At 33.8% G+C, this 72,089-nt stretch overlaps 2 protein-coding genes and 2 non-coding genes across 4 annotated transcripts; 1 reads left to right on the plus strand and 3 right to left on the minus strand.

Annotated features, from left to right (window-relative positions):
• Positions 1-20,183: 20,183 nt before the first annotated feature.
• LOC8281553 (transcription termination factor MTERF8, chloroplastic) lies at positions 20,184-22,247 on the plus strand. Its single transcript, XM_002515825.3, has 2 exons — positions 20,184-20,590; positions 20,716-22,247. The coding sequence occupies exons 1-2, from the start codon at positions 20,374-20,376 to the stop codon at positions 21,990-21,992; spliced, it is 1,494 nt and encodes a 497-aa protein (XP_002515871.3). The 5' UTR covers positions 20,184-20,373; the 3' UTR covers positions 21,993-22,247.
• A 15,618-nt stretch (positions 22,248-37,865) lies between these two features.
• LOC112534340 lies at positions 37,866-37,971 on the minus strand. The gene has a single exon (XR_003078640.2). It is a non-coding gene; the product is annotated as a small nucleolar RNA R71 (small nucleolar RNA).
• A 13,212-nt stretch (positions 37,972-51,183) lies between these two features.
• TRNAN-GUU lies at positions 51,184-51,257 on the minus strand. The gene has a single exon. It is a non-coding gene; the product is annotated as a tRNA-Asn (tRNA).
• A 451-nt stretch (positions 51,258-51,708) lies between these two features.
• Positions 51,709-55,236, minus strand: LOC8281564 (probable receptor-like protein kinase At1g49730). Its single transcript, XM_002515826.4, has 7 exons — positions 54,931-55,236; positions 53,780-54,035; positions 53,506-53,558; positions 53,357-53,424; positions 52,364-52,453; positions 52,209-52,281; positions 51,709-52,109 (listed from the first exon to the last, which is right to left on the minus strand). Exons 1-7 carry the CDS (start codon positions 55,004-55,006, stop codon positions 51,805-51,807), a joined length of 921 nt encoding a protein of 306 aa, XP_002515872.2. The 5' UTR covers positions 55,007-55,236; the 3' UTR covers positions 51,709-51,804.
• Positions 55,237-72,089: the final 16,853 nt, after the last annotated feature.

Genomic DNA, 72,089 nt, shown 5'->3' on the forward strand with positions numbered 1-72,089 from the left:
ATTTGCAATGGATGCTCAAATTTTGGTTTAAAAGCTCACGTTTGAAGTGGCTAAAATTTGCAATTGGTTCCCAGACTTATCAATTGAATCATCATATAAATGGTATAAGAGATTGGCATAATCAAAGTTCAAAGATAAAGGTTGAAAATTTGCAAAGAACTCAAGCAACACCGGTTTAACTCGGCCAAAGTGACATTAAATACAGTGAAATTGCTTTCTAAGAATAAAAATCGAGAGGGATAATCAATTTCAAGTATGTGAATTAAATCACTAATTATAAAAGAACAAACTAAGCTTAAACGACATGAAGAACATAGGTCCTAACATCCTAAAAATAGACAACACCAATGATAGCAATTTCAGACACATCCAAAAGTCATGGGAAAGAGAAGAGAATATACGGTTTACCCACACCCACCCCATACTTGAAGAACACACTGTCCTCAGTGCAAAACGAAGTGGGTACCCCGCATGGGATGTACAAATGAAGAAAGCAAAATCAATAGTATCTAGACAGATGACATGTATGATAAATAAAGTAAATCAACGCAGAAAATAAAAAGAAGATCTAGGGGGGCTACCCTGATCATCCGCCGAGGCTGATGGTGTGGAAATTCGGTGGGTCCTCGGCAAGAGCTGAAAATGCAAAATAAATAAATAATAGAAATTGAAAATAAAAATTAAATATAATATGAAAACTAAAACTAATAAAATGTTTCAAAAAAAAAATGTTAAAAACATAAAATAAAATTTTGGGGTACCTCCCAAAGCGCTTCTTTTTTATGTGATGAGTATTCTTAGCTGGACTTATGGTGAAAAGCAAACGGGTTTGATCGACGACCATCCACCCTTCTTCCAAGCAAATGGCTTTAAGTATCCGTTTAGAGGGATAATTGTCAATTTTCTCCTCTCGACTGTCAAGCAAGCTGCCAATATGATGAGTAAAACTTGCTCCTCAAATAGTTGCACATAGTCATGATGCTCTAAGGGCTCTTCCAATTGGAAAGCTGAAGTTTCACCAATTGGAAGGATCAATGGTTGGGCAATTTCTTCAAGAATGTCAATGGTTTCTCCAGTCCTTGTCTAGGTTCACTTGCTAGAAGAAACTCGAGCTGTTCCAAGACTTCTTCATTGGATAACTCGTGCTCATCTTCCATCATTGAAGGGACTTGTGGAAAATCCACCAAAATTCCTGTAACTGCAACTCAACATAATCAATTGTACATTCCTGTTGGTAATCTTTCAAAGGAATCATGTTTGCTTCTTCCTTTTCTGGTTCTATCTCCATGTTCAAGGAGTCGTCCTGCACATAAGCATCATCGTCAAACATAGTAGATAAACCAGAAAAATTCTCACCCGAACGCAAAGTGACGGCACTCATATGTTCCTTGGATTCAGTAGTGTTTGATGGAGTTCCCACTTGTTCTGCAGCTAGTAACTTGAAGATCAAGCTTACTTGATGCTCTATGTTCTCAATCGAGGCTTGTTGACTTTCAAGTACGCTCTCTACTTGTTAGAATCTATCCTCAAGACTTGTAAAGAACCTCATCATCAGCTCCTCTGAAACTAACTCTTCATCTGGAGTTGAAGGTGCAAGACTAGGCTGCTAATGTAGTTGCTGAAATCCTAGTAGTTCTTGACCATCTAAGCTCCATCCAAAGGGTGAATGCATGCTCCATTCTTGATTATAGGTGCTTTGATACGAGTTATTTAGCTAGCTTCCCATATAATTCACCCTACAAAATGATTCCACTCGAGCTTTTAGGGCTACAAGGGTATCCCAATTTTGAGTACTCTCTTGGTTCCTGATCCAATTCTCCAACATGACATACAAAGAGTTTGAATTCAGCATTGAACCTCCTTATCATTCACTACCTGAATCATAAACTTAAACTAAATAAATATGTACAAAAAACTAAAAATGGCTAAAGTAACAAATAGCAAATTTTACTCTAGTTTTCAAACACTCCCCGGCAACGGTGCTAAAAATTTGATAGGCTATTTATGTAGCTACAATCTAAGGCAATGAACCTATCGATGCAGTCTAGCATTAATGGCGAGTATCAAGGTCGTATTCTCAGGAAAGTGAAAATCTAGAGTTACTACTTCGTTCTTTATTATCTAACCTAAAATATATGATGGATGAATTCTAAATTTGCTAATAACTAGAAACTGAGTTCTAAATGAGATGCAAGAATGAATAAATGAATGAAACAATCAAGATAATAAATGCAAACCCAAAGGTAACCTAAACTAGTTGGCAATCAAACAAAAGATAACAGATTGATGAATCCAATTATGCTACCCGTGGACGAATTCTTAACTGAATTCGGTCTCCCCCTCGAGATAACCGAATTCCTAAACCTAAGAACCTAAAGTTGGAATCTCTTCCTAATGATTGATTATTAAGTTAGCATTAAGCTTTAATCCGCCTCTATTAAGCTTTGTTAATTCTTAATCTAGCTAGCCAATTACCCTTATCTCTAAGTGATCATTAACCAGTTCTTGCTATTCAAAATTCTAATTACTTAATGAATTTCTCAATTACATAAAGTAATCTAATAAACACAATTCACAACGTCTCATGAATAATGCGATGTCTTATTAATACTGAAAGCAAGAAGAATACAATTTTGGGTTCCGTTTATATAAACCAAAGAGAGAGCTTATGAAGATCTCACTCTAGAGTTCTACAAGTCGATCACAAAAGTGACAGATAAAGTAGTATGAGTAAGCATAAACAACAAACTAAAGGAAATCACTCCAACCTCATTGGAAAAGTTCTAGGCTTATCGGTAGATGGAGTGAAAATCACCGAGCATACTTCTGACAAGAGTATTCTTGGGTATGATAAAAAGAGATTTATTCAAGAGCTAAGAGAAAATTAACCACTCCAGATAAGGAATTTTCAATTAATTATGGCTTACACGGTAGCATGCTTTACTAGTTCATAGCCCAATGTCTCGTTCCTAGAATGGATGGTTTGGACTATGTTACCAAAATGGATTTAAAAATCATGTGGCTCATTGCCAAAAAGCAGAAATTAAACCTTCCTTGCTGTTAAATGTGATGACTAACCTGATTCCTACCAATGGTATGCCTTATAGTATGTATCTCACCTTTCTATTTAAGCATTTTGGTGTCCCTTTTAAAGAAGGCACAAAATTAAAGTCTTGTGATATGTTTGGGAAATTTACCATCAATAACAGTAAGTGTCGAGCCAACCATGAAGTGGAGTTGCTTGAAACAAAATGGAAAACTCTTGAAGGATTAGGAAAGGTAAAAAAGAGAAAGACCATAGCAAAAAGACACTAAGCCTGGTGGATGAAGAGTCTAACAACAACAGTGAGGTAAACAAGGAATCAGATAATGAAGAGCCTATGGATAAGGAAGAGAAATCTGTAGAAAAGACTAAGGTGTCAGAAGAAGAGAAAAATGACGAGATGATTTACTTGAATGAAGATTTTTTTGTCAGACTAGAGCAACAAGAGATAATTGGATAAGAAATGCTCAAAAAGGTAAAAAAGAGGAATCTGTTAAATAGTCATCGGATGTCGAAGAGGAATCAGTAAGTAATTGGCTAGACTAAATACTATCTTTTATCATATAGTTTTCTTAAATAATCTCATTGCATATTTACGTTATAGTTTATTTTATGAATATCCTACTTTCTCAAAGTACTGGTTTTGAATGTTTAGATTTACTTTTATTATTTTGTGTTCATAATTAGTCTTATAATAAGTGGCATCATAGTTCCTTAAGAGATTGATCTCGAAGTGAATTTACTACCATACTATAAGAACAGTTAATGCACTTGCCAGTACTAACTTACAAACATCAGTAGAATAATATTGATAGATTTGATATAATATTTGTAGAAGTGTATATATATATATATGCTCTTGTATTCTTCAAGTCATACCATTAGAAATATAGTGAGAAAAGAGAGTGTGAGAGTGATAGTGAGAAAACACCTTCCTCTTGTATTCACCAACTCTTGTAAGTTATATTTCTTTTGTTTAAAGCTTTGATTTTAGAGCTTTTATTTCAAAGTTTGTATTATTTCAAAGTTTGTATATTTGTTTATTCATCAATAATCAAGAACTTGTCATTTTATCTTATTTCCATTTCTTTTTAAGATTTAACAAGTGTATGCTCTGTGCTTGCCTTATTTGAGGATCCTGCACACCAGAAACTTGTTAGTCTACATATTTGGTATCAGAGCCTACAAGGTTCCAAGGAAGAAAGAATTATCTGCATAAAAGAGATTTTAAATCATTTTAATCTGCATCATATTACCGATAAACAAACTTGTTCATTTATGCACAGTAGTAAGTCCCGTCTGGTGTAAGGGCAGTAAATCTGGTGGCTTGGTTCATGTTTGTTTAGAAAGTTATCTTGATTTATTTTAAAATGGATTTAGAACCTTTTTTCTATAGATCTTCTTCTTTCTCAAACTCTTCTACCTCTGAGTCTTCAAGGTCTAAAGGTTTAGTAAATAGTGAGGAAATCACTATTGAAGATAAAGCATATTGATGATTGGAAAATACCCAAGGTTCAAAAGAAGCAAATCTATGAGTTTTCAAATTTTTCTCTCTTCAAAACCGATTTTACTATCAAAACTAAAGAAAGAGATATTCAATTTTCAATGCCTTTTGAAGAAATTCATCTTTTAAATCCAAAGACCCTCCAGAAGCATAAAGAAAAAGACTATAAGTACATTCATATAGGCCTTGTCCAGGTAGGAATAAAGCCCCTTACCAGAGAAGGTTTAGATACTTCCATCTTAGCAGTCCTTAGAGACGCTAGGTTTACAAATTTCTATGATTCTTTATTAGGTATTGTTGAGTCAAGCCTTAATAAAGGACCAATTTCTTTCAATTATTTTCCAAACATTACAATTTCTTTAAATGATAAAAATGTTTTAAAGAGCATTATTCTTCAAATAAAGACACATAATTACAAAATGCTTGAAGGATCTATTTTGATAGCATTGATTTTCAAAATACATTACAAAGCCATGATTTCTGCTTTTGGTTCGAAACACAAGCTCCACTCACCAATAGGAGAAACCTTATTCCTCCAAACAGATCTTTCCAAATTCAATGCAACTATTCCAAAAACCATTCAATGGAAGAATATTACTCTTGCAAAAGAATGGATCCTTGAAGGTGCAACTCAACCTGAATCACCAAAGCAAATAGAGTCAAATACAAATATCAGAAACATAACCTAGTTTCCAGATGAAAAAGTAAAGCTTACATTCAACAGGAAATCAACCTCTTCTAGATTTTCTGATGATGACTTCAACGTCGACCATAGATATTGGAAGGGTATCAAAAATACCTTCTGTTATTTATGCCCCTTACAAAGAACCAACTCCATCACAAACACAACCAAGATTTTCAACATCTGATATACCAAGCTCAAACACTATATTACAAAATGTTGATTACCAAAGCAATATCCCTAGACCCGTTTACAATGAACCAAAGAAAGATGATGATATAGAGATTGTCTCTACCCCCTCTTCTCCATCACCATCTGCAATAACTCAAAATCTAGAAGCAGAAATCAACATGATTTCAAAAGATTTTCAAATCAATAAAAGGCTTTTACATGAAGATTTTTATTCAAAGAAAAACTATTCCAAAAAACTTTGGTTTTTTAAACATTTTTTTACAAGAAAAGGACAGTATCTAAGAAAGATACTACCAATTTTGCATACAAAACAAAATCCAAATTAAATTTTTTGATTGGTTTCAGATTTATTGCAAATAAAATAGTAGTCTTTATCCTTTCAAAAAAACTTATTAATCCTGTTACTGTTAGGAACAAGACTCCAAAATGGAAGGTCGGAGAAAACCAAACCATCCAGTCTGAACATCCTCCCCTAAGGAAAATAACCATTCCTTATGTAGAGAACGAAATAGAAGCCACACCTTACAAATTAGTAGGAGAGGAGCTTGAGAAAAATGTCAAGAATATTGTTCAGCAGAACAATTTCTCGAATACCTATCTTAACGCAATAGGGAAGCAGCTTGTTAGGATAGAAAGCCAAATTCAAAAAACTCCTACAGTCTTCACCTCTCCAATTCCCAACACTGGTCATCCAAAAGAAATAAGCCAAACAGAAAAGCTCAAAAATCCAGTCTTCAAACCCTACCAAATCTCAAAGCCTAGTCAAGACCAATTTCAGAAGCAAACTGAGTTTGCTAGAGCAGTCAGGGAACAACTAAGCAAATTAGCCACTTATGAGTCCTCCAAAAACCTAGTACCAGATACTCCTCAAAGCAGTAGGAATATCAGTGCGATAGACCAAGCCCAATGCGATGAATCCAATGATTCAGAACTTGAAAGTGTCATTGAAAAACCTTCCAACATCAACAGATTGGGATGGCAAGCCCCTAGATTGACTTGGCATACTTCTAGGAATACTGCCCCAGATCTAGGGATAGAATATAGAAATAATATCCTTACCCAATCTAGATTCAATGCCTCTCCCGTCTATAAATGGAATATAGATGGAATGTCAGAATATAACATTCTTGGTCTCTTACCTCAAGAAAATATTTGATCCAAATAAAAGTCATTTTCCCTTGTGATTTCCAAATAGAAACTATAGCCTTATTTGATACAGGAGCAGACCTCAACTATATCAATTATAAGCTGGTTCCTAAAAGGTATCATCAAGAAACAAAAGAAAGGCTCTGATACCAAATATGGACTAACAAGTTTCTGATGTGCAGGATCCTCAGACGAGGCAAGCACAGAGCATACACTTGGTAAATCTTAAAAAGAAATGGAAATAAGATAAAATGACAAGTTCTTGATTATTGATGAATGAACAAATATACAAACTTTGAAATAATACAGACTTTGAAATAATACAAACTTTGAAATAAAAGCTCTAAAATCAAAGTTTTAAACAAAAGAAATATAACTTACAAGAATTGGTGAATATAAGAGGAAGATATTTTCTCACTATCACTCTCACACTCTATTTTCTCACTATATTTCTAATGGTATGACTTGAAGAATACAAGAGTTTCTTGTTATTTTTCAGTCTGCCTTCTTCTTTGGAAACTCCTATATTTATAGAGGTCTTCAGCCTTGAGGCTCCATAATTGTTGCTTTGGATGCTCTTCATAATGGAGTGAGGGGCTCCACGTCTTTTGGATGCTTTTGATAATGGAGTGAGAGACTCCATGACTTTTGCAGAAGTTGTCTGCCACGCTTCAACAGTGAGGAATATTTTACTTTAAAAAATTAAAGGTGCAGAGTCTTTTATCTTTTTTCTTTTCTTTTAAAATAAATTTTTTTTATTGGGCATTTGGCCCATTGTAGAATTATTTTGGGCTGCCATTTCTGGTTTTCAACCCAAGGGCTTTACAAAGATATTATTTGATGGGCTTAAATATCCCAAAACAGTCATCTTCGTTCGAGTCTCCATCCAGATCAATTACTGCTGAGCTGGTGCTAGAAGAGGAAGATGATGCTTTAGATTTTCCTTTTGAAGAGGTGGTTTCTGACAACTGTTTGATCAATTGTAAGAAATCTTTTTCTGTTTGAGCCGCCGCTAGCTTTGGAATAATGAAAGACTTTTGTGCCAGGAAAGTGGTCTGTTCTTTCGGAGGCGATAAGAAGCTATTCTTTGAAAGAAAACTTTGTACCATCTTTAGGGATAATTTTTCTTGGTGGTTAAATTTATCCCACCATTTAACTTTGAATCTTCGGGCAAGGATGATTTCTTCATCTGCTGCTTGGTTGAAATGGAAATACCATACACATACCTAGGGGAGAAAGAAATTTGAACAAAATAGAAGTAAAGGGGGAAAATGACTTTCTATTTTGTTTGGTTTATAATGGGCTTTGAATAGATTAAACAGAGGTAGAACTTCTGGAATTATTGTCTCTGAAACATTGCCATAAAAATTCCACCATTGTTTAAACCAATATAGGATTTTTAAAGTTTGGATTGTGCTTGTGTCGAAGTAGAAAAGCCAAGAATGGCTTCCTTCGTTTTGTAAAAGAAAGGTGTTAACCCAAGCTTGTTGGTAATCCCAATAGTTGAAAGAAGTATTTAGGCTTGATGGGTAGGTGCTTTGGAGGGAAGTTGAAAAAGATCTTAGTGAATGTAAATCCATTCCCCAATCTGAAGGGTGGAGAATTCTTTGGATGGTGCATGTGGAATATGCAGGGTCTTTGTGGTCTTTATGTTTTTTGAAGTGTTTGAACTTTGCAGAACCAGTTACCTTAAGGATAAACTGGTAGTAAGATTGGGGCTTTGAAATATTCCAGGTTCTATCTCACTATTTTTGTTGACATAGAAGGCTGCACACGACCAGGGGGATCTGGATTTGCTAATCAAACCCTTTTGCTCTAAATCTTTTATTTCTATTCTACAATGGCTTTCTAGGGTTTCATTCATTTGGATGGGTCTGGCTTTGATAGGAATTTGTTTATCACAAAAATCTTTTTCATATGGTAAATCTACCATATGTTGTTTTCTTTTCCAAAAGGCACTAGGAAGATCAGAACAAACTTCTTTTTCAATCTTCTTTTGCAAATCAGAAATTTTTCTTTGGACAAACTCATTTTGCAATTGACTTTGGATTCTTTTCAAACCCATATCTTGTTTTAGGTGGAAAAGCTGGGTTTATTTTCCTTTAATCAAAGCATTTATCTCAAAATTATAAATGGAGTGGGCTTTTATAAGACTGAGATTTCTCTTCTTGGGTTTTTATATAAAAGGAAAAACAATCTTTGAATCTTTAGCTTTAAAAATGATACCAGAAGTAGTTACTTTGAAAGGAGTAATTAATTGATAAAAGGAGTTCCCAAAATAACTGTTTGTTGTAAATCCTTTGTAAGAATAAAAACATTTTTTAGAGCAATATTGTTGTTCAGAATTGCAGCTTTGGTTTTCCCCGCAATTCTGAACTTTGAACTATTGGCTGAGGTGAGCCTTTCTTTTGTTTCTTGATGATACCTTTTAGGAACCAGCTCATAATTGATACAGTTGAGGTTTGCTCCTGTATCAAATAAGGCTATAGTTTATATTTGGAAATCACTAGGGAAAATGACTTTTATTTGGATCAAATATTTTCTTGAGGAAATCTCTTTTAAAACATTAATGAAGTTTTCTGGAACATTTTCAGAAACCTCAAGATTTTGAAAATCATTTTCTTCTTCAGAATCAGAATCACTATTCTGTTTAAGAATCAAGCTTTGGAGTAAAACAAAATCATTTTGTTGCTTTTCTTTCAAATCTTTTAGCTCTGTTTTGATGGCTTTGATTTCTTTTTGAAGTTCTTGGACGATAGGGAGAGGATTTTTTCACTTTTTCCCTTTATCCAAGATCATAGTAAGATCATAGGTGTTCTTACTAGAGGAAGGGACAAGGGTTTCAGTTTTTAGAATTTCTTTCAAAACTTGTTTTTGGATTTGAGGGTCATTAATATGCTTGACGGCTTCAAGAAGAGCTTCTTGTTGCCTAGTGAGCATATTAATATTCTTTAGAATATCATCAGAATCTGATTCAGAATAATCTGATGAGGTTTTAATTTCATCAATTTGAAACTCTTCCTCACTTTTCGAAAATTCTGATTCAGAGGAATTAACAAGAAGAGCTGAAATTTTGCTCAAAATTTCTTCTTCTATTTAGAGCTCATGAAGTTTTTTAGAAAACTTGCAATATTTTGAAGTGTGACCCTTTTTCCCACATTTGTAGCAAGTAATTTTGCTAAAATCTTTTTTGAAATTTTATTTTGGAAATTTAGAAGAGGATGGTCTTTTGTAGAAATTCTCTTTGTTTTTGGGTGCTTTCCTATTTTTGAAAAAACATTTTTTCTTAAAAGATTTAGGAAAATCTTCTTTGCATTTTCCTTTGCAGGTAGGGGAAGGTTCTATGGGATTATACTCAAACTGGTTACAAAAACTACCTAGTTCTTGCCTAGTCTTCTTCATTTCCCATTTGAGTTGTCTTTGGAGTTTAAGGTCATGGCAAATCTTCAATCCTTCTTTCTGGGTAAGGCTAACTAATTCACCATAAGTGTAGAAATCAGAAGGGGTCTGGGCATTATGGGCTTCTCTTATGGTATTCCTAACTCTTTCACCTAGTATCTTAGGTAAACCAGCTAAGAATTTTTCTTTCCATAAAGGTTGGTTTGAATATTCCCTAAGCATGACTATAGTCAGGAAAGTATCTTTATAAGCTTGGAAATTGCTAAGCTTTTTACAGGTTAGATTGCTGAGAAGCTCAGCATTCTTATCTTTTAGAAGAGAAGGGTCTCCTATGAAATGGAGGGAAATCGTCAAGATTAAGTTTGACACAGCATCCTCGATAGGATTTCCTAGCTCATCTAAGATGGGGGTCCCTTCTATGGTGATTTGGATGGCACCTAGGATTTGGAGCTGCTGTACTTGTGTGAGATGGTGATCCCACCATCCTTTAAGCTAGCCAGAAAATTCAGCTATAAGGAGCTCAATAATGGCTCTATCAGAGGTACCGCTTTAGGTTTTGTAAGCATTGGCTGCCATGGTCATCTGTTGTAAGAGACCAAGAATGTTATATTCTGAGATTCCATCTATATTCCATTCATAGACGGAAGAGGCATTGAATCTAGATTGGGTAAGGATATTATTTCTATTTTCTATCCCTAGATCTGGGGCAGTATTCCTAGAAGTATGCCAAGTCAATCCAAGAGTTTGCCATCCTAATCTGTTGATGTTGGAAGGTTTTTTAGTGACACTTTCAAGCTCTGAATCATTGGATTCATCGCATTAGGCTTGGTCTATAGCACTGATATTCCTACTGCTTTGAGGAGTATCTGGTACTAGGTTTTTGGAGGACTCATAAGTGGCTAATTTTCTTAGTTGTTCCCTGACTGCTCTAGCAAACTCAGTTTGCTTCTGAAATTGGTCTTGACTAGGCTTTGAGATTTGGTAGGGTTTGAAGACTGGATTTTTGAGCTTTTCTGTTTTGCTTATTTCTTTTGGATGACTGGTGTTAGGAATTGGAGAGGTGAAGACTGTAGGAGTTTTTTGAATTTGGCTTTCTATCCTAACAAGCTGCTTCCCTATTGTGTTAAGATAGGTATTCGAGAAATTGTTCTGCTGAACAATATTCTTGACATTTTTCTCAAGCTCCTCTCCTACTAATTTGTAAGGTGTGGCTTCTATTTCGTTCTCTCCATAAGAAATGGTTATTTTCCTTAGGGGAGGATGTTCAGACTGGATGGTTTTGTTTTCTCCGACCTTCCACTCTCGAGTCTTGTTCCTAACAGTAACAGGACTAATAAGTTTTTCTTTGAAAGGATAAAGAATACTATTTTCTTTGTAATAAATCTGAAACCAATCAAAAAATTTGATTTGGATTTTGTTTTGTATGCAAAATTGGTAGTATCTTTCTTGGATGCTGTCCTTTTCTTGTAAAAATGTTTTAAAAACTAAAGTTTTTTGGAATGGTTTTTCTTTGAATAAAAATCTTCATGTAAAAGCTTTTTATTGATTTGAAAATCTTTTGAAATCATGTTGATTTCTGCTTCTAGATTTTGAGTTATTGCAGATGGTGATGGAGAAGAGGGAGTAGAGACAGTCTCTATATCATCATCTTTCTTTGGTTCATTGTAAACGGGTCTAGAGATATTGCTTTGATGATCAACATTCTGTAATATAGTGTTTGAGCTTGGTATATCAGATGTTGAAAATCTTGGTTGTGTTTGTGATGGAGTTGGTTCTTTGTAAGGGGCATAAATAATATAAGGTATTTTTGATACCCTTCCAATATCTATGGTTGACGTTGAAGAGGCATCATCAGAAAATCTAGAAGAGGTTGATTTCCTGTTGAATGTAAGCTTTACTTTTCCATCTGGAAACTAGGCTATGTTTCTGAGATTTGTATTTGGCTTTATTTGCTTTGGTGATTCAGGTTGAGTTGCACCTTCAAGGATCCATTCTTCTGGAAGAGTAATATCCTTTCATTGAATGGTCTTTGGAATAGTTGTATTGGATTTGGAAATATCTATTTAAAGGAATAAGGTTTCTCCTTTTGGTGAGTGGAGCTTGTGTTTCGAACCAAAAGCAGAAATCATGGCTTTGTAATGTATTTTGAAAATCAATGCTATCGGAATAGATCCTTCAAGCATTTTGTAATTATGTGTCTTTATTTGAAGAACAATGCTCTTTAAAACATTTTTATCATTTAAAGAAATTGTAATGTTTGGAAAACAATTGAAAGAAATTGGTCCTTTATTAAGGCTTGACTCAACAGTACCTAATAAAGAATCATAGAAATTTGTAAACCTAGCGTCTCTAAGGACTGCTAAGATGGAAGTATCTAAACCTTCTCTGGTAAGGGGCTTTATTCTTACCTGGACAAGGCCTATATGAATGTACTTATAGTCTTTTTCTTTATGCTTCTGGAGGGTCTTTGGATTTAAAAGATAAATTTCTTCAAAAGGCTTTGAAATTTGAATATCTCTTTCTTCAGTTTTGATAGTAGAATCGGTTTTGAAGAGAGAAAACTTTGAAAACTTATAGATTTACTTCTTTTGAACCTTGGGTATTTTCCAATCATCAATATGCTTTGAAAAATCTTCAATAGTGATTTCCTCACTATTTACTAAACCTTTAGACCTTGAAGAGTCAGAGGTAGAAGAGTTTGAGAAAGAAGAAGATCTACAGAAAAAAGGTTCTAAATTTATTTTAAAATAAATCAAGATAACTTTCTAAACAAACATGAACCAAGCCAACAGATTTGCTGCCCTTACACCAAACAGGACTTACTACTGTGCATAAATGAACAAGTTTGTTTATTGGAGAAATGATACAGATTAAAATGATTTAAAATCTGTTTTATGCAGATATATATATATGTATATATATGCATATACCAAAATATGTAAATAAATACTATTTTTAATACAACTTTTAAGAAGAAATCAATTTGGAACTTTATAATTTTGATGTGTTGTGCTGCAAACATTATTATTCTTTTTTATTTCTAAGTTTAGAAGTATAAATTTATAGGACGACCAAAAGAAGAGTAAGTGAATCATTATACAACTAGCAAAGGAAATGACATGAAGCATTAATTCAAGACTTGCTAGCTAGTTATTCAATTTTTTCTTGTAACGGTGCTACCCATGTATGGACAAGCAAATGAGATGACCATTTCAGTTGGCTAATAAATTGGATTATGTTTTATTCTGATGATGCTTAATAATATGCTTATTTTAAGAAATCGACTTAACTATTTGAACAATGGCCAAGCTTACAAGTGCATAGATACCAAAGATATAAAATAAAAATTTAAAAATAGTTTCAGATACTATTTATATATATATGAATATCATATGTATATAAAATATATATCAAAATCTGTAAAATAAATACTATTTACTATAGCTTTTACTTGTATTTTTTAAAAGATATATACATAGTAAGTATATTATATATAAGGAATATATATTAAAAAAAATTAAATATATTTCGTTATATTGAATGAGCATTAGTATTATATCCATTGCCGCTGAAAAAAATAAATTTTGGAATAAAAATATGTTGAACAAATTGAAATTTTGATTAAAAGTAACTTAATATATGCCTAATGTATAGCTAACATATACATTTTATATCCTACATTTATAAAACAAGTGTAATATGTACTATTTTTAACAGTTTACTTTTTATTTTTATAATTCTACAATCTATATGAATTAAAATAGTTATAAATACCAAATATATATTTAATGCATATCATATTTTGTTGAGCATAGATCATTGTGCTACTTTTGATTTTTTTAAAGATACAAATATTTGAAATATAATATAAATATATCCAACGGATACTAAAATAAGTGTAATGAATACCATGTTTTAGGAGTTTATACTTTTAGTTTTCTATAATTAATATAATATATATATATTATATATGGCTGGCGATTTCGGGTGCGCACCCAAATGTCTCTAGCAACTACATAATGCAAGGCTTTCCAATCTAATCGGGAACACGCTAACTAGTCATAAAGACTAGAGCGGAGATAGGAGTCACCACCCGGATAATTCACTAAGACACTTTTACTAATAAGTGATGTTTCTTGATCCATAAAGAAGCCTATGCCACAAATCTAACGATGGATCCAGAAGCCAACTTTATTATTTGTGTATTTCTTTTTAATTTTATTGTTTAATGGGTTATTCTCTATATATGCAACATAAAAATTTCTGCACATCAAGCACTACAGCATGTGAGGTCCACCTAAGTCTAGCCTATTTTTATTAAACCTAGCCCATATTTGTTTTGTTAGCCCACTTAACTATTTCATTATATACAAGGCCCACCTAGTTTAACCCAATTATAAATTATGCTTTTGAATTCCAACCTTTAAACCTAATAGACTACTTTTTATGATAAGGACTAATTAAGTGATTGTCAACATCCATTTTTTGGATCTAAATATCGAGGGAATTATGAAAAATCTACGATGAAAATTACTACCTTTCTTGGGTCTTGGGAGACAGAGGATGGGCGAATCTGAGGTTAGGTTTGAGTTTAATCTAATCAAAATTACCTTTCTAAAATCATTTTGGCTTAATTGTCAAGAAAAGTAAAGTTTGAGGGTCAAAATGATGATTTTTGAAAGCTTAGGGACTAAACTACGAATGTTTTTTGAACTTTTACTCTTAATCGGCTCTACTAGAGCCAATCGGCTCATCATAGAGCCGAATCGGCTCTATACAGAGCTAACCAGCTCTACATTGTGCTGATTCATGGTTTTCTTGAACCGACGTCATTTTTTAGCATTTTAACATCTAAGAATGACTTTCTATAAGAGTTCTGTTGATAAATACGGGATTTTATTTGATTTTATCAAAGATAATCTCTAGAAAACTTAAAACATATCAATTTATTCCTAGGATTTTCCAAATCTTATGTCTATAAATACCTACTTAACTCTTAAGTCTAAGGGGGACGAATTATAAGCTATTAGCAGTCAATACACTTTTTGAGAAAAAAATACAGAGAGTTGAGACACTAAAAAAGAACCGAAAGAATTAGAAGTCCTTTTAAAAGAATGATAGAAGCCTTTTCATATCCCAAGTAGCATTGGATCCTCAACCGGTCATCAATTCAGCTGCATCATCGAATCTTGAGACTCATAGAACAATCAACTATGGTGACAACTTGAGGGTTCCCCCACATCCACCATCATCCATATCATCTTCCAAAATTGGTTCTTTTTATGCTTTCCTAAAAACATGATTAGGTTTTATTCTTATTGATTTATATTTTTTATATGATTAGAATAGGGTGCTTTCTATGATTACATGTTATATTATTGCGGGAAATTAAATATGATAATAAGAACATTGTTAGGAATTGAATATGATAATAAGAATATGTATCAATTTTATTGTGTTTTCCCTTTAATGTTTAGTAACATGTGTTATCCCTTGGAACCAAGAAGGAGATTGAATTGGTGACCTCAAATTGATTTGAGGTAAAAACACAAGAGATTAAGGTAAAGGTAAGGAGATAAAGGGTTAGAGAAGATAACGACAAGGATTTATAGTGGTTCAGAAACAACCTCCCTACGTCCACTTCTCAAGATTACACTTGTGTGTTTCACTATAATCACTAAGATCACAAACTTTGAATTTTACAAGTTCACCCAACAACTTGGTGTTTTCAAGGCTCACACTAAACCTCTTCCCTTAGTGTATCGATCTCTTATTAAGTCCCTTAACCCTTGAGTATTAATGGTTATTCAACAACCAATTCCTTGTATTTTTAGTACCTAGGCTCACACAACAATCCTTTTAAGTTTTAATTGAACAAAGAATTTTAACTTAATACACTTTACAAAGAAAAAAATGAGTGTAGAAAGTTGAGAAATAAATTTGCAAGAGTTTTGGTGTATTTAATTCACACACTTAGTGTATAGTCTTTAAGAGGGGTATTTATACACATATCAACCCTTTGGAGATGTTATAATAAAGCCAAAACTCTTTAATTGCAAGATTTGATGACTTGGCAAAAATTGCCTAAAGTCATGGAAAGCGCCCCACGGTTTTTGAAAAGAGACGTTGGGGCTCCAATGGCTTCAGCCACGTGGCATTGATAGCATGGCTGAAGTCTCAACGGTTACTGACATCGCATTAATTGCAAAAACTGCTCCCGCGCCACAATAGCACCCTTGCGCTTGTCTTGACTACGCCTAGAAGCGCCATTGCGCTTCTCATAGTGCTATCTTCTACTAGAATTTGTCTTAAGGCCTAAAGAGAAGCACCCTCATTCTTCTTGAAGATTTGACACTTTGAGTGCCAAGTGTCACGAGGCGATTGGCTTGCTGTCAGGTGGACTTTTCAACATCTTGTAAACTTTTAGCCATATGAAAAGCACCCCCGCGACTTAGAAGTGCCCTCGCACTTTTGGAGTCTTTTTACAAGACCCGCTTCAAGGCTAAACTCAAATAGCAAGCAAAATGGGTTTTTAAGGGAGATTACTACTGTCATTACCATGAGCTAAGTCTTGGGTAAGGATAAAAGGCTCCCACATATAAAAAGTGTTTTTCCTTGGCTCATCTTCCCATTTAAAGATCCATGTGATGAAGGAAATTCATTCATTACTTATGAGTGATGGTTAGCCAGTGTCATAATTCTAAGGTTCGAGTATAACCAAAGAGCCATTAACTAATGCAAGAATCACTCCTTACATAATAAAAGTAAAGATAAACATACATTGGGATAAATTTCTCTTATCCCAAGTGGAGTCGCCATTATGGGCGGCGGTTTCCGGTGCGTACCTTAATATCTTTAGCGACTACGATACTGCAATGCTTTCCAACCTAATCGGGAATACGCTAACTAGTCATAGAGACTAGCGCGGAAGACCACCCGGGTAATTCATTGGGACACTTTTACTAATGAGTGATATTTCTTAATTCCAAAAGGAAGCTTACACCACAAATCCATATATAGATCTGGAAGCCGACTTTCTTATTTGTGTATCTTTCTCTTTAATTTTATTATTTAATGGGCTATTTTCTATAAATATAAAAATTTCTACACATCAAGTACTATAGCATGTGAGGTCCATCTAAGTTTAGCATTATTTTATTAAACCTAATCTATATTTGTTTTGCTATCCTAATTAACTATTTAATTATATATAATGCCCACCTAGTTTAGCCCAATTACAAATTATGCCTTTGAATTCCAGCCTTTAAACCTAAAGGATTACTTTTTATGATCATGCCTAATTAAGTGATCTTGAATCTAGTGTGGCCCAATTAGTTTAAAAAAAACATGGCAAAGTTTACTCAGTTCATGTGAATTTTAGATTAAACCCTAATATGCCATCTTATTACCTTAATGGACTATAGTTTTCATGTCAAATCCAATTTTAAGACTTAACGTCTATATGTCTGGTTTTAATTAGACAATTACATAGCAGATTTTTGACATCCATCTAAAATAAAATAAAAAAAATTCAAAAATTAAATCTAGCTACTACAACCTTTCTACAACTAAGAAAATTGAAGAAAAAACGCTTAAAACTAAGTACAGAACATGAAATCACCAAAATACATTTAAAATCCAAAAATCAGGGGCCAAGATGTGCAAAGCCGATCGGCTCAACATAGAGCAAAATCGGCTCTGCACTAAGCCGATCGGCTCTAGGGCTTCAGATGGTCTTTCTGCAATTTTTCCTTTAGTTTCTCACACCTAGGAGCCGATTTTACATGCACAGAAGATAAAAAAAATTGATCAAAACATGTAAAGTGAAGTAAGAACATAAAAAAACATGAAATTTAATAAGAAAACCTAAAAGAAATAACCAATAACCCTAAAAATTATAACAGACAATAGATAAATATAATATTTTAAGATAAATTTTAAATTTCAAATTTCAATTATATAAACCTAAAACTTAATTCAATTGCATAAAAATATAATTAAATTATATCTACATACTCATTAACTAATCAAATTCAAAATCCAAAAAAGTAATATTATCATATTCAAAACTCGACATGTACATATTATCATATTCAAAATCTAAGAACATAAAATTTATTCGTTTCAAAACCAAGGAAACATGCATATCATAAAAATATGTAAATCATACAAGAAATCTAATTCTAACACATATAACATTAAAAGAAATAACAATCATAGAAAGAAATCACAAAATTCTAACATGTTTCTAACAAAGAAAATAGAAAAAAATAATAAAGAAAATTAGAAGAGAAGGGAAAAATAATGATGTGGATTCTTTGAAACCCTCAAATTTTCACCATATTATTCATATCCTTGAGTCTCATGAGTATAGGTGGAAGCTGATCTAAAGATGGGGTAGGAATCTAGAGTGTTTAATAGGTTTTGTGTTTACATTCTAATTATAAGAAAAGATTTATTCCCCCTAAGCCTAGGATTTCCTCTTCTATTATAAGAAAAGATTTAAAGAAATCTGAGAGACTTAGATATACATTCTAATTTGTTTGATAAATATCTATAATTTAAAAATTTAGTTTTTGGAATTATCAAAATGTTTAATGATAATTATCGAAAAATATTGAAAATATTATGAAAATCATTAAAAACTCGAATATTATCAATAAAATATATTAGAAGATGTATTTTTATTTATTTTATCATTTTAAAGTGAAAAATACTAAAAAAAACAACGTAAAAATTCGATTTTTGGACCAATTGGCACTACACAGAGCTAACCGGCACTGCACAAAGCCGATTCAGATCTATGCTAAGCCGATCATTTCTGTGAATAGCCGATATAGTTGTACACAGAGCCTATTAGCTTAAGGGGTAAAAAGTTCTAAATTTTTTTACCGTTTAGTCCCTAAACTTGTAAAAACTGCTGTTTCATCCCTTAAACTTATTCTTTTTGCTAATTGGATCCAAATTGATTCTAGAAAAGTAATTTTTTATTCTCAAGCCTAACTAAGATTCTCCCGTCCTCAACCACTTGTGACTTGAGAAAGATAGTAACTTTCATCATCGAATTTTCCGTAATTCCCTCAATATTTAAATCCGAAAAATGGTGCTAACAATATATATATTAAATATGTAATTAATATATTTATATTTTTTTAAAATAATTCCATTTGCTTTCACTTTATTTTTATTATATTATGTTGTAAGTGTATAAAATATTAAATAACTTCATAGAAATATAGAGTAACAAAATAATTATCATAATTATTTAATTTTTTTATTCTTGATAATAGTTAGTGTTATTATAATTAAACCTTAACTAAATTAATCAATTAAAACTAACATTATATCCATTGCTATTGAAAAAAATAATTTTTGAAATTAAAATATGTTAATTAAATAAGTTGAAATTTCGATTAATATATATTAAATATATATAAGACTTATATGTTTTACTGCACATTTATTAAAAAAGTGCTCTTTGTGATAATTTTTAACTTGTTTAAAATAAAATTGCCATATATGTAAAATAAATTATATTTTTTAATAAATCCAACATTATTAAAATTTAATTTGTAACTTAACAATAATGATTCATGATATATTTTTTTTAAGAAAAATTCTAATTTTTTTAACATATACCATTTGTGTATAAAAGTATATCATCTTTTGCATTTAAAGAAAAACATATATCAATTTTTTAGGTTTCGTTTAACTTTTAATTTTCAGATCTAATCTTCGAAAAAGAGTAAAATATCCTTTTAAACACATCTATAACATATGCAATGGTGTTGATTTATCAAGTCTCATGCTATATCGACAAAATAAATCAAAAGTCTATTAAATCAAAACTCCTTTTTGTTCATAATTGGGTTTTTGTAAAAAAATAAAAAATACTTGTTTTTTTCAATTTTTTTTGTATATAATGGTCGTTTTTGGTTTGAAAATTGATTAGAAAAGTAATATGAATTTAATATTTTTGTGTTGTTTTTTTGAAAGAAATCATTGAAAAGTTTGAATATAACTTTTGGTGTAGAATTAGTTTCTCTATAGAATATAGTATAAATAATATTTTGAAAGTCAGATACAATATTTTTGAAGGAATTTAAAACATACAATAAAAATGGTATTTTTTATCATTTCTTTGGTTATTTCCGAAATTTTCCGCAATATGAAATGGGGGCGAAAAACATTGATAGTAACATAGGACTCAAACTTGGATGAGAGAAAAGCAGAATTCCATGTCCAAATTAAGCAAGGCCCAACAGCCCAAAAGCATTGCATCATCTTCTTTATTTGATAGTTTTGAAACAACATCCTTCACTTGCTGCTGGGTGCTTACTCGCTTATCATTGCACCAAGTAGGCTAATAAGTTCTTTCCTTTAATTCACAGTTGCTGGAATATAATAATGTCTTCATTCTCTTATTCCTCTACTTCTTTTGTCACACAGACACTAATACCTTCTCCAACAAAATTTCAGTTTTCCTTTATTTCACTCCCAATTATCATCGATCACCATCATCAGCGTTGGACCCTTTCAAACTTGGGTAATAACTTGCGCCCATCTGGAGACTTTCCTGTCCACTGCAATTATCTCGACTCTCCTAATCAGCAAAACGCAACTAGTGAGTTATTCTCATCATCAGAGGCAATTTCTCAAGCATGTTCCGCGCATTACAGTTTTCAACTACTTTCAGCACCACAAGTTCAAATGCCGTAGGTTATAACATGTTTGTGCTTTGTGTTCCAGGGTTCCTCTATTCGTTCTTCCGGGAGTTTGGACTCAATGAGAAAGAAACTGAATTTATTTTGGAGCAGAACCCATCTCTAACATTGACAGCTTTCGACTCCATAAGATCCCGAGTTTTTCTCTTAGAGTCTGTTGGACTTAAAGGAGCTGAACTTTATCGTTTAATTATTAAGTGCCCAGATGTATTAACAGCTGAACAAATCCATCCATTTCTACATTTTGTTCTTAATAATTTACAAGGAAGGATCGAGCCAGCGCAGATCAAACGCCTTTTCTCTGCGTCAGAACCAAGATTCTTAGTGGGTTTTGATCAAAAGGTTACCATGCTTCTTAGTCATGGAGTTCCAGAAGAGAAGATTGGTCACATTCTCAACAATATTAACCTACTCAAGGCAATGTGCCTCAAATCAGTTAAAGAAATTGATAGAACTATTAGTTTCTTGAGTCGCTTTGGTGGGATTGATATAATTGTTAGACGACCGATGATTCTGAATTTTGACTTGGATAGACAGTTGATCCCAAGAGTAGAGTTTCTTAAAGAGATTAGTGGAGGAGATGAAGAAGCCACTGGGACCTTGTTGCGTAAACTTCCTGCTATATTGAGTTACAGTTTGGAGCATATTAAAGGTCATGTAGAATTGCTGAGGTCATTTGGTGGGTTAACTGATCCTCAAATATTCAAGATTTTTCTTGTGTTCCCAAATGTGATTAGTGCTAGCAAGGAAAGGAAGTTGCGTCCTCGAATAGAATTTCTCAAGCAATGTGGGTTGAATTCTGATGAGATATTCAAGTTCCTGACAAAAGCCCCCTTGTTTCTAGGGCTGTCCTTTGAATACAACCTTGTGCATAAAATTGTATTTTTAGTGAAGATTGGATATGGATACAGAAATAAAGAATTGACTGTTGCACTTGGGGCTGTCACAAGAACAAGCTGTGACAATCTGCAAAAGGTGATTGAGCTATTCTTCAGTTATGGATTTTCTTCTCCGGACATTCTTTCTATGAGCAAGAAGCATCCTCAGATTCTTCAGTACAGCTATAGTTCCCTGCAGGAGAAGATGGAGTACTTGATCGAGGGAATGGGTAGAGAAGTTGGGGAGCTATTAGCTTTTCCTGCATTTCTTGGTTATAAACTTGATGACAGGATTAAGCATAGGTATGAAGTAAAAAGGAAGGTTATAGGGGAAGGCATGTCCCTTAATAAGCTCTTAAGTGTCTCTGCTGATAGATTTTCAGTTGAGAAGAAGAAAAAGTCCTATTCTCGATTGACAGACTGAATGAGTTGTAAATTTAACCTGGCACCAAATGCTCCATTTTTAACAGGCCTAGTTGCTCCATTCTATCGTTGAAGGATTGCTCTACCTTTCCTCCTCAACCATCTGTGAGATGCAGAAATTGTGCAAATTAATGATCACCATTCAGTTTTTGGCTTCTAGATTTTAGGTTTGCAGCTGGTTATGGAACAAAGCAAGTAACTTCTATGCTTGAAAAATTTGCAGTGTATATTTCTAGATCAAAACTATTTTGGCATATCTTCTGCTCTTCAATATTCGGCATCTTATTATAGCTCTGAAAACTACAAACTCAGTTCCTGCACCAAACTTGAAAGGTTGGAGATTTATAATTTATGGGTTTACTTCATTTTCTGGCAGTTGTATTGTCCGAATGTGATGAAGAAATAGGATTATAGTGAACAAATATGATTATGTATATTATTAATAGGTCTACCTCAATTTCAGGCAGCTGATTATCAGAATTTGACGATTGAGGAAGATAATTATGTGGCATTTTCTAAGTGACTTATGCGTGAACCACATTTTGTTTGTGATCTAATGGAGCAAACAATTATTTTGGTTGATTGTAATATCCTAAGCTGATAATGGGTCATAAATGAACTCAGGATCTTCTTAACTGGCTACTCTGTGCATTAACATGCAGCAACCACGTAGTAATATTTCTGTTTGCCTATTGCATCAACCGTGTAGTTGAGTTGATTGCATTAGTTGAATTTGATTAATTTGAATTGACCAAAATTGATATTTGGTCAAAAGATTTCAGATAGTTTGAATTGACCAAAATTTTAATGTCTTATTTTATATAGTTATAAGAATTTGATATTTTAAAGGATATTTATATTATTTGTTATTTTTGTAAAGAACTAAATTATTCCTATTGTTTTTTACTTAAAATATGTATATTTAAAAATCAAAGAACCAAACCAAACTGTATCTAAATTAATTGGTTGAGTTTGGTTTAATCATTTTGTAAATTTGGTTTGGGCCTAATCACCTTAAAAATCTCAATTTTTTTAATAATTTTATCACCCACTCTTAGTTTTATCTCAGAAATGTCATTTTTTTATTTTATTTTTCACTGAAATACAATTTGGCTACCGCATCAAACAAACACGACGGTTCATAAGCTGATGTGGTTATTTCACTAATTTTTTTTTAAAAGAAGGCTGACTCATTTGATGGGATGCCGAGTCTTCCTAATATCTAAATCAGTATATACCTCTTTATCTTCCCATCTTGTTGGATACTTTGATCGAAAATGTCTAGTCCAGGTGGGAATGGAAGCCTCAATTCGGTTGTTTTGATGCCTAGAGCTTTTTGCAAATATAAAAATGTTGAGTTGTTAACTTCTTGGACACTGGAGAACCTAGGTCGTAGATTTTTTTCAATATCCTCTCATGCAATAAGTGATGTAATTTGAGTGATATTGAATCTTCACTGTCCGAATTCTTAATAAATGGAACTAAACTAAGTATTGTGTTATTTTGTAGTATGGTGATTGTCATTTTCTCAAATGGATAGAGGAGAATTATACAAGAAGGGTTAGGGAAGTATTGATAGAGGTATTGACAAAGAAAAATTAGTTAGAGGAAGCATTCAAGGTGAAAGAGGAAAATATGAAATTTCTAGAGCAAAAACTATAGTTTCATGTTGATGAGAATCGAGCTTTAGTGTTTGTAATCGACAATGTCAATGAAAGAAAGGCTTTGCTGGAGCTTGAAATGAACACTATATGTATAGGAAACCATAAATTGAAATAAGAGATTGTGAAACTAAGAAGAAAATGTGTATGTTAAGGTGTGTGTGTGTGTTGGTTTAATGTCTATTATGACAAGTTGGTTAGTTTTAAAACCATTAAACTTTAGGTAGAATATGTTGTATCTGGTATAAAGAGAAGAGTTCAGGATGTAGTAGACTCATTGTGCTTATTTGATATAAATCTGACTCATTTTGCTTATTTTATTCTAATGGTAAGAAGAGATAAATCCCATCTTGTAAATGTTGTTAATTAAAATCATTAATAAAAGTTAATATATAGTACTCATAATATCATATGTTGGCCTGTACAAAAGTAACAATTGACAATAAGACAAATCCAATAAAAATAATAGTGCCAGCCAAATAACCCTGCCAGATAACAAATGGCTATGGTTACAAATTAACCATAGTACCAAAGTTCATATAAAAGCACAAATGTCCAGTAATGACATTCAACTACTGCAAATTTGGATTGCTTGTAATGTTAAATCTCTGGCTACTGATGAAGTTATCTCTTGCACTTTGATCATCAGTGTTGAACAACTGCCTTGCCACCCTTTATGTTGATGGTAGTCTTGGACCATATGTTGTATGTGATTCTGTATTGGCTGCTGGAGGTATATTGATTGGTGGAGGTGTTTAAGTTGCATTAGTGGATCCAACAACTGTTGCTGCAATAACACCTGATTGTAATAATTCACTACGTTATTATTTGAGATCTGAATCCATTACAAATCAACCACACATCCAACAACAACCATCACCATAATGTAAAATACCAAATGATATAAAGTTTATTAATCTAAAACACCAAAAGCTACAAACTTACCCTAGACTATACATTGCCAGATTCTGAAAAGATCCTTACTCCATAACCCTATTATTTTTGTATGAACATAATAAAGTAAGCTTGCTTGCAAAGGTGAAAGAGACAAATCTAGTAACTCAAATAGGCAAGTAAGTTTACCTTATGTCTCTCCTTAAATTAATTTGCAACCTCAAGATCCACTTCTTTGCCAAGCTTTTTTAGCCTTAGCTTAGTAGTCCTAGGAGCTATCCTAGTCTTGTTCTTCTTAGGTTAGTTGGAACCTTCTTTCCTGGGCCTACCTTGCTTACCCTATCAATAAAAACATGTTCAAAGACCACACAAGTTGGACTGAAGTCATACTCATCACTTGATATAGGAGTAAGAACTTGGTCTTTTGAGGGTTGATACTCAGAATTATATCCACTTTCTTTTTCTTTAGTATTAGATATGATTTTTATTGTTGGTGTATCTTTTTTTTGCAGTCCTCTTAGCTCTCATTTTTGGTTCCTCCTTTTTCCACGACTTCACAGTTGTTGACATTTTCCAATTGGGAGGTCTACTAATTACCTCATTACAATTACAATAATCAGTCCTTATCTTTTCATGTAGTCTAACCCATCTTAAATTTCTCTTGGCTTTCAAATATTCTTCATCATCTGAGCTGAAGTCATCATCCTCTAACCCATCATCAATGTCACTTTTATCTACTAGAATATATTTTGGATCTTTAGAATAATTATAATTATCAAGCTGGATAATGCCATTGTCTTCACTACCCCCCCACGACACCTCCTACCATTGAAGCTTTAACCAAATTATCACCCCAACTATTTCCTTATGTGTGAGTGATGGTTAGCTAGTGTTACAATTCTAGGGTTCTAGTGGAACCAAAGAACCACTAACTGACGCCATTAGGGGTATAGGTACCAATGTGTACAATATGTGAAAATATAGTGATGCAAGAACCACCCATTAAATAATAAAATTAAAGACAGATATACACTAGAATCAACTTCTCTTAAGAGATGTAGAAGATTGAATGCTAGTTCCAAGTAAGGGGGTGAATCAATTCATCTTATTAATTAATTCATCTAGGGTATTCTTCTCAAGAAATATTTTTCCTTAATAAAATACTCAATCCTTACCACCCTATGCATCCATTTCTATATATATGGCCTTTTAATCAAAGTCCTTAAAGATTTAGGATTACTACGAAACCCTAGCTTATATTAAATTGGGCTTTTATTTTCCTAATTAGACTTTGATTAATTTAGATCTGATCCATGGATAATAAACCCATCTAGGCCTATTATACAAGGCCTATTAGCTCTTAATTAATTAACCTTTAATTAGGCCAAATATATATAAGCTTATGCCTCATTTTAATCCTCACTTAAAGCCTATTTGTGTATCCAAAAAGGTTCCTAACATGTTGGCAATGAATACAGATTATGAATTAAACTCTTTTAATTCAATGTTATTTCTCTAATTTAACTTAATCTATATTCATAGATCAAGATTAGCATCTAGCAATACATCATGACCACCCAAATATGTAGGAATGATTAAAGTGCTTCAATCAACCTTTGTAGTGAAAAATCTTACAATGTAATTCAATCCCTTCATTGTACTTTTATCCCAATTGATTCATAGAGTATGGATGCAAGTGCCAACTCTATAATTGAACCAATCATATTTGTTCTTGATAATTGCATATAATATCTTGAATAAAATCTATGAAACACTTTTCATACTCTTCATTCGTACAATCTTGGCCAAGAATTTTCATGTTAAAGCATATCAAGAATCGTCAAGATAAAATCCCATGACATATTACCTTGGGCAATGAATTCTTTATTGATAACTTATTATCTTCATATGGCTCTTACTTTACCCAATGACTATACCTTAAGCTGTGGGTAGGAGGACATAAGATAATATCAAAGTATAGTAATCCTCATATAAGATAATATACTGTTATCTCAAGTCTAAGGATCACGTCTTACATAATTATCGCAAGAGTATTATACATAGACACTTGGGTTAAATTCCATATCGACTAATCAATAGGGTCATGTTCAATGAAGTTGTTCTTGTAACAAGCACCCATATGCTTATTTCAAAACCCTTATTCCTCAACCTCAAGAGATAGATTACTTATTTCATAAGTAAGTGATAACACATTTTGGTAGTCTCGAGTGTTTGATCAATATCCAATAATCAATATCTAATTCTTGATCAAAAATCGATTATGAAAAAAAGTTTAGGAACATATGTAAATCATCGTTATAAAATCGCCATATAATTTCTCTTACATTTGTGTTTACATTCCATGGTGTTCGTCTATAATAGTTTGCATTATTCTTTGATAATACCATGACTACTCGTACCATTAAAGTCGAATAATGCCTTTTGTATAATTATATGCCATCAATATGATATATAAATTAACATGGATCATCTGACAACTCCTTATTTTTAGGGCATAATCTAAAAATTAAATCTAAGCAAAATCTATGAGATCTAAAATAATATAAGCATTCCATTTTCTCCTCTTTGGACTTGCATTCTTAGACTCAATAGATAGCTCTCAGGTCCTTTTATCCTTAGCAGATCCAGGTGTAGTAGTAATGTGAAGCATAACACAAGCCTTGAAGTTTTCATCAGTAGTCAGGTCACCTTCAGCATTGATGTTACGCTCTATAGTACAGCGGGGCCATAACCTCTCAGTGTTGTCTAGGAAATCTTATCTCAAGGATAACCTTCAAAGTCAAGAGGATATTCCAAAATCAATTGATTCTTCCTATACTGACGATAGAGTCTATAAGGACTATAGAAAATGATCTCTTGAAGTCTAGCCAAAGGGACAAGCCCCGTATACCAGAAGTGTGACATGTTGAATCTTCCACCAAAGGCAGGTCTAGCGAATAAGAGTATCTAGTATGCTCTGTATCCTATTAATCCAACCTTTATGACCTTGACTCACGACTATAGAATGAACATGCACATGCTCTAGCTCATACGTGACAATGTCTCTTGGACCAGTCAATCTCTAAAGCTTCTCGCACAACCAAATCCGTAAAAAGAGAAAATAAACAGAAAAGAAAAAATAAAGAAAAAGAAAAGGAAAAGAAAAGAAAAGAAAATGCTATGTTAAAAACTCGAAAGGCAGTTTAAGCAAAAATAAGAGTGTACTAAGATGAAAACTCAAAAAGGTGGCTTAGGCAAAAGTTAAGACATTAGCTTTGCTAAGTTGAACATCTGAAAGGGTAGTTGTAAGCACTCGTTTTCCGAATCTAGATATTGAAAGAATTATGGAAAACCTAATAATGAAAGTTGCTACTTCTTCTGAGTATTGAGAGATTGACGAAATTTAAGATCCTAGTTAGGGTTACAAGTAGTTGAGCTGAATATTACTTTTCCGAATCAAATTGGACTAAATTGACCAAATATTTAAGTTTTTGGTCAAAATTGAACGAGTTGTAAAGTTCAGGGACTAAATTGTAAAAATTCTAAAATTTGCCAACCTAGAGCCGATCGACCAAAACTCGAATTTCAATGTCATTTTTTCAATATTTTCTAATTTTAAAGGATAATAATTACTAAAATATACTTCCTAGAAGATTTTTATTGATAATTATATAGCTTTTAATTATTTCTTATAATTAAATAGGTATTTATTGATAATTATTCTAAGTGTCTTTAAAATTTGATATTATTTAAAAAAGTTTTGATAAATCCTTTTACTTATTAATAATTCTTTATAATTATCAATAATTAAAAAGATGATTATCCTAGCCTCTACAGTTTTCTCCTTCCATCTCTATAAATAGAAAAGGAAACTCTAAGCCAAGGGGTTGTCAATTATAAGTTGACAATTACTATAGAGAATGATCGGTCAGTTTACTAGATTTCTAAAAAGTAAGCACTTAGCCTAAAACACTCTAGATTCCCACCCTATCTTTGAATCAACCTCCTCATTTACTCTTAAAACTTGAGGATTTGCAAAATATGGTGACAAACTTAGGGTTCTTTTATCCATCTCATCATGATCTTTGCTTTATTATGATGTTCTTGTTCTTAAATGGCATGTTTAGGATCTTTTCTTCATTTCTTTTTGCTTCTGATACTTAGATCTAGATCTATATATTTGCCTATAGAAATCTTGCTTTAGAAGTAGATTAGCATGTTTAGGGTTTAAACTTGATGATCTTGATGTTAATTGGTTAGATTTGCATGTTAGGACAATTGATTTAATAAGGTTACCATGGTTTTTATTAGATTATGTTGTTTTCATTATATTGGCATGCTAGGGTTTCGAATACGATGACTCTTGTGAGTTTGCGTGATTAGATTTAAGTTTTTTCATGTCTCTTATTAGACTCACATGATTAGGCTTTGAATTATTGATCTTTCACCAGGTTGGGCCCTTTTACATAAATATATTTTGTCTACCTTTTGACAAAGATAAAAGATTCTTGATCTTTCAATATTTTTGATAAAGTTGCCATATTTAGTGAATCTGTTTGTTTATTGTAAATTTATTTAAAGTCTAGTCATATTGCTTTGCCCTTGAAATTGGTTTATTTACTTGTTTTGTTGCATTTAACACATGTATTAACCATTATTTTTGCATTTTTGTAATGTACCTCGGTTATTTAGAGGTTTGGAGCATCTTTTTATCGAATTAGCTTAGGAATAACCCTAGAGTCAATCAACTGTATGAATAGTTGATCGGCTCTGTGACACAACCAATCGGCTGTTCCTCCATTAGTCACCCGTTTTACTGATGTTCGCTAATTGTCTTTCGTTATGCATATTTTCATTAAATTTAAGTCGATTAGGTGTATGAGGATTGTAATAGCTTAGTAAAAAAGAAAAGCTACTCAGATGGGTGGATCCGCCTGGAGTGGACTCTGGAGGGAGATTCGCCTTAGGGTCAGCCGGTGGTTCACAGTGCTGAAAGGACTCCAATACGACACATTTAGGTTTTAAAGGAACGGAATGCTCCCATGAATCAAATTTAACATCATCATGGGAGGTGCCTCAAAAGCGGTGATAGTAGATTAGCTGAAAGCGCGGGTACCCCTAAGACGGCAAGCGGGTCGTGCCTCCTCTGAATTCGACACCCTAGGAGCATTGGACCAGTAGAACTACATGAAACAAAGGAGATGTTTAGAATATCGCATGATGGAAGAGTAATGAAGTTCAGAAAAGTAATAACGAAGTACTTGTGCAATAGTATATCTATCTAGGGTTATAGTCCCCAACAGTTGAGTCATAAAGAACGTGTAATCTATTCTCCCCGACCTTATCGTGAGCTTCTCATGGTGGTCATAACCCCCAAGGCACTTCTCAAGCTCCTCATATGAGATCAGCCATCCAAAACATAGGCAGTTAAGGTGCCTAAGTACATGTCAGAGAGTAAGCCCTCTCTTCCAGCCATAGATATGCTCGCCCAAATACCACATACGACAAGCAGGCTCAGTAAAGAGTATTCTCTTATGCTCGATATCAGCAGCAAATTGCATATATGGGTCTCAACTCCTTCTATCTCCAAGGTAGTTGGCACAGATCTACAACAACATGAAAAAGTAAGTATCTGAATCTAGTCATGTAATATTAAACTGATGAGCATTTCATTTTTACCTGATCTCAATCATTGGTGCACATACATTGTGTGTGGACCTGAGCCTATTCTAGGGCTACACTTGTAACACCCGGAATTTTTTTTTTATATATTTAATAGTGAGTTTTTATTTAAGTTAATTTTAGCTTTATTTTTATTCAAGTAAATTATTTGAGAAATGATTATATTTTGGTTATTCAAAATTTTTCCAAATGCATATTTATATAAGTAAAATTATATATTGGAAAATTATGGTAGAATTGTAAAGGATGTTTATAAAAGAATTTTGGGAAAATTGGTATTATAATTGATTAGTAGTATTAAATTTTAAGTTGGAAATTGATTATTTAATTTAATTGTGTGTTAGGACTAAATTGAAAATTTATTTTGGAATAAGGATTAAAAGTATAATTTTATTTTTGTGAGGGTTTAATGGAAATTTGTGAGTTTGGTATTTTCGTAAATAAATATGTCGGTCAGGGGTATTTTTGTAATTGTGTATTTTCAGTAATTCGGTTCTAGCCCAAATTAAATAGTTAGGGGCTTAATTGAAGGCTAAAAAGAAGTTTGGGGGTTAAATTGGAATTCTGCAGGATGGAATTGTAAGTAATTAAGAAAGTTGAGGGACCAAATTGTAATAAGGAAAAGTTCAGGGGTCAAATGTCGATATTGAAAGGAAAGAAATCGGGGAAGAAGAAGGAGGAGAGAGAGAGAGAATGCGGCGCCGGGGAAGAGAGTGAGGGGGGTCGGTGGCGGCCGTCGGGGCGTGGAGCCCGGCCAACTGAGCGGCGGCCGGCGACGGCAGCGGCCTGGCAACAGGAGGAGGCGGATTCGCGTGTGTGGCAGCGGCTTTCAAAGGCCGTTCCGGCGGTTTTTCCGGCCGATCTTGGTGGCGATCGGCTCCCCTTGGAGAGAGCTTCCTTTTGGCGGTAGCGGCGTCGGTTTTGGTGGCCGGAGGAGAGAGTTCCGGCGAAGTGGAGTGGCAACCATTTTTTTGGGCTTTTCCGGCGAGCTCCGGCGGAGGATGGATGTTCGGAGGACATATCCCGACTCTCCTCAGCTCAAGCTTCGCGATGGCACCGGTTTAGTGGCGATCGGATTTCGTTTGCAAATCGACGGTCGAGATCGTCCGCAAATCTCTCCGAACGATCGGGTGTCAGATCGGAAAATCGGAAGCAAGGATCGCCATCGCTGCCGTTGTGAGTCCGATGGTGTGTTCGGATCGTCGATCGGACTCCGTTGGCTGAGAGCAGTCGAAGCGATCGAGCGTCTCGGTAATTATCTTTAGCCCGTTAATTTTAGAAATTCTTGGTTTAATTGTGTCTATTGGATTATTTTGAGTATTTGATGATTTTTGTGAGTAAAAAATAATTGTCTGTCAGTTTGCCTGCCTTGTATTTTGTGCTGTGTGGCGGAGTCGGGAAATAGTGAAGTTTGGGGACCCAACTCCCGTTGTTTAAATTGTTGAGTATTTGAAGTGTTCTTCTGGCAGGTCCTGGACCTGTTTTTACGGGGGGTAATGTTCGTGTTGTAGGGGAGGTTCTGCCGAATTTTCGGTAGAATTCTCCCGAGTCGAGATTCTTAGACAGTCAGTCCTAGGAGTCTAGACCTAGGATTAATGATCGATTGTTTCAGCGTTTTGATAAATTGTTTTCCATGACTAGATTGTCAGTTCGTTCGGCTCACTCCTACCGAGGCACCGGAGCAGAGCTAGGAGGTCGCCAATCCTGTGAGTTAAAGTCATTTAATCTTTGCGCTATTGCTAGTCTGATTTTAATATGCTATTTAGAATTTGTGCTTAATATGATTATTAGTATCGCAAAATAAATGATTTCACTTGATTATTAATATTTGAAATAATATAAATATTATTATTAGTATGTTATAATAATTCCAAATATTATCAGTTTTCCACCTGAGTTGCCTGATGTTTTACTCTTAATTGTTAATCATTAATTTGATATGGTTGAATGACTTCATTATACAATGATATTTATTATATGTGATGATTGCGAATTGGGAAATGTGGCTTGTAGAACATGCCTTTGATGGGTTACATCACAATGATCATGGACATGTAATAAGATATTTATGGGTTTGCCCCGGTCGAGCATGGCTCTGGGCTGATTTGTGTAAATTCGCCGGAGGTAAGGTCCCTGGTCGAGCATTGCTCTCAGGCTTATTTGGATACTTAAGTGACCGGAGGTAAGGTTCCTGGTCGAGCATTGCTCTCGGCCAGTCTTATTGGATTAAGAGAGCCGAATGGCTACTAGATTTCTTATTTGGATACTTAAGTGACCGGACTGGAGGTAAGGTCCCCGGTCGAGCATTGCTCCTGGCCGCCTTATTGGATTAAGAGAGCCGAATGGCTACTAGATTTTGGGGTTTAGGGTTCTACCGAGCCACTCATCCCGTAAAAGTAAAAATATATTTTTATTTATTCATTTATTTATTTATTATGGTATGATTATAATATGGATTGTATTTACGTGCATGGTTGATATTTTGATTCGAATGATTAATATTTTATGTGAAGGAAATAGTAGGGTATGATTATAGTATGGTTTGATATACTGATTTGAATAATCTATGTTTTCTGAGAAGAATGCAATAGTCCCCAGATTATTTGATTTTAACTCACTCTCGAGACTGACAGTCTCATTTTTACTGTTTTTCAGATTCGTGACTATTAGTTCTCCTGCGACTCTTATTCAGTAACCCGACTCCTTCATCATCGGGTGATGTATTTGATTTGGTATGTAAATTGGTAAATCTTAGATTCTCCGCAGTAGTAAATAGTAGATGTATCAGTTGTAAATTTTCTGAGCTTCGGGTCTCGCCTAGTTTTTCTGGTAGACCGAAGTAATTTTGTAAAGTGTAATTATTAAGATAATTTGTGGTTTTAATAATATTAATTTGAGATGAGATTTGTTTAAATTAGTGAGTGTCAGGCTTACTACGGGTTTCAGTGGCCTTAAGCCTACCCATTCCCTAGTGCCGGTCACGGGCCACGGGTGGGGTCGTGACAACACTCCTACTTGAGCCCTAATAGTCAAGCGAGGTAAAGCTTGAGAGGTACTAATCGGTGGAGCCCCTATCAATATGCTAAGTTTTAGAGCCCACTCATGCACTCAAATGGTTGAAAATTCAAAAGGAATTTTGACAAAGGAGAAAGACATACATGGATGGCGTGCTAGAATCCACATACCCTCTTGCTCATTCAAACCGTGATATCAAGCTATTGGATTAAATAAGCTAGGGCAGCAGCCCCTAGTTGAAGGAAAAGACTAGATCCAAATCTCTCAAGGGGGCTAAGTAATAGACGTTCTACAAGTTCCCTAAGTTGTAAAACATGGTGGTCCCAAACAGGTAGACTAAGAAGGCTCAGGCCATCTAGTCAACCTTCCCGGTAGAATGGGGAGTGAATTTTTTATAGAGGAGAGAAATGCTTTGATAAGCCAAATAACGAGTCTTCTTGCTTGTAGGCAAGAACCGTAAAAAATCAATGATGAACTAGTCCCAAGCATTGGACCTCTGGTTATGAATAACATCATCAAAGGGTATAGGGGTACCCGAGAAGTCGATTTTATTGATAGCAGTAAAAAAAAGTGGAGATAATGTTAGCTCTCCAATCGAGGTGTGAAAGGTGTGGGTGGTGTCCATCCACCTTTTAATAAATGCATAGAGGGTTGTGTGATCATTCCTCCCAATGGTCGAGGGTAGTGTAGCAAAAAACCTGTGGAACCCTGTGTCTCCAATCCGAGCTTAAACAGAGCTCCGAAGCTCGTCAAACCACTTGCGAGCTTTGTATAAGCTACTGATGAACCAAATCAATACCATGTCAGTATGAAAAGACACAAATAGAATAGGTTTATACATTTTAAACACATCAAAGTCAAAAAAGAGGTAAGAAAATCGATGTTTTCAAGTTTTAGGCTAAATAAGTGTGCACAGTGTTCATCTAGTGTGTGTAAAGTCAATCGGCATATCACAGCCGATTGGTTGTTCATCTATGGGTAGCCAATTTTTCTTCAATTTTGCATATTTTTTGGTTTGTTACATAGCTTTTTTACAAATAAGAAAGATGATGTGCGTAAAATACATACATCGAAATGGGGTTTTTAAGAATGATTTTATGTATATTTGGATGTGAATTGGTCCCAACACTCACCCTATGTGTCTGTTTGTGTGCATTAGGTCCAAAAAAAGTCAAAGTATGATAAAGGGAAGAATTTGAGCATAATTGGACGTCAAAGCTGCCGAAACAAGCTAAGTATGCCCATGAGGAAGGTTAACACTGCCGTGTTGGATTCAACACTGGTCGTGTTCCCAACACGGCCACCAACACGGCCGTGTTGGATGCATCAAACATCAAAGAAAAAAGGGGTTTTTAGGGAGCACGGCCACAGAGAGTAACATGGGCATCAACACCAGAACGTGTTGGGAACACGGGCATCAACACGGCCATGTTCATGGCAGCTGGTCAAATTCATTTAAAAAGAAAGAAAAGAAAAAAAGGGAGGCAGCTAGGGTTAGAACGTCCAAAACTCATCTTTTTCTGTGTCTAAGGGTTTTCTAAGTTGAAACTAAAGGAAAAGGAGACTTGGATCAAGGTTTCACTTGGATTCTCTTCGAAGATCAAAGATTGGCGAGGATTATCGATTCGTTTCAATTCGAGTAAGAGGAACAAGAATCGATCCAAGATTGGGCATAAAGAATTGGAGCTATTTACTCTCATCCAAGGGTTTATTCGGGTTCCTCTGCCTTTACTCATTTTTTGTAATTGAATTCTTGTTGGTTGTGATTATGAATATGATTAGCTAAATTTATTAACCCATTGGGGTTCTTTATCTAGGGATTTTTGTACTTCAATTTTGAATTGAATGTATTGATTGTTGATGTGCGTAAATTACACACATCTAAATGGGGTTTTTAAGATTGATTTTATGGACATTTGGATGTGAATTGGTCTCAACACTCACCTTATACATATGTTTGTGTGCATTAGGTCCAAAAGAGGTCAAAGGATGAAAAAGGAAAGAATTGGAGCATAATTGGACGTCAAAGCTGTCGAAACGAGCTAAGTACGAGCATGAGAAAGCTGAACATGGCCATGTTGATCTCAACACTGGCCGTGTTCTCAACACGGTCACAAACATGGGCCGTGTTACTAACACGGGGACAAACACGGCCGTGTTGGACATCAAAGAAGAAGTAGATTTTAGGGAGCACGGCCACAGAGAGTAACACGACCAGGAACACCATCCCGTGTTGGGAACACGACCAGGAACACGGCCGTGTTGGAGGCGACAGGGGGTATTAATTAAAAGAACGAAAAGAAGAGAAAAAAAGGAGGCTAGGGTTAGAACGTCCCAAAACCCTAATTTTTCTCTCCCTAAGGGTTTTCTGAGATGAGACCAAGGGAAAAGGAGACTTGGATCAAGGTTTCAATCGGATTTCCTTGAAGGATCGAAGATTAGGCGAGGTTCGTTGATTGATTTTCAAATCGAGCAAGAGGAACAAGAATCGATTCAATTGGAGCAGAAGGATTTGGGGCTGTTTACTCTCATCCAAGGGTGTAATCAGGTTTTCTCTACCTTTGCTTATTGTTGTAATTGAATTCTTGTATATTTTGAGAATGAACATGATTAGCTAGATTGATTTAATCCATTGGGATTTCTTTACTATGTTGGTTTGATATTATATTGTTGGATTGTTCCAGTTGGTTTTGTATTCTTCTTGTTTTCAGTATTAATAAAATAATGCATTATTCATGAGACGTTGTGAATTGTGATGTTTAGATTGCTTTATGAGGTTGAGAAATCCGTTTGGCAATTGGAATTTTGAATAGCAAGAAGTGGTTAATAATCGCTTAGAGATAAGGATAATTAACTAGTCGCATTAAGAATTAACAAAGCTTAATAGAGGCGGATTAAAGCTTAATGCTAATTTAAGAATCAATCGTTAGGAAGAGATTCCAACTTTAGGTTATTAGGTTTAGGAATTCGGTTATCTCGAGAGAGAAACCGAATTCAGTTAAGAATTCATCCACGGGTAGCATAATTAGACTCACCGATCCTTTATCTTTTGTTCGGATGCCAACTAGTTTAGATTCCCTTTGGGTTTCTCTTCTTGTCTTGATTATTTCGTTTATCAATCACTCTTGCATCTCCCTTAGGACTTAGCTTGTAGTTAATAGTTAGTTTAGAATTTATTCATCATTCATTTTAGGTTAATATAACAAAGAACAAAGGAGTAACTCTGGGCTTTCGCTTTCCGGAGGAATACGACCTTGATAATCGCCATTAGTGATAGACTGCATCGATAGGTACACTGCCTTAGATTGTAGCTAACACGAGTAGCCACCCATCAATTGTCAATATTGGTTTGCAATGGAAGTATTTATTGATTTGTTCTTCATATCTTGTTGAATGATTTTTGAAATTTGAATGATCTTGAGAAAGACGTTTAGGTTTGGATTGTCCTTTGCAACCTAGAATTGAATTCGCCTAGAGATAGGGTGTTCGTTCTACCGGATTGAGAATTAACAACTCTCAATAGTGTTAAATGGTACATAATGCTAATTTGGGTAATTAGAGTTAGGAAGAGATTTCAACCTAATTAATCTAAGTTAAGATGTTAGTGTCCTTGAGAAAGGCATTAATTCCACCCTTAGTTTCCATTCCTTAGAGACAAGAATTCCCAAAGGGTTATTCCTTTACTTGAATTAATCATTCCCTAGTATACGTAGTTCGACAACAATTAGAGCAGCTATTAGTTAATTTAGGAATTATTCATTAACACCATTTTTTCTGTGATTAGATAACAGAGAAGATTGAGTAGATTTAGGTTCACACGTTCTTTGGGGAATACAACATTTGGTACTCGCTGTTAGCTATACTCCACTAATAGGTACACTGCCTTAGGTCATAGTCTTGCTTGACTTAGCACACATCAAGTTTTTGGCGCTACTGCCGGGGAACAGTTTTCTGTGAACTAAATTGAAATTTTAATATTTGTTAGTCTAGTCATTTCTCTTTTTGTTTATAATTTGTTTTCTGTGTATAGTTTTGTTCTTATCCTGTTTGTTGGTGTTGTTGTTCTTTATTGTGCTCAGGTAGTTTATGACCAGGAGCTCTAATCCTAATCTTATAGAGCCTTTATCTGAACCCGAGCACTCTCTTAGATTGCTAAGGAGGCGTATGCAGGCAATAGAGAGGAGATTGAAACAGAGATTCCTGTTCGTGAAACTAGTGAGATGGAGAACCACAATGCAAATGGAGGTAATGATGAAAGGACCATGTACGAGTTTGCTAGGCCCCCTCTAGCAGGGATGCAAACTGGGATAGTAAGGCCTCCCGTGGCGGACAATAATTTTGAAATAAGCCGAATGTAATCTAGATGATCCAGAATACGGTGCAATTTGGAGGATTGGCGAGCGAAGATCCGAACGTGCATATCGCCAACTCTTTGGAAATATGTGATACCTTTAAGATTAATGGAACAACTGATGATGCCATACGGTTGAGGCTGTTTCCTTTCTCCTTGAGGGATAGAGCGAAAAGATGGCTGCAGTCCTTGCCACCGAAAACGATCACTACCTGGACTTCTTTGGCTGAAAAGTTTTTGAATAAGTATTTTCCTCCTGCTAAGACTGGTCAAATGCGAAATAACATATCTTCTTTTGTGCAGGGTGAAGGAGAATCGATGTACGAAGCTTGGGAGCGCTTCAAGGACTTGTTAAGGTGTTGCACACACCATGGTCTTCCTCTCTGGATGCAAGTGCAGACATTCTATAGTGGCATGAATACAGCCACTAGACAAATGGTAGATGCAGCTGCAGGGGGAGCTATCAATAGCAAAACACTTGAGCAAGCCCATGATTTGATAGAAGAGATGGCCACCAACACTTATCAGTGGCAAACTCCATGGGCTAGAGGTCCAAAGCCCGTTGTATATCGGGCTGAGGCAGATCCTACAGCAGCCTTAGCGGCACAAGTAGAGCTACTTTCCAAAAAGATAGAACAACTTCAGATGCCGGTCCAAGCAGTTCAGCCCGGATGTGAATTCTGTGGTGGACCGCATTACAATGCCAATTGTAAAGTGGGAGGTATGTTTGCATCTTCTATGCCTACTAATGTTTCTAACATTGAGCATTTTGATTATGCAGGTAGGCAGCAAAATGATCCCTACAACAATACATACAAACCAAGGTGGAGGAATCATCCTAATTTTGGATGGAGGAATTCCAATAACTAAGGTCCACCAGGATATCAGAGGTTGCATCCGCAGCAACCTATGCATTCTATTCCCCATCAACCAGGAGGTAGTTAAGAGAAGAAACCTAACTTGGAAGAGTTGATGATGAAGTTCATTGCAACTTCAGAGAACATATTTCAACAAACGGACACTGCCATTCGGAATCAACAAGCTTCAATTCAGAACTTAGAAACTCAAATTGGGCAGTTGTCTAGGATGATGGCTGAGAGGCAGCCAAGCACGCTTCTAAGTAACACAGAGTCTAATCCAAGGGAGCATGCCAAAGCAATTACTTTGAGATTAGGTAAGGAACTTCCTAGTCCATCTAAGCCTTTCACTAATGATGATTCTGATGTGTAGGTGGATGAGTCGAAAAAGAAAGACAAGCCTGAGGAGAAAGAAAAGGGAGCAGTTGAAGAGAAGGAGGATTTGAAGAAGATCCCCTCGAGGCCATACCAACCTCCCATTCCATATCCTGCAAAACTCAAGCAGGATAAAGTTGATCAGCAATTCAGTAAATTTTTAGATCTTTTTAAACAATTGCGGATTAACTTGCCTTTTGTTGAAGCTATTTCGCAGATGCCAAAGTATGCGAAGTTTTTAAAAGAAATTCTAAGCAACAAGAGGAAGTTAGAGGATTTGGGATTAGTGACCTTGAATGCATAATGCTCAGCAGTGTTTCAGAGCAAGATTCTAGTCAAACGATGCGATCCAGGGAGTTTTACTATACCTTGTTTGATTGGGGATAAATTGAAATTGCTAGCATTAGCTGATTTGGGAGCTAGCATCAATTTGATGCCTAGTTCATTGTTTGAGGAGTTAGGACTATGCACTTCTAAGCTAACTCCTACTAGGATGAGTATACAACTAGCGTAGGCTGTAATCAAGTACCGAAAGGGATTATAGAGGATGTGCTAGTTAAAGTTAACAAATTTATATTTCCTATGGATTTTGTTGTCATGGATATGAATGGTGAGAGTGATGTCCCATTGATCCTAGGTAGAACATTTTTAGCTACATCTAAAGCTTTGATAGATGTTAGTAGCGGAAAGTTGGAACTTAGGGTAGATGATGAGAGCATTACATTTGATTTGACTAAATCCTTGAGATACCCATATGAGCATGATGGTACTGTCTGTTCGATTGATTTTATCAATGATATTATGGAATCTCAATTGCAGGAAATAATGATTGATGATCCTTTGCAAGTGGCAATGCAAGAAAAAGAGGATAATTTATCCAATGATGAAAAGACTGATGGTTTTGTTGATCTTGACAGGTCAGGAGTAAAGAAGCTGAAGCCTTCTTTGGAGAAGCCGCCCGGTCTTGAGTTGAAAGAGTTGTCAGCGCACTTAATGTATGCCTACCTAGATGAAGCAAAGCACTTACCGGTTATTATTTCCGCTCATCTCACACCTGAGGAGAGGGAGATGGTGCTGATTTTGAGAAGGTATGCAAAGGCATTTGCGTATAAGACGGCTGACATACCAGGAATAAACCCGAGTTACTGCCTTCACAAGATTTTGATGGAGGATGAGTTCAAACCGATGGTGCAGCCATAAAGGCAGTTGAACCCTCGTATGAAAGAGGTGGTTAAAAAGCAGGTAATTAAACTTCTTGATGCAGGTTTAATTTACCCTATTTCTGACAGTGCTTGGGTGAGTCCTGTGCAGGTGGTTCCCAAGAAAGGGGGCATGATGGTGGTGAAAAATGAAAAGGAGGAGTTGATCCCTACACGAACGCTAACGGGCTTTCGGGTTTGCATAGACTACCGACGCTTGAATGACGCAACCCGAAAGGACCACTTTCCCCTTCCTTTTATCGATCAAATGCTTGAGAGGCTTTCAGGCCATAAGTATTATTGTTTCCTTGACAGTTTTTCTGGTTATTTTCATATTCCCATAGCACTAGAAGACCAAGAAAAGACGACATTCACTTGTCCTTATGGCACTTTTGCCTAAAGGAGGATGCCGTTTGGCTTGTGTAATGCGCCTGCGACCTTTCAGCGGTGTATGATGGCCATTTTCCATGACATGATACAGGAGTTGATGGAGGTCTTCATGGATGACTTCTCTGTATTTGGTAACTCTTTTTCCCATTGTTTGCGAAATTTGGAAAGGATGTTAGCTAGGTGTATTGAAGCTAACCTTGTGTTGAATTAGGAAAAATGTCATTTTATGGTCCAAGAGGGTATAGTCTTAGGACATAAAGTGTCACATGCAGGGTTGGAAGTAGATAGAGCTAAAGTAGAAGTTATAAGTAAACTACCTCCCCCTACTTCGGTTAGGGCTGTTAGAAGTTTCTTAGGGCATGTAGGGTTCTATAGAAGGTTCATTAAGGACTTTTCTAAGATTGCTAGGCCTTTAACTCAATTGCTAGTAAAAGATATACCTTTTGAATTTGATGATGATTGTTTAAGAGCTTTTGAGTTATTAAAGGAAAAACTAACCACGGCTCCCATCATGGTTTCTCCTGATTGGGAGCTGCCCTTTGAGCTTATGTGCGATGCTAGTGATTTTGCAGTTGGAGCTGTTTTAGGCTAGCGCAAGGAGAAGAAATTCCAGCCTATTTACTACGCTAGCAAGATGCTTACGGATGCCCAAGAACACTATACAACCACAGAGAAGGAGCTCCTAGCTGTCGTGTTCGCTTTTGACAAATTCCATTCCTACCTTGTGCTGTCAAAGACAAATTGTTTACACAGATCATTCTGCTTTAAGGTATTTATTTTCAAAGCATGATTCTAAGCCAAGATTGATTCGTTGGGTTCTTCTATTACAGGAATTTGACTTGGAAATTAAGGACAAACGAGGAGCTGAAAATCTTGCAGCAGACCATCTTGCTCGATTAGAGAACCCGCACTTGGAGGAGCTTAATGAGAAAGAGATCGATGACTTCTTTCCGGATGAGCACCTATGCTCAATGCAGGTGGCAAATGCTATTCCTTGGTTTTCTGATTATGCAAATTATTTGGCTGCAAGGGTACTCCCAAAGGGTATGACGGGCCAGCAAAAGAAGAAATTCTTTGCTGACTTGAAGTATTATATTTAGGATGACCCCTTCTTGTTTAGAATTTGTGCAGATCAAATTATCAGGAGGTGTGTATATGGGGAGGAGATCATTCAAATTCTCAAGCATTGTCATGAGGGACCGGTTGGTGGACACCAAGCCGCAAACCATATGGCCAGGAAGGTTATGGATACTGGCTGACTATCTTCCAGGATGCACGAGCATATGTCCAGGTTTGTGATGCATGCCAACGGTCAGGTAATATTTCTGCCCGAGATGAAATGCCTCAACATAGTATATAAGTGTTGGAAATTTTTAATGTTTGGGGCATTGGTTTTATGGGTCCTTTTCCTTCTTCGTATGGATGCAAGTATATAATGGTGGCTGTTGAATATTTTTCTAAATGGCCTGAGGCACAAGCCTTGCCTACTAATGATGCTAGGGTAGTTGTGAGGTTCTTTAAGAGACTATTCTCTAGGTTTGGAACACCTCGAGCATTAATTAGTGATAGGGGAACCCATTTCTGTAATTCTCAACTTGAGAAAGTGTTTAAAAGATATGAAGTATCTCAATGATTCTCCACGCCTTATCACCCACAAACGAGTGGGCAAGTAGAGGTTACTAATAGGGGGTTTAAGCGCATTTTAGAGAAAACTGTAGGAGCCAGTAGGAAAGATTGGACTACAAAGCTAGATGATGCTTTATGGGCATTTAGAACTGCCTATAGGACTTCTACAGGGTTCACTCCCTTTAGGCTTGTGTATGGAAAAGGTTGTCATTTACCTGTGGAGCTAGAACATAAAGTGTTATGGGCACTTAAATCATTTAACTTTGATTTGGATAGCGCAGGTAGACAAAGGCAGTGGCAAATAAATGAGCTAGAGGAGTGGCGTCAACAAGCCTATGAAAATTCAATAATCTACAAGACGAAGACCAAACAATGGCATGATAAGCGATTGAAAAATTTGAAGGAGTTTAACGTAAGAGATAATGTGTTGTTATTTAACTCTCGTCTCCGTTTATTTCCAGAGAAGCTGAAGAGTTGTTGGTCGGGGCCATTTATAGTGACGCAAGTCTTCCCTTATGGTGGGGTTAAAGTACATCATCCGAAAAAGGGAAATTTCAAGGTTAATGGGCAGAGGTTTAAGCATTACCTTGGAGGGTCACTGGATGTGGAGGAGCATGTGAATTGGGCGCTCCATTTCTGATTCAAAGAAAAGAATAAAGTCCGGCTTATAACTTTAAAGAAGCTTGTTTCTTTTATTTTCATTTTAATTCTTTAGTTTTCATTTTTTTTTCTCTTTCCATTTTGGATATTAATTTTTGTTTGAATTATGTGAACTTAGGTGATTAGGTTTTACAGTTGGTTTTTGCTCCTGCATGTGACACTACTTCTGACCCTCAGAGAGCAGCCACTCCTCCACCACAACCGATATACCTGATGATGCACCTCTTTTCACCCTGGAGCTATAGTCAGGGCAGTATTATTTCTTTTTCCTTTTGCATTTCTTATATTTTGTACACTGAGGATAGTGTGTCCTTCAAGTGTGGGGTGGTGATATTAATATACACTTTCTTTCATGTTTTATTGTTTTGTATATGAAATTCAGTTCCTTACCTAGTGTATATATTGCATTTCAATTATCCCATCTCAGTTATTTATTTATTCTTTGTGCAATTTTTTGTAAAAATTTTGAAAATTTTTCACTTTGTTTTGATGCTTTTACTGTTGACTTGCTTTTGGAAATCCTGTTTATGTCCATGTGATCGGGTAAAACTGATAGTGTTGAGTCTTGCGGAAGAATGTAAGATAATTAGTTTGAGTTTTGTACTAAGTTGCTTTGGTTTATCTAATTTTGTTTTGATGATTTTTGTTTGGAACCTACTCAAAAGCACACTTGTGAGAAATTGAGCCTAAATTGTAAGCATACACTTTATATGCTTGTATTTATTTCTTGTTGAGAGTGCCAATTACTGTCTTTACTTTTAGAACTTGCTCGGTAATGCTTATGAGGGCCATAAGGAGAGTTTAACACTTTGGTATGATAGAGGCACTTAGGTTTTTCATTCTAGCCAAATAGCCTTCATTCGTTTATTGATTCTGTAGATAACCCCCTCTTTCACCATTTTTTATCATATTTCATTGCCACTTAGTTTTATTCTGCTTTGGGTTATGATTCTGCACATGAGTTGTTTTGATTGGGAATATTTGTCTTCGGAATAGCGTTGAAATCTTGTAGTAGCTTACTTCAATCCAAAAGAATATGTTCTTTCCTTATGAAAAAGAAAAAAAAAGACGAAAAAAAAGAAGAAAAAATATAATAAGAAGAATAAGAGGGAAGGGTGATGAAAAGAAAGAAAGTAAGTAAGCTAATTGTTTAATTGCTTCTCAGAGTTTACATTTTAACTTGATTCCTATTTCCCACCTTGGACTACTGTCCATTGTTTACCCCTTGTGATCATTGTGACTTGTGTGCAGGTCATGTATTTCATTGCAGAACACCATAGGTTCAACTCTAACCAAATTTACCTACCCCTATTTAATCCTCATTACAACCTTTATAAAGACCTCTTGACATGGTTGTTGACTCTCCATAAGTGGTAGGAGTAGGATTTAAGAGCAAGCATATAGTAAGTAAGGCAGTAGTTGATGCATTGAGCGATTAAACACTACCCTTTAAATACTTTGAGTGATTTAGAGTGAATCTGGTGAGGAGTTGGTTTTGAATAATTTTGTTGAGACAGTGTTTTGCGAATTATTGGCATCTTGGTTGTGATACTTGAATTGATTGGTTCGTTTCTTTTTGTTTGACTTACGCTTGTTAAGGATATGTGCAGGAGCTCCCTAGCTTGTCTGTCAATTCAAGTGTTGTTCCTTAGTGGTTTATTTTCCTTATTTTACTTTTTATTGCTTGAGGACAAGCAATGAGCTAAGTGTGGGGTTATTTGATGTGTGTAAAATACATACATCTAAATGGGATTTTTAAGATTGATTTTATGTACATTTGGATGTGAATTGGTCCCAACACTCACCCTATGTGTCTTTTTGTGTGCATTAGGTCCAAAAGAAGTCAAAGTATGATAAAGGGAAGAATTGGAGCATAATTGGATGTCAAAGCTGTCGAAACAAGCTAAGTATGCCCATGAGGAAGGTTAACACGGTCGTGTTGGATTCAACACTAGCCGTGTTTCCAACACGGCCACCAACACAGCCGTATTGGATGCATCAAACATCAAAGAAAAAAGGGGTTTTTAGGGAGCACGACCACAGAGAGTAACACGGGCATCAACACCAGAACGTGTTGGGAACACGGGCATCAACACAGCCATGTTCATGGCAGCTGGTCAAATTCATTTAAAAAGAAAGAAAAGAAAAAAAGGGAGGCAACAAGGGTTAGAACGTCCAAAACTCATCTTTTTCTCTGTCTAAGGGTTTTCTGAGTTGAAACTAAGGGAAAAAAGAGACTTGGATCAAGGTTTCACTTGGATTCTCTTCGAAGATCAAAGATTGGCGAGGATTATCGATTGGTTTCAATCCGAGTAAGAGGAACAAGAATCGATCCAAGATTAGGCACAAGGAATTGGAGCTATTTACTCTCATCCAAGGGTGTATTCGGGTTCCTCTGCCTTTACTCATTTTTTGTAATTGAATTCTTGTTGGTTGTGATTATGAACATGATTAGCTAAACTTATTAACGCATTGGGGTTCTTTATCTAGGGAGTTTTGTACTTCAATTTTGAATTAAATGTATTGATCGTCAATATTGGTTTGTAATAGAAGTATTTATTGATTTGTTCTTCATATCTTGTTGAATGATTTTTGAAATTTGAATGATCTTGAGAAAGATGTTTAGGTTTGGATTGTCCTTTGCAACCTAGAATTGAATTCGCCTAGAGATAGGATGTTCGTTCTACCGGATTGAGAATTAACAACTCTCAATAGTGTTAAATGGTACATAATGCTAATTTAGGTAATTAGAGTTAGGAAGAGATTTCAACCTATTTAATCTAAGTTAAGATGTTAGTGTCCTTAAAAAAGGCATTAATTGTGTAGAGATTTTCCCACGGAAATTGGATTCAATCAATCAATTCCACCCTTAATTTCCATTCCTTAGAGACAAGAATTCCCAAAGGGTTATTCCTTTACTTGAATTAATCATTCCCTAGTATACGTAGTTCGATAACAATTAGAGTAGCTATTAGTTAATTTAGGAATTATTCATTAACACCATTTTTTTCTGTGATTAGATAACAGAGAAGATTGAATAGATTTAGGTTCACACGTTCTTTGGGGAATACGACACTTGGTACTCGCCGTTAGTTATACTCCACTGATAGATACACTGCCTTAGGTCATAGTCTTGCTTGACTTAGCACACATCAAAAGAATAGTAAGAGAAAATAACACATCGATGGTCAAAAAAACTCAATGCATGCTCAATTTGGCCAAAAGAGGAATTACTTCTCCTTTCATCAAACCCAAGTCGTTCTAGCATGGTGTGGCCTAAAGATATGGATAAAGAACTCGACAATTTGGTATGAATTTGAGCGAATTTGGGTTGAGGATTAAGAGAGAAATCAAAGAAAGTTTAATAGAAGTTAGAGAAAATGTTAGAATGAGAATATAAAGAAAAAAAGAAAAAAAGAAGATATATGTCCTAAAATGAAAAATTACCATTTTGATCCTAATTGTCAAATTATATTTTGGCCCCTAGCTGGCAAAATTACTAGTTTGGTCCTTGAAAGGGGAAATCACTTTTCTTCACCCGGAAGTGGAAATTATCAAAGAATACAAAGAACTTACTAATTCAACACCTGGAAGTGAGAAAATTACCGAATCATAACTCTTTCTAACCTGAAGCATAAGGTAACTAAGAAAACTTCAACAATTAGCAGCGAAAATGCCCACCACTAAGAAATTCGAAGAAACGGATGAAGTCCCAAAATCAAGCCAAATAGAGATTCTGCACCAAATTTGTTTTAGAAGAAAAATCCATAAAGCTAGAGGGAGGCTTCTGCATTTATCTTGAGGGGAGATCTTCAAGATATGACGGGCGAAGTCCTTAAATCAAGCCAAATAGAAATTTTTGCACAATATTAGTTTTAGAAGAAAAAAAAATACAAAGCTAAAGGAAGGTCTATGCATTTATCTTGAAGGGAGGTCTTCAAGATGCGACGAGTGAAGTATCAAATACAAGCTAGATAGAAAATATACACTAAAAAGCTAGATGAATTCTCCATACACAGTTTACTCGAAGGGAGGTCTCCAAGATACTACAAGCCTGTAAAGCTTTGCTTATATAGCTCTTATATCCTTTTTTATTGTATTCGTGATGTTTATGACTTGTACCGATTTATTTCATCATGAATATGTTTATAAATCTCAAAAAACCGGAGGCAAATTATAAGTATCCATTTTTTAAATCTAAATATCGAGAAAATTACAAAAAGCTAGATAATGAAAGTTCATATTCCTCTCGAGTCTCACGAAATTGGAAAAAGTCAAAGTCCTAATTAAGGTTATAAGTAGTTAAGTTAAATATTGTTTCTCAAAATCAAATTGAACTAAATTAACCAAAATAATTAAGTTTTGGGATCAAAATCAATCAAATTACCAAGTATAGGGACTAATTTGCAAAAATTTTAAAAACTAGCCAACCTAGAGCCAATCGGTTCTACATACAACTGATCGAATATACATAAAGTCGACCAGCTGTACATAATGCCAATTGGCCCAAAATTTAAAAAGAAGATTTTCATGATGTTTTTCAATATTTTCTAATTTTAAACATTAATAATTATTAAAATAAACTTTCTAAAAAGTTTTTATTAATAATTATCTAGCTTTTAATTATTTTTTATAATTAAACAAATTCTTATTGATAATTATCCTATTTATTTAAAAACTGTATTTGTCGATGTAAAAGGATTTTGATAATCCCTTTAATTATCAATAATTCTATGGAATTATCTTTAATTAAAGGGAATGATTATCCTAGTCTTCAGGGTATTCTTCACTTTCTTTATAAATAGAAAAAGAAACCATAAGCTAGCGGGTTAGCAACTCTGGACAAAAAAAATAACTGATAACTTGGTGAACATACTGTGATTTCCAAAAAGCAAAACATAAACCCATCAAATACCTTAGATCCCTACCCTATCTATGGATTAACCTATTTCTCTATTCCTAAGACTAAGGATCTGTTGAATATGATGACAATTTGAGGGTTCCTAAAAACTCAATCATCTCATCATATATTTGTCTTCCTCTTGTGATTTTGTTTATAATTTAGAAGCATGCTTAGGATTTGTTTTTTGTTGCTTCTGTATGTTACCATTTTGAATCTGATAACTATTATAAGATTGCGTGTCAGATCTAAGCTTTTTACCATTTTCTTAATAGAATATCATGATTATGTTATGAAATAGTCGTTCTCTTAAAATTTTGATTAAGTTGCCATATTTAGCTGATTATCTGTTAAAATCTGCTTTTGTGTTAATTATCTGTTGTCAAACTGCTTAAAGCTTATTGATATTGTTTTTACTTTAAAATTTAGTTAATCTCTTTATTTTGCTTTGTTTTTCATATATTAATCGATCTTTTTGTTATTATGTGTGTATATTGATTTTTTAGAGATTTTGGAGTATTTGTCTATTGCCTAAAGCTCGAATCGGCCTAGGAATCAAGCCTAGAGCCGATTAGCTCTACCTTACAGTCGATCGGTTGTTCGTTCCTTATTCACCCATTTTTGCTAGTTTTCGATGGATTTTCTCCCGATGATCAGGTTTCACCGGTTTTAGCCATTTCTGCTAGTTCTTTTTTGCTTATTTTTATTTTTGGGAATGTAATTTTATTATTTTTTCTTTTTTTTTTGCTTGCCAATTTTATATATCTATAATCTGTAAAATAGTGGACAACTATTTGCTTGTTTAATTATTAACTAAAAATAGTTCATACAGACTTAGGCTTGCGAATTAGACCTTGGCATGTAATATTTAGTCTAGTAGAATAAAAATATGGTGAATTAGGCTTGATCATAGAACCTAATTAGATCTAGGTAAGCTTTGCCATGTATAATTAATAAACTGATCCATTTAGATTTCAAAAATTAAGACAGGCTTTTGGCGTGCAAGATATAGCCTATTTAGGATTAAAGGTCGATAAATTTGGACTTAACAAATAAAATTGGGCTTAGACTAAATATGCCTTTTGCATATAATCAAATAGCTAACTAGGTTAATCAATACAGAGGGGATTAGGCCAGGCCCAATAAAATAATCTAGAATTAGGTGGACCTATAATATATTATATTTTTTATGTGTAGAAATATTATACTGCATTTATAGGTAATACACTATTAAATAATAAAATTATAGGTTAGAATACACAATTAAAGCAGTTGGTTTCTGAATCCATCTCTCGATGTGATGATGCTTTCTTAAGGAATCTAGTTACGCCATTCAATTAGAAGATGTGTTCCGGTAATTTATCCGGGTGGGACTCTATTTCTCTATGCTAATCTTTATGACTAGTTAGCATATTCTTAATTAGGCTAAAAAGCCTTACAGTATCGTAATCGCTAGAAACACTTGGGTATGCGCTCGAAATCGACAACCACGATTCTACCCAAGAATAGTAATTAAAAGTGGGTTTTGGGCAAGAATTGGCATGATCCAAAACCCAATAAAAAGCTTTTGACCGAGTGGTGAAAAGTAGTGGATCATCTTGGTAAAAGCATATGTGATCATCATATACATTTTTAGCTTGTTTAAGAATAGGGTCGAGAGCGTGTAGGAGCTAACACCTGGAATTCAGCATCAGATTCTTTACACCGAACTTCAGTTCTGCAATTGATGTTTCTTTTCTCTTTGATATGTTGAGAAGGTCAATCGAGGGTTAGTAGAAGATTTTAAAAGGCTACAAAAAATTTGGATTGAGTTTATAAAGGAAGAAATTGACAAAAGATATGCAATTTATAGATAAAATTTATAAATATTCTATCGCTTGAAATCCCGTCTAAAAAAGAATGATTGCATATTTGACACCTGGAAGAAAGTGTCAAGGGTCGGTCAGTTAACTTTTTTGGCCAGGTAGGATTTTTATAGGCTTTATTTTATTAAATGATAGCTCATAAAAGTAGGGGCATTATTCACACTAGCCTAAAAAAGGGTTGTTCTAGCTCTAAAAGGATAAAATGGGCTTTGATAAGAGGATTAAAGGTATTTTGAAAAGCCCAATAGTAGAGCCTATAAGCTTGGAATTAAGTGACCAATTTATAAGAAATTTGATATGGAAAAAAAGTGTTGGTGGGTGCTTTGATTTATTCAGGACTCTTCATAGTATTAAAGAATTGTAAACAATCTTACATTCTTAAGTGATAAAGTTGCTCCACTCCTAATGGATAAAGTTGTATAGTATTAAGATTTCTTATTAAGATAGGATTGTACAGCTATAAATAGTTATAGAAGGCTTGTTGTAAGACACATACATTTACAAACAAAAAATTTTATATAATTATTTTTGTTGATTGATTCTCTATAAGTATTTTCAATTTCTGTGATTGGTAATCCTTGATTATACTATATATTCTTGTGCAATAGAAGGTTCTAGTGTAAATTCACTTTCCTAAAGTGGCTGAGTGGTTTATTTCTATGATCCATCTTCCATGAGTCTAGTTCTGCTCTTGGTCATTGGTCAAGAAAGTTATCTCTATTACTTATGTTTTTTTTATTCTTGTAGCTGGTTGTTAAACCTACTCTTAAAATAATATTTAAAATATTATCTAACCGAGTCTCATTAATTTTGTGGCGTGAACACTAGTACTATGCTAAACTTTTTACACTTAAATTTAACAATACATTTTATTTTATGAGCACTAACGAATTTAGTTACTAAATTATTATTATTATTATTATTATTATTATTATTAGGATGCAAAATAAATTTATTAAAGGCTGCATATTATGTTATTACGCTTTACTAAATCATAATTTATTAATCGTGTCAATTGATAATTAATATTGATAATTATTCATTGTTTACTAATTTATATTAGTCAAACTATTTGTAGGATATATAACCTTTAAACTAAAAATCTAATTCATCAAGAATTTATTAAATTAATTAATAAAAAGGAGAATGATAAATAATTAGAATTTGATAAAAATATAGAAATTCTTCTTTAAGAAATTAAATAAGAAACTCTAGTAAATATAGATCTTTTATGAGATTAGTAATTTATATTGAAATGAAATTTTATAAATAAGAAACTCTATTAAATATACATCTTTTATAAGATAGTAATCTATTTCAAATTAAATTTGTAATTGATAAATAATTAGGAGTATTATAAATATTTAGTCTATTAATTTTTTTTAATAAATAAATAATAATAATTTTAAATATTAAATTCACGATACAATACCGTAGAGAAAATGCTAAACTAACATTACTAAAAAAAATACAATTTAGATTATTATCACTCTAGTGGTATTAATATGGCAATAAATATTTTAAAAATATATAATTATTCATGTGAATAACTATTTTTTTAATACTGGAAGTGTTTTTAATTTTAAATTTAATTATATTTTATTTTGAGTATAAAAATAACAAATGAGTTGAATTGGTTAAAATTCATGCGTGAAAAAATAGTATGTAAAAAAACAAAATTTTAGGTAAAAAAAAGAATACCAAAAACAATAAAACACGCTAGAGGAAGGGCTTGAACCTTCGACCTTGTGGTTAACAGCCACACGCTCTAACCAACTGAGCTACTCCAGCGAATCTAAGGTAGCGGTGACTTCCATCAAAATGTAAAAAACTCTTCTTATTTATTGGCTACGGTTTCCAACTTGAGAACTCAGAGCTTTAGGAATGACTGCAATTCCAATTGACGTACACCTAATTGGTAGAACTGAAAATAGGAGAGAACTCTAGTATATGCATATGCATATCCCACAGTTATTTGTAATAATAGATAGTTATCATGTTGCCGTCTTGTCTTGAATTGGCAGTGGATGTTCTGGATGGAAAATAACATCTCTCAGTCAGTGTATCTGAAACCATGGATTCTCATGAGTCTCTAGTTATTAAGCATAAAAGTAAGAAAGTGAGAATCAGTCTTGCAAGTTGATGAATATTAAAGGCCCATAAATCATAATAATTTTATTGCGTAAAGGACCTGAGAGACAAATTTTTTTGTATTCAATATCGGAAAATTTCTGCTAACATCTTTGGACAAAGGAACAGAACTATCTTACGAATAATTTATTTCAATTTGAACAACGAAAAACAATTACGTAGGCGCAAAAAACCATGAATGCATATACTAATAATGTGGAAAGCCTGCCTTTTTCTGCAGATACCGAAATATCTGTGGAAGGGAAAATTTTGGGTCATTTCCAGAGTTTATACACAATCTTGCTACAGCTAAAAGATTTTTAAGTTCTCTAGAATTATAACTGTTTCCAAGATCTGGGTCTATCATCTTTTGCATGGAACTGCGAAAACGAGATCCTTGGATCCACTGGACTAAATCTGTGCTTCCTTTCTCTGATGATTGACCAGTTATTAACTCAAGGATTAGCACACCAAGCTGAAATATTAAGTTCCCACATCTCTGATCCATACAATCTGCAATCACAGAATTACACAAAAAAATAAATGTTAAAACTGAGAGCAATTCAAACCTATAGCAAGTTTCTTTTTTGGAGAGTGATTGTCGAAAACCACCTGTGCAGGAGGCATGAGGTGTTGGTGTTGTTACACACTTTTCAACAGAATTAAGAAGACCAATGTTGGAGAGCTGTCATAATGAGCAGGATGACTATATGAGATCTTCTTGAAGTCCGAGCAATGGAAAGCGAAGAAGAGAAAAATAAACTTACCTTAGCAGTGAAGTTTTCATCTAGCATGATATTACTTGAGCTGATAGAAACACGGTGAGTCGGTAGGTTACTAAAGAGAAGCAAATACTCCTGCAATGTAAAATAACCATAATTGAACACTATTTAATTGTAAGTCAGTATTTTCTTCTTTTCTTGTTTTATACTATACTGCTCCCCATCCATAGAATTGATGCATATGACCGATCCAGAGAATTGCGTAGACTTCCATATAGAATGTAGTAGTGATAAAGTAAATATTTAAACACAGCCAATCAAGGAATGATAACACTTTGACAGCTGAGTATTCTAAAGATGTGCACATCACTTGTTCTCAAATTTCTGGAAAAGTTGAACTTTTGCAAACTTACAGAATGATAAGACGCATGACTCGACCGATTCATAGCACATAGACAAGGAAAAAAAGATTGTATAAATCTGCAAATTTCATGGATTGTAATTTAGGAGTCAGCTTTTTCTCTGTTCACTGTTTATGCATTATGCTCCGTTACTATGCAACATTCCACATCATTTGGGACTTGTGTGTTCAAGGCGGTATCATGCACAATCAAGCAGTTGGTATTTCTTTTAGTCCTTCTTGCTCATGAACAAGGAAAGGAACATCAAACGAAGGAGTATTTAATCTCTTAGAGAACCAAAGGAACAGAAGAAAGTGCTCATTATCACAGACTTGTGAAATTAATTCTAAGTTTCTGGATACTTCATGCAAGGCTGTTTAACTTTTGGTAATGGAATCACACTGTCCTACGATTTTTATAGGGTAATTTTAATAACATTTCCTTTTTAATTATTCAATTCCTGGACAGCATGGCATAATAGCACATTTTTAGTTCAGTTCAAATAATGTGATTATTTCAGTGCAAGAAACTGAAGAAACTGTTGAGAAGTGACAATCTTTTGAGGATTGAGCATAAAGTTGTTTCTGCAATTGCAGAACAGTTTTGGAAGATAATGTGTCACCTACAAGGGACTTACCAATGCAGCTGCCACACCAATGGCTATCTGTAACCTCGTCTTCCAATTCAATGGAGTCCTAAGAGGATCTGCTAAGAACCATCTATTTGTGAAAAGAAATCAAATTTTGTCAATCATTTATCACATACAAGTTATGCTCTGAGGATTACCATTGAAATGCTCCTTCAAGCTCCCATTTTCTATATTATCAAACACTAGCAATCTGCAAAGTGTGATAAAATAAGTTTATAAACTGAAGAAAAAACATATTTGAGAAACATCAAGAATGATAAGACAATCACAGCATATATATCACTATAGCGCCATAACAATCCTCAAAATAAGCTTAATTCTCTATCTTCTCTTCATGTCACAGATGACAGAACCGCGAACTTTCTCTTTCACGAATATGAAAATGAAAAATGTTGGAGTTAGACATCAAACCTCTTACGCCCAATGGAAAAGCCTTTAAGCGAAAGAAGATGACGGTGATGCAAGCGTCCCAAGAGCTGTACTTCCCTAATGAAAACATCATTTTCTTGATTAAGATCTTTTACTTCCATTACCAGTGCAATGTAACCATCTTGAAATCTGGCCTTATAAGCAGTGCCATGAGAATCACTATAAACTATCCTTTGAAAACCATCAGTTGCCATCTTTAAATCTTTGTATGAGAACCGCCTGACAAATGATACTGGACCTGCAAGATATAGAATCAACAATTAACAGCTAAAACTAAACATAAATTGAAATACTATTTGTGTCGTTCCTTGTACATTTGCAGACTTGCAAAATAATATATGGTAAGGATAATTAGTGATGTTTGCTTTTCTTATGCAATCGAATGACTGAATAGAATGAAGTTCTGCATTTCTTCACCAGCAAAGCGCAGAGGACTTTAATTGCAGCCAGTCAATTGAAGACAAAAGAAAGGCTCTTATACAAGGTCATAACAAAAATGTCAAAGAAACATTTCACCCGAAAACTTAAGCTATTAGGTGAGGTGCTAAAAATTAGTTTACATCTCTAACCCGAATGCGGATACCCATTGGACTTGAAGCCTGAATATCTAATTAATTTATAATATATTTTGATCATAAAAGCTCTGCTACCATATCAAATAACCATTCCAGCCAAAAACTTAAACTATTATGCGAGGTCGTAAGAATAGTTTGATATCTCCAACAAAAAGGCCAAAATATTTTAGATGATCAAAAGTCATAAACTTAAAACAGATATGGAAACACAATTGACTTACAATATTCAAAGTTTGTTAACCCGATTCTTAATTTTTTTACTTCCAACTCTATAATTCAATCTAACTGCAAAAAGTGACCACAGAGTTAACACTAAATTCTGCAAAATGAAGTCATTATAAACTCCACAGAAAATGTGAATAACATAACAGTCATAGAAACCCCAGAAGATGAGGAAAGATTCCCTACATAAATCACACACAAAAACCCACAGCATTTTCAAGTTCAAGCCCATGAATTCTCAAGCAATTCACAGGCAATTCACCAAACATTGGAGCTCAAGAATCACAAGTACATAACCAGATAAAGAAATTAATAAGTGAAGTGAAGATAATGTACCAGAACGAGATCGACGAAGCCAAGCAAGAAGATGAGCCCTGATCTTGCGGATCAGGCGATCCATTTCACCTACCATAACTGTCTCCTGAATGGCCTTAAAATTGGGTTTGAAATGAATAAGCAGCAGCAGTTAATGTACAGTGAACTCCCATTGCTTTGTTTTCTGTTTCTATAACGAATTATGTTAAAAGGGACATAAGATTCTCTGATTTATTACTATTTATTGAGTTCCTAGTTGTTTGGGTATTAATATTTTGTGTTCCAGTTTGTTTGCGTTGCTTGTTAGTTACTTTGTAATTATTCACTGCTGTGCTGTTTTGTGTAATATTGGAAAGTGATAAAAACAGTTAAATATAGTTAAAGAAGGCAAGGTGAAAAAAGAAAACAAATATTTATTATATGGGTTTTGGCAGGGTAAAGCAGACTGTTTACTTGGTTGGTGTTGTACTCATAGATTTAGGTCAATCAGAAATTCAATTATCAAAACCATATGGAGTATGGACTGTCATTAGCTATGCTTATGCATCTGAATTTTTTGTTTTATAGAAAAATATTATACAATAAAATCTTTTTATAATCAATTAATCATATAACTGAAAGTAAAGTAATTTTGTTACTATAAAGAAATTATAATTTAATTAAGAAAAATTATAGAATTTATTATTTTAACTTAATTATCTGCAGTGCAAGTGATATAGAGGTAAAGCGTGCATTATATTAATAATTACTTAATGGAGCATATAAAATTCAAAATATTGACGTTGACAAAAAAAGATGGATATAGTTTCAAATAATATAGTGTATCTCTATAGTGTTAGAAATGTGCAAAGTAACTTAAAAGTTTTTAATCTTTAATAGAAATTATTGTCTCAAACAATTTTAGATAGATAAATATTTTATTTTATCTTAAGCTTTAAATGTAAAGTAACATGTTAGTATTATTTTTATATTCAAATTAGTAGGAATTTAAATATAATATGTTTTTTAATTATATAGTTGTGATTTATTTTAATGTTTTGTTTTATATTTTTTGTTAAGGAAGTAAAGGAGTATAAACTTGGTAGCTAAAAAGTAATTGAAGGGTCAAGAAGTGTATTATGGAGTTTTATTTTGAGCCTTAACTGGCCCTATAATCGGTGGTTTAAAAAGAGAATGACTCGATAGAAATATAGAATGATGAAGTAACAGTACTTAACCGGTTCTTAAACTGGCCGTTTGCACAAAGAAAGAAAAAACTGGTCAAGATAGGTTAAATATCAGATAGCTCATTAGTGAGGTGTTTTAATCCTGTTTACAAAAGAGATAAAGTCTTAAAGGAGCTAGGATTGAGGCATTATAAAAGTAAAAGTGGTTTTGGATAAATTTTCCAACTGGTACCAAAATTTGGGACTATATATCAATTTGATATTTTTAATTATTTTAAATATCTCTTTTAAGAAAATTAATATTTTAAAATTTTATTAGTATAATAATATAAAAAATATTTTAAAATATTTATTACTTGATTTTTAGTATTAAACAAATTAATATTATAAATATAGTTGGCATTATTATTTTAAGATTAGAACCACTGTTTAATTAGAACTTTAACTTATCAATAAATAAATAAAGAAAGAAAACAATAAAATATACATAAACTTGAATCTCATGTGTCAAAAATAAAAACACATGTCAAAACAATTTTATGTCTTAGCAGTTAATATATTTCTAAAGAACATAGAAACAAAAATTAAAATATTTCTAAAGTATATATTTATGATATTTATAAATAATGAATAATTCATAAGAAATAACAATTAATGTTGTCCCTTGGAACTAAGAAGTGGATTGAAGTGGTTACTTCAAATTGCAAAAATAAGATGAAGTTTGCAAGAATAAAGATTACAAACACAAAAAAAAGATTAAGATATGAGTAAAGGAGATAGGGAGATTAACACAAGGGATTTATAGTGGTTCAGAAACAATTCTTTTTATGTTCACTCCTAAGATCACACTTGAGTGTTTCACTATAATCAGTACTTTGGTTACTAACTGCCCTTGGATTTTAACAAGTTCACTTAACAACTTGGTATTTTGACAAGTTAACAGGAAACCTTTTTCCTTAGTAATTCAATCTCATACTAAATACCTTAACCCTTGAGTTTTAATGGAAACTCAAGATCCTAGGTTCACACAACAACCCTTTTGTTAGCATCCATTTTCTAGATACAAATATCAAAAAAATTATGAAAAAATCCAATTGTAAAAGTTACTGCTTTTGTTGAGTTTCGAGAGGTTGAGGACGGGCAAATCACAGTTAGAGTTGAGAATAGTTGAGTTAAGATTACTTTTCTAGAATTAATTTAGACTCAACTGTCATAAAAAATTAAGTTTGAGAGGTGAAATGATAGTGTTGTAAAGTTTAGGAACTAAAATGCAAGATTTTCTAAATTTTTTACTCCTTAAAGCCAATCGGCTCTACGTATAGCTGAATTGACTCTACATAGTTTTGATTGGTTTATTTTCCGAATTTGACATTGTTTTACGCATATTTGACTAAAAAATTTCAAAAAATAACAAAAGAAGATTCTAGAAAGTTATTAATATAATTATTAGGATTTTAAAGAATTTATTTTAAAAGTTCTTTGTTTTATTAGATATTAATAACTCATAACGAATTTCTTTTTTAAAATTTAAAATCAAGGAGAGCTTATCTGTTGTTTTAGGGTTTTCTAAAAAAATCTTATCTCTATAAATGCATCATTAAGTCCTAGGTCTAGGGCTAGTGATTCTTAGCAGGAGCTACATCAATTAGAGGCTATTATTACTGAAAATATTTAAAAAACTGATGTTCACTTAGGCAGAGTTTTTTTGGTAACTAAAGAGTAAGTCACTAAGAAAGAACTTAAGATTAGGAAAATTTTCTTCTTGAACGACATAAGATTTTCTCAATTCTAGACAACACTAGATTCTCATCTAGTCTTTTCGATTCAATCACTTCATCATCTCTAGAGATTCGCAGATCAACTATCTATGATGATAACCTAAGGGTTTTGCCAAATTCAAACATCATAGGCATCTCTTTCCTCTTTACTAGTTCGTTTATTTTTATGATTTTAGAAACATGATTATATTGATTTTTGGAGATTTCATATGATTCGCATGATTAGATTTAATTTTTTTTTTTTACAAATTAACATGTCTTTGTAATATTGGATTTTAAATCTAATAACATCTTATTTGTATAGGGTTTTGGATCATGATAACATGCTTTCTATTGGATTTTGGATTTGACGATTAGAATGATTAGGGCAACATGAATTATGTCCTTCTACAAATGATTATGTGATTGTATCAGACTTCTAGGGTTGCATGCTTAAACCTAGAATCTGCCATGTGAAATTTTCTAGCCTTTTGTCAGTATGTTCTTTTCTGTGTTTGTATTACTTTCTATGTGCTTTGGTATATTTTAATTTGTTTTCATGCCTTTTATTTCACTATTTTGATTTTTTAATTGATTATTTATTTCTGTACATATGAAATCGACTCTTAGGCATCAGATTCGAAGAAAAGTTGTAAAACCAACCTGATGAAGCCCTAGAGCCAATCAGTTCTATGACTTAGATCGATTGGCTCTACACCATTTTATACCTTAATTTATGATTTCTATGCATTTTAGTTTATTTTGTACACCGTAACTTATTTTTATGTGTTTTTCTTTTAATTTCTTAGTTGTAGGAGGGTTGTAATAGCTAAATTTAATTTTTTATATTTTAATTTTTGTATTTTAATGGATGCTAAATATATGTGTGTAAGTGTTTAATTAAAATGGGATACATAGGCTTTAGGCTTACTATTTGGACTTTGACATGAAATTATAGTCTATTAGATTAAAGAATGATAAAATGGGCCTCAATTAAAATCTATATAGACTTAGTGAATTTTTTTCATATTTTAAATTAAATTAAATGGTCATACTAGAATAAAAATCATCCAATTGAGCCTTAGCATAAAACGTAGTCCATTTAGGTTTAAAGGCTGGTAATCAAGTACATAACTTGTAATTTGGCTAGACTAGATGAGCCTTTGTACATAATTAAATAGTTAAGTAAGCTAACAAATGAAACAAGAGTTGGGCTTAAATAAAATGGGATATACTTAGGAGGACATAACACGTTGTAATGGATGCTCGTAGAAATATAACTGTCGCATTTATAGGGAATAGCCTGTTAAACAATAAAATTAAAGAAAAAGATATACAAATAAGGAATTTGGCTTCCAAATCTGTCTCTGGATTAGGAAAGCTTCCTTTTGAAATCGAGATACGCCACTCAATTAGAAAGTGCCTTTGAGAACTACTTAAGTGGTGACTCCCATCTCCGGCTAGTCTTTATGATTAGTTAGTTGTTCCTATTATATTGACAAGCCTTACAGTGTCGTGGTCGCTAGAGATACTTGGGTGCATGCACCAAACCGCCACATACAGTGGTGACTCTAGTGGGGACAAGAAAAGCTTATTTCAGTGTACCTTTGTCTTTAATTTTATTTTTTAATGAGTGATTTTGCATCATTTGCATGGTCAATTTTTGGTCCCAATAGCCTCAATGGCATCGGTTACTAGTTCTTTGGTTCCACTTGAACGTAAAAATTACGACATTGGCTAACCATCACTCACAAGTAATGAGTGAATTTCTTTCATCGCATGGACCCTTGAGTGGGGAGATGAGCCTAAGAATGACACTTTTTTACCTATGAGAGTCTTTTAATCTTACCTAAGACTCAACTCATGGTATAACAGTAACAATCTCCTTTGGGAACCCATTTTGCTCTCTATTTGAGATGTTTTTGTCTATAAGCACTTAAGCCCACATATTAGAAAGCCTTCGCTAAGACTTGTGACTACCATCTCACATGCAACATGCATACCATACATCTCATGCATCACTCTAACTCCTTGTTGTGAAGCCATTTTAGATAATCGTCCTTAGTTTTGATAAGACAAGAAGGGTAAGAGCTAAAAAAGTCCACTAGACATTGACACTATCAAGACTACAATCACAGCTGACATAAGGATTATGATCCGAGAGGAACTCCAACTAAATTTGGTTTAGATTATTAGGAAACAGACTATCTAAAAGACTACTACTGCCCCTGCAACTACTATAACAACTACTCTAATGAAGAAGCACATGGTGAGCACCTCTAGAATCTAGATGACTACATGCTAGAATAAGCTAAGAAAAAGTCTACTCTTACTGCAAAAGCTATTTTAGAATCCGAGATTATGCATAGTTTGACTAAAAAGCTTGACAAGATGTAAAATATGTTGAAAGGTCTTAGATTCAACATTTGATTGTGATAAATTGATGCCGATTGGAGAAGACAAGTTATCTCTCAAATTTCACATGCTTGAAAATGCAAAATTTTAATGGAACTGAAGATTAAAAGGTGCACTTGAAGCAATATGCTACCATTATGAGTACTACTACTCATTTGCCTAGGACTCAAATTATTAAGCTATTTGTACTCTCATTAGAAAGGCCTGCTGTGAACATTTACCATGGGTTAGAAAGGCCCATCAAGTCTGATTGAAAAAAGCTTTATGATACTTTTACATAACAATATGATTACAATGCTCACCTAGAAGTCTCTATAAGGAATTTGAAATTGACAAAACAAAAGTCCAATGAGTCTTTTTTTAATTTCTTGGCTAGTTGGAGAAACAAAACAATTTACTGAAGAACAAGCCTTCTAAAAAGGATCAAATTCGAATGAATTTGAAATGTTCTCCCATCTTAAGTGAAAAAGCTATAAATGTTGAATTCTAAGACCTTTGCAAGCTTGTACGATGATGGCTTACTAGTAGAAGAAATTGAAAATGCTAAAAATTGGATGGAACATGGATGGAACATTGGAAACTATCAAGCTAGAGAAAATCGAAGACCTACCATATGAAGATGATGAAGTCTCGCAAGATTCAACTGTCGATTTATTTTAAAACAATGGCATGATTATACTTTTAGAATAAATGAAATAACTTTGGTTTTGCTTATGAATTATGCATTACAATGATTACTATATGAGCATGTTTAACCTTAATTCTATTTGAATTGGTTTATTTAATTTGGACACAAATGATAATTTTAGGTACATTTGTACTATACATAATATAACTTTTGAAGAGAAAAAAGTAAGAGAATACGAATAAGGAAAAAAGGGAGATAGTATTTGACATGCAAGATTGAATTCAAAATAGTAGAGTCATTCAACACACTAGGGGCAAAGCAAGAAGGCCAAGTTCATCATTCATTACGTTAATTACAATCTTAAAACAAGGTCTTCCAAACATAGAACTGATTAAAGATTGGTGCTCTAAAATTTAAATATGCAAGGCCTATTGCATTTGACCCTAAAAGGAAGAGCCAAAAAACTTTCATATCAAAGAAAGCAAAGATTATGCTCGGAGATGCTAAAGTCTCAGAGGTAATAAGTTCACAAGTCAATCTATACAGTTTCAAATACTATCTTTAAGAAAAAAAAGAAGGAAAATAGAAAAAAATAGATAAATAAGTCATCCTGACTATTACAAAGGCTAGCTAGGCAAAAGTTAAGAAAATAAAGAGGAGAAAATATTTGACTAGAAAAAATCTGAACGAACTAGTTAGTAACAAGAGTAGTATTATGTAAAATAGAAAATATATTCATTTGTGCCCTTATTAAATAAAAAAATTGATTTGAGTTCTTGTCAAACTTGTACATCAATTTTCATTGCTTTCGCCCTACTAGAAAGAAAAATAAGAAGCAAAATCTATAAGTTCTAAATAGAAGCAGGATCATTTTTTCTTCCACTTTTTTTCTTATATTCTCGTAGAAAAACCTAAGAAGTTATAACACTCAGGTCTCCATCAATCTTGACACCATGCTCAATGAATCAGCTTTAATTCAAGAAAACCTGTCTCAAGAGAAGTCTTGAGATTTACTAGAATCATCTGTAAGCTTGAAAAAATGGACTACGACTGCTTTAGTTCACACTTCTCAACCAATCAAATCTCGAAAAAAGAAAAAAAAGTTCTACTAAGTCGAAAATCCGAACAGTCGGCTTACACAAAAATTAAGAAAGTAGTCTACTAAGTTGAAAACCTGAAAGGGTGCTTAGGAAAAAATTAGGGCAAAGAAGAGAAAGTTTTCTAAGTTGAAAGCTTAGAAAAGTAGCATAGGCAAAACTGAGGTCTGTTAAGTTAAGAACCCGAAAGGGCAGCTTATGCAAAAGTTATGACATTAGCCTGCTAAGTTAAAACTTAAAAAAGCGGTTTAGGAAAAATTTAAGGCATAAAATTAAGAAAAGAAAAGAGATTTGGTTGCTGTCTACATGAGATTATGACAAAGCCAACTATCATTGCACAAGTATTAGTACAGCCCCCAGAAAAAATTATTTAGGCCTCGCATGCTTGAGTTGTATCTAGATCTACACATCATGTCATCACCATGACTTTCAGATCTTTAATATGAATAAAATACAATATCGACCATTAGGCTCCATGCCATGTGCCCGAAGAGTAAGTGATTGAACTCTCGAAGTATTGATGCTGATGGGCACTAGAATGTCTCTGTTTAAATCAAAGGATGATTTCTTAGAAATGCATTACATGTCATTCATAACATGTATATCACACACCCTTATTGCTTTTTTGCTTGATGTAATCTCTATACACTTATATATGTAACACTAACTTGTAATAGAAAATAAAGAAAAGTTCAAAAGAAAGAAAATGCTTGATGAATAAGAATCTAACTGTAACAAGTGTTGGTCTACACTCAGTTTACTTTTCAAAGCAGAAAAGCTTACAAGTTTATATCCTGAAGCAGAAAATGATTAGGTCATTCCCTAAAGTGGAATATCAGTTTATTTCCCGAAGTAGAAAATCCAGAAGTAAAATATCCACTAGTTTATTTTTCGAAGTGGAAGATCCCAAGCCTATTTCCAAAAGTAGAGAATCAGTTCAAGTTCTAAAGAACAAGTGCACTTCTCGAAGTAGAAGATCCTGAAGTGGATAACCAACTTACTCCTTGAAGTAGAAGATCCTGGAGTAAAGAATCACTATTCTTCATCCCGAAGTGGAAGTTATTAGTTTGACACCTAAAAGCGAAAAGATTTTACCAAATCATAATCCGAAGCAAAAATGACAACATAATTGCATCCCGAAATGGAAAGTGATCAAGAAGCTAGAGGGAAGTCTCTACAAATATAAATCATCGGGAGTGGTTTCTAAATCAATTGGCATGGTTCCCAAATCAACGGGCGTGTTTTCCAAATCAGACGGACGTAGTTCCCCAAATCAACAGGCGTGGTTCCCAATTCATCGAGCGTGGTTCCTAAATCATCGGGCGTAGTTTTCAAATCAAGTAAGCGAAGTCCTCAACTCAAGCAAGCAAGGTCCTCGACTCAAGCAGGTGAAGTTCTCAAATTAAGCATGTGAAATCCTAAACTCAAGCAAGCGAAGTGCTCAACTCAAGCACTCAAGTAGGTGAAGTCCTCAACTCAAGCAAGCATAGTCCTCAAAATCAAGCAGTCACAGTCCTAAAATTTAAGTAGGTGAAGTCCTCAAACTAAAGCAAGCGTAGCCCTCAATTTAATCAGGTGTGGTCCTGAGCCGGGCATGGTCCCCAAGTCAATGATTTTTGCTCAGGCTTACAGAGTGCGATTTCTACAGCTCAACAATTTTATCCTTTTGTCGTATTCTTGATATTATGATGTGTTTCAATTTATTTAATAACATGTGTGCTTAAATTTTTTGACAAATCGAAGGCAACTATTAACATCCATTTTTCAGATCCAAATATCGAGGGAATTATAAAAAAATATGATAATGAATGTTACTGCCTTTCTCGAGTCTCAAGAGGTGGAGGACATGCAAGTTTCAATTAGAGTTGAGAATGATTAAGCTAAAATTGCTTTTCTAGAATTACTTTGGACTCAATTGTTAGAAAAAATTAAGGTTAAGGGGTAAACAGTAATTTCTGCAAAGTTCAGGAACTAAGATGTAAGATTTTCTAAACTTTTTACTCCTAAAAGCCAATCAGCTTTGCGTATAGCCGAATTGGAACTACACATGGCTGATCTGGTTAGCATAGAGCGATTGGCTCTATATAGTTCTGTTTAGCTTATTTTTCAAATTTGACACTCTTTTACGTGTATTTTGACTTAAAAATGTCACAAAATAACAAAAAAAGATTATAGAAAGTTTTTAATATAATTATTAGGGTTTTAAATAAAATATTTTAGTTTTATTAGATAATAATAACTCATAATGGAAAATATTTTCTTTTAAATTTAAAATCAAGGAGAGCTTATTTGTTGTCTTAGGGTTTTGTAAAAAACCCTACCTCTATACATGCATTATTAAGTCCTAGGTCTAGGGTTAGCAATTCTTAGTGGGAGCTACATCGATTAGAAGCTACTGTTACTGAAAATATTAAAAAAAGTGACGTTCACTTAGGCAAAGAGTTTTTTTAGGCAACTAGAGAGTAAGTCACTAAGAAAGAACTTAAGATTAAGAAACTTTTCTTTTTGAATGACATAAGATTTTCTCAATCATAGACAACACTGGACTCTCATTTGATCTTTGATTCAACCACTTCATCATCTCCAAAGACTCACAGATTAGCAATCTACGGTGACAACCTGAGGGTTCCCTAAATTCAAACATCATCAGCATCTCTTTCCTCTTCACTAGTTCATTTGTTTTTTTGATTTTAGAAACATGAACATTGATTTTTGGATGTTTCATATGATTTACATAATTAGATTTAGTTTTTTTTTTATGAATTTAGATGTTTTTGAGATATTGAATTTTGAATCTAATAACATGATTTATGTAGGGTTTTGAATATGATAACATGTTTTTTATTGGGTTTTAGATATGATGATTGGAATGATTAGGATAACATTACTAATGTATTTCTACAAATGATTATATGATTGTATTAGACTCTTAGGGTTGCATGTTCAAACTTATATTTTCCATGTGAAATTTTCTAGCCTTCTGTCAGTCTGTTCTTTTTTGTGTTTTGGTCTATTTTGATTTGTTTTTATGCCTTTTATTTCATTATTTTGAGTTTTTAATTAATTTTTAATCTTATGTGCAAGTGAAATCGGCTCCTAGGCGTGAGGTTTGGCAAAAAAGTGGAACCTACTTGACCAAGCCTCAATGCCAATTCGGCTCTGCGCTAAGCCAATTGGCTCTACACTATTTTATACCCCAATTTTAGATTTTTATACATTCTAGTCTATTTTGTGTACTCTAACTTATTTTTATGTGTTTTTCTTTCAATTTCTCAGTTGTAGGAGGGTTGTAATAGCTTGATTTAATTTCCTGCACTTTAATTTCTGTATTTTGATGGATGCTAAATATCTTATGTGTGAGCATTTAATTAAAATCGGCACATAGGCTTTAGGCTTAAAATTTGGTTCTTAATATGAAATTATAGTCCATTAGGCTAAAGGATGGTAAAATGGTCTAAATTAAAATTCATATAGACTTAATGGATTTTTTAATATTTTAAATTAAATTAATTGGGTCATACTAGAATAAGAATCATCCAATTGGGCCTTAGTATAAAAAGTAGACCATTTAGATTTAAAAGTTGGTAATCAAGTACATAACTTGTAATTGGGCTAAACTAGATGATCTTTTGTACATATTTAAATAGTTAAGTAGGCTAATAAATCAAGTAAGAGTTAGACTTAAATAAAATGGGCTAGACTTAGGAGGACATCACATGCTATAATAGATGCTTGTATAATTGTCGCATTTATAGGAAATAGCCCATTAAACAATGAAATTAAAGACAAAGATACAAAAATAAGGAAGTTTGCTTCAGGATCTATCTTTGAATGTGGCGAAGCTTCCTTATAGAATCGAAAAATGCCACTCAAATAGAAAAATGTCCTAGAGAATTACCTAGATGGCGACTCCCATCTTTGCTCTAGTCTTTGTGATTAGTGTGTTCCTCATATGAATCAAGGCTGCTATGAGATTCCATTGCGAAAGCATGCACCAAAAAGTCCAAAATGGAAATGCAACTCATGCATGAAAATAAGAGTCCAATCTTATAATGAAGCATTCAGTTCATTTTGAAGAATAAAAGAGTAAACACAGATACTCAATTAATAGATATAAAAGGCAAAGTAATATTATTTTATACTAATATAGAAAAAAAAGTAATGTTGTTGTAGACCACGTCCTATAAAATGGAATGAAGTACTACTCTTGAATAAATGAATTTTACATAATGTGGTATCTTTAAATTAATAGAAAATAAAGAATTAGATAGAGAACTAAAATTTAGACGGAGAAATAAAAATAAGATTTATATCATAAAGATTTATAGTAATTAATGTTTGCGAATTAGTAAGTAGAAAATCACCATGCAACATAGCTTAAAAAACCTGCACGGGCATCTTGCTCTTCAATACCACAAAGTGAAAATGAGAAATTTCCTAGAAATATTGTTCTTAATAGATTAGACAGTACATGCCTTGGGGTATAGCAAAGATGAAGATGAGCGCAAACCGAAGGGTATGACTCTGAAGGAGGTCTTTGTCAAGGAATATAAGTCCTACTTTGGTGAGCCTAAGCTAATTACTGTAGCTGGAAGGTACCTGGATTCGAAACCTTCAAGAGCTTGATTATTGACAGGATGGCTGAGATGCGTATCAAAGACGTCCGAGAAAAGGTCACTACTAAGGTTGAGGAGCTAAAGTTGGAGGAACTTATCAGCCTGCCCAAAGTCTAGAGCCCGCAGAGTTTAGCTGCATTAGTTGAAGAAATTATTATTAATGCTTTTTTATGAGCAAACTAATGTAATAACGTCTAGGCTTTATGAGGACAATGATATTTTTGCTTCTAAGATCAATGATATAACATGTGCATATTTAACTTTAACTCTATTCGAATTTACTAATTTAATTTAGGCACAAATAAAAACTCCAGGAACATTTCTATTCCACATGATATAACTCTTAAGGAGATGAGAGAATTTGAGAAAATATTAGGAAAAAGAAAATTAGTGTTCACTTGATCTTACATCAATATGTTAGGGTTAGATGGGAAAATGGTAGACAACATCTCAACCTACCCGCACATTAATCCTATGAAGTAGAAGATGAGAAGGCTGAAGCAAGGAATGTGCGGAAAAGATCAGAAAAGAAGTTGTTAAGCAGGTAAAAGCCAATTTTCTTAATGTAGTCGATTATCTTGAGTGGTTGGCAAACATCATCCCGGTCTTAAAGAAGGACAGTAAAGTTAGAATGTGTGTCGATTATAGGGACTTGAATAAGGCTTGCCCTAAGGGCGAGTTTTCACTTCGTCACATTGATGTGATAGTCGAAAGTGCAGCTTTAGTGCAATGTATTCTTTCACAAAGGAAATCTTTAGATAAAATCAGATTATGATGGCGGTCATGGAAAATTTGAAGACAACATTCATCACTGAATGGGGCATGTATTGCTATAAGGTTATGCCTTTAGGGTTAACGAATGTTGAAGCAACTTATCAAAGAGCAGCCAGTATCTTGTTACATGATATGATGAACAAGGAGGTTGAAGTGTACGTGAACGACATGATGGTTAAATCTGAAACAAGAGAGTGGCATTTTTAGGCTTTATATAGGTTTTTAGGATGAGCGGAAATGTATAATATGAGGCTAAATCTAAATAAGAGTGTGTTCAGTGTCACATTAGGGAAGCTACTAGGGCATATTGTGAGTCAACGAGAGATAGAGATTCATTAAGACAAGGTCATGTCAATTCAAGAAATCTCGACGCTGAAGATGATAAAAGAAGTCAAAGGGTTTTTAAGACATCTACAGTATATCAATAGGTTCATCTCTAAGCATACAATGGTTTGTGATCCTATTTTCAAGCTTCTGATGAAACACCAACCCGTTGTATGGGATGAATAATGTCAGAAAGCGTTTAACAAGATTAAGAAATACTTGATGAAGCCATTAGTGTTAAAACCACCAAAGGATGGGAAGCTATTGATTCTTTACTTAGCTTTGGAAGAGAAAGCAATATGAGCAATGTTAGTGCAGTTGGGCCTTATAATATGGAGTATGTGGTCTATTACCTCAGCAATAAATTGTTGTTTTATGAGTGAAAGCACAATCTCATAGAGAAAATTTGTCTAGCTATGATATGGGCTATGAGAATGTTAAGATTTCAGACTTGGAAGAGAATGAATTCTCTGATTATCTTAAGAAATGCTATATTTAAAAAAGAAAAAAAAATAAATAAGAGACCTGCTGATCAGAGGACCTGAAAAGGTTGGTCAGGAAAAAATTAATGCAATAGAGAGAGAAAATATTTAGGTTGAAAATCCAAAAGGACTGGTTGATAACATGAGTTTGTTTGCCCTTATAAACCAAGAACTAGGGTTTGAACTGGTGAATTGAAGGAAGGATGGTGAATTGGCAGTTTGTAATGGTCATATAATGTTTTATGAAATTCACGGTCGTATCTTCCATTAGTGGGGTCGCAATTCTCAGCCTTTGAATACCTTTGGTTTCTGCATCAAACATCTTTATTCTTACAGTTGCGCCTTTTGGGATGTGGTCACAATTTTCAGCCTCAAGTCTTCAAATCCTTATGTCCATAAACTTGTCATTTTTATGGTTGGGCCTTGAAGGGTGCGGTGCAGTCACGATTTTCAAGCAGACTTGGATTCTTATCTTTGATTAATGCTACAACAACAACACTTAAAATAACATTAGATCAAGATCTTAATTTAAATGTCAAGATCAAAATTAGAGACTTTAACCATATGACAAAGTATATAGGATAACAATATCCCCCTTTTGGATTTTGATGAAAAAATTGAATTTCAAGGATAAAAACATAAAATAATTGTTATTAGGAGTTAAGTTATTTTTTAGAGATTATGTATAAAGTCTTGCTCCCCCCTAAAGTCTAACTACCCCTTACTCTTTACATATATATTTTTTACATATTTTATATCTCTCCCCCTTACTCAACTCATATCTCTCCTTTTTTACTCAACTTGCTCATAGTCTCTCCCCTCCTTTGTTAATATCACAAAGAATAAAAGAGGCAATAATAGAGAAAGAGAGTAAACATTAGAATGAAAAGAGACAAAAAATACTAATTTCATTAATATAATATAAGATTATAAGCACACAAAAGAAGGGCTAAAGACAAGAAAAAGAAAACATGAAATACAAAGGAATAAGATGAGTAAAAGAAAGAAAGGAAGGCTCTAGATGTCTTGAGAATCACTAGGCTCTTTTTTATTATCCTCTTCATCTTCATTACTCTCATCATCGAAAAACCTCCAAAAATCTGAATAACAAGGAAGGATTCCATGGTCCTTTTAGATTTCAAGATCCTCATAAACATGCTTATGAAGCTTATAGAACTTTTCAATTCTTTTGGCTTGCTTGGTCATGAAAATCATCATTTTGTCCTTAAAGTAATTCTTCCTTGTGGAACACCTGTTCTTGCTCCGCTCCTCCCCCTCATTGGTAGTCTCCTCAACTTCTTGCTCTTTTTCCCATTTTTCAATATTCAACCTTGCCTTATTTTTCTCCCTTTCTTACTGCATGGTGGAGATAGCACTAACACCCAAGATTACCTTATAGGAATCATCACCTTTCTTTTTATCACTTCAAAACTAAGAAAGTATTAAAAGGTGATGTAACTTATGCTCAAGGATAGGGAGTATTTCAAGTGGACTAAGCTTGTGGGCATGAGAAGTTTAAAGTAGTTGGCTATCATGGACATATAGAAGGAAACAAGTATGCATCCACGAGAGGACTTAGTAAATGCAAGAAGTGGTTAATGAAAAAATAGGACAACTAGATAGGTCTGTTATGGATCATGCAATAGAGGATGTATAGATCCCTTTAAGTGATTTTCTTATTTCCATCATACCTTCCATGAATGGTGAGCGTGATGAGTCTATGGAGAATCCAATATAGGAAGGATTTTATGTGTTTGGCATTGAAATTTTTTTATCTAATTTGGTTTCAATAGAGATTATTTTTTAAAAAGTGACCAAACTTACCTCCAAATCTCCTAGGGTGGTGATTCCATGATCTTGGAAGTTTATGTTTCCAAAATCATTTCTTATGAGGGAGAAATCTTACTGATATAGGTTGAAGGTGATCCCAAAATAGCCCAGCTCTCCTCCAGGCCTCTTACTAGCCTAAAAAAAACTCAAGTATTCCAAGGTAAGTTTTTTGTATCCATCCATATTAGGATAGACAAGTCTATCCATTTAGATGTCGTTAAGATGTTTTAGAACATCTTCATTCATTCCAAGCTTTAGAAAGTCGACATTGAAGGGTGCTCTTGAAGCTTCAAACTTCTTTTTGGCAAGAGTCTTGTATCTGCTCCTTGCTTTTTGAGTTGTGCCCTTCATTATATTGGGTATGTTAAGAGAGGAGGCAAGGGTTTTCTGTTCCAAGCCCTTACCATTGCTTTTGCTAGCTTGACTAGAGGTTTTATTTAGAGCCATTGAGAAGAAGAATGGTAAATGTGATGATGCAAGAAAGTTGCTTTGAAAGAATGCCTTTAAAAGAGAGAAAGTTTCAACTTTGAGAGAAGAAAAGTGAAATATGTGTTAAAATGCATGTAGGAGTGAACGAGGGGTATTTTACTCAAGAACTACTCAAAATACAGTAAAAAACCATTCAAGAGGTATAAATCCTCGTGAAATATTCAAAAATAAACGGTAATATTTTTTAAAAAAGGAGGCTTTTTGTAACCGTGATACACAGGTAGCAACTACAAAATTCAAATGCCTATTAAAATGGTTAGTATGACTAGTATCATGGCCGCGAATGCTGGAGGCCTGACCGTGAAAATGAGAAAAGTCTTGGCAGAACCAAGGCTTCGATTTTGGCCTCTTTTTTCAACCTTGCCTATTCATTACAATTGTGATTTTTGAAAAGTTTGAAAATCCTTTTAAAACACATACCATTTTGCCTCTTGTGACAAATAACCACTTTAAGTATGAATGGATGTAATAACAATGAATGCATTAACTTGATTCATGTTCATTTCCATTCAATAAAAAAATTGCAACATATATCACATTTTCACAAAATCAATCAATCAAAGCAAGTTATTCAAGGCAATTACTATCAAGCATACCAAGTTTCCTTTTAATGAAGTTTAATCCTTCCTTACTAAGGGGTTTGGTAAATCTATCAGCAAGTTGGTTGTTAGTGTCAATAAATTCTAACACCACATCACCATTTTGCACATGATCTCGTAAAAAATGATGCCTAATGTCTATGTTTACTCCTAGAATGTTGAATGGAGTTCTTAGATAAATTTAATGCACTTGTGTTATCACACTTAATAAGAATGTGATCTAGCACTTAATCATAATCCTTGAGTTATTATTTTATCCAAAGAATTTGAGTACAACAACAAACCTCAGCCACATATTCTACTTTGGCAGTGGATAAGTTAACCGAGACTTGCTTCTTACTAAACCATGAAACTAGACATTCTCCTAAGAAATGGCAAGTTCCGAAAGTGCTTTTCCTATTTAGGAGACTACTTGCATAGTCAGCATCGAAGAAGCCAACTATGTCAAATGATATTTCCTTAAGATACTAAAGCCCTACATTCATAGTGCCATGAAAATATTTTAGAATTCTCTTAATTGCATGCAAATGTGACTCTTTAGGACTAGATTGAAAACAAACACCCAAGCAAACACTATACAAGATATCAGGTCTAGAAGCCGTAAGATAAACTAGAGATCCAATCATACCTCTATATTTCTTCTCATTAATTGGATTATCCTTTTCATCTTTGTCCAATTTCATTAATGTGCTCATTAATTTCTTAGTAATCTTGCATCCCTCTATTCCGAACTTTTTGAAAAGTTCTCTAGTATACTTGGATTAGTTAATGAAGAGGTCATCCTTGCATTGTTTAATTTGCAATCCTAGGAAGAACTTGAGTTCTCTCATCATGCTCATATTAAATTTTCTAGTCATACACTTAGAAAATTCTTCACAAGGATTCCTTAGTAGTACTAAATATAATATCATAACATATGTAGTATTAACCTTCCTTTTGAAAAATCATTTTGAAGTAAAAATGTGCTAAGCGTTCCGTATCAAGCTCTAGGAGCTTATTTTAA

This window comes from Ricinus communis, chromosome 8 (assembly GCF_019578655.1).
Source record: "Ricinus communis isolate WT05 ecotype wild-type chromosome 8, ASM1957865v1, whole genome shotgun sequence".
NCBI lineage: Eukaryota > Viridiplantae > Streptophyta > Magnoliopsida > Malpighiales > Euphorbiaceae > Ricinus > Ricinus communis.

What these genes read in the sequence shown, in the direction of transcription:
- LOC8281553 (XM_002515825.3), top strand. Translation starts at nt 20,374, where the DNA reads ATGTCTTCATTCTCTTATTCCTCTACTTCTTTTGTCACACAGACACTA. An exon ending in TAATCAGCAAAACGCAACTA is followed by an intron (nt 20,591 to 20,715) that starts GTGAGTTATTCT and finishes TTTGTGTTCCAG; the next exon opens with GGTTCCTCTATTCGTTCTTC.
- LOC8281564 (XM_002515826.4), bottom strand. Translation starts at nt 55,006, where the DNA reads ATGGTAGGTGAAATGGATCGCCTGATCCGCAAGATCAGGGCTCATCTT. An exon ending in GCTTCGTCGATCTCGTTCTG is followed by an intron (nt 54,036 to 54,930) that starts GTACATTATCTT and finishes TATATCTTGCAG; the next exon opens with GTCCAGTATCATTTGTCAGG. An exon ending in ATGAAAACTTCACTGCTAAG is followed by an intron (nt 52,282 to 52,363) that starts GTAAGTTTATTT and finishes TCATTATGACAG; the next exon opens with CTCTCCAACATTGGTCTTCT.